Source organism: Vicia villosa, unplaced genomic scaffold (genome assembly GCF_029867415.1).
Source record: "Vicia villosa cultivar HV-30 ecotype Madison, WI unplaced genomic scaffold, Vvil1.0 ctg.000192F_1_1_1, whole genome shotgun sequence".
Lineage (NCBI taxonomy): Eukaryota > Viridiplantae > Streptophyta > Magnoliopsida > Fabales > Fabaceae > Vicia > Vicia villosa.
Window position 1 is genome coordinate 383,789 of NW_026705060.1, and position 72,089 is coordinate 455,877.

Below are 72,089 nucleotides of genomic sequence, written 5' to 3' on the forward strand. Positions count from 1 at the left end.
ATAGAAATGGAAAACAAACATGATCAATCACCATAACACAACAAGGATATCATTTGATCATCATACAATCATTCTCAAACAAACTTAGATCAAACAAAGACCACACAAGAAAATTGTGGAAATTGGAACAAGAAGAACAAGAACAAGACTATAAGAATCATACATCCAAGATAAATTAGATTCACCCCCTTACCTTGCTATTGTGACGATCGGCAATCGATTCGGTTGAGAATCCTCCACTTTCTCTTGTTTTTCCTCTTTGCTCTTCTTCTTCCTCTCTTCTCTTATTTATTTCCTTTTTCTTTCCATCCTCTTTCTCCATTCTCACAATATTTCTTTCTTATAAAGAAAATATCTATCCTGCGGAAATGACCAAAATGCCCCTACGCTCAAATATCGTTCAAACGCCCCAAAACGCGGAATATTACCTTACTAATATTTCTAGTACCAAAAATATGAAAACCTTCAATTAAATATTAGTCCGCCATCCCGAACTAATACCGACTGAAACGACTCCAAAAACGGTAAAATTCCAATAAACGTCACAAACGTCCAAATTAAGCATATACTTATTTTTCCTGGGCGTTACAACTCTCCCCCACTTAGAAGATTTCCGTCCTCGGAAATATCCCAAACGCAAACAAACTTGGATACGCTCTCGCCTCCGACTAACAAACTATCAAGCCACGGAAGCAACGACACAATCAGCACCAACAAAGAATCACTCTAGCTAAAAGCCAAACAACCAAAACACAACAACGACAATGAGATGCAATGCCCACACAATGCACTTGTCAACCAAACCGCAACCATAATGTTACCGTCATCAAAGGCAACACACCTCTAATCCCCCATCCAAGGAATTAGCTACCTGTACTCGAACCATCACCGTGGAAACGAGACATCGTCTTAGATAAGGACATAAAGCTCCACGACATATACAGCTTCTGAAGAGCCTCTACAAAACTAGAACACCAACATCCCGGTCACACAACATCCAAACAACCGTGCCAAGACATAGCAGCCAAACATGTAACCAAAACATCTAGTGGTCTTATCATTCCTACCACGTCCACTGTCCAAAATTTGAACTCTAACAATTCATATACATACGAACCGCGTCATTTCACGCTTCCGATGCGCACTCTGATTTCCCACAACAAACAGATTTACCAATTACATAACCATCCTCCAGCTCTTTCTAGCATTCACCAGAAACTCATTGTTCTCTTTTAGCATACTCAACCTCTTAATCTGCTGTGTCAGCTTGCACACCAGACAAAAGTCTTTGTATTATCCAATCAAAGGCAAAAAGCTAATCCAAACACATCCTTGTTTCACAACACAAGCCCTCATAGATCCTTAAGTGACCAAATCGTCCTCTCAGTCTGACCATCCGTTTGAGGACGATACGCCAAACTCAAACGCAACTTGATCCATCAAAATATCAATCCTCGAAAGTGGATACTTTTCCTTAATTGTCACTTTTCTCAATTGTCTAAAATCGACACACTTGAACGAACAAACCTCTTCTCAAGAAAATCCTTAAGTCGACTCCTCAACTCTTTCAACTCAAAAGATGGCATCCGATACAGAACCCTCGACACAACAATAGTTCTAGGAACTAAATCCGTCAAAATAGAACTCCAAGACAAAATTCCTCTTTTCGACGATGAATCACTTAAACCTTCAAGAAACACTTATACGAATGCACAACTATCCGCAATTCCCACAATTGCTCTTTCTCAAGAACATCTAAAATCGTCGACAACATAAACAACGTCATACCACCTTGCACTGACTCATTCACTTCCAATATTATCAAACTAGCCAGATAAGCCTATCACATCCAATACGATTCCGTCTACTATCAACAAGAGATTAAGGGTGATCAAGTCCTCAATTTGTCAATAGGTAGCCGACAATCATAATAGAGTATAAACTATCAGTACCAACATTAATAATATTCTTTTCCAACTTTTGCTCATAGCACAGAAGCACTATGATTCCATAATTCACAAATCTCCCAAGATTATCTGAACCAGCTAACACCGACGTCTTGTAGCTACGTACTAAAACACTTCTAACAATATCTCAAAACAAAATTCCTGAGATCCTACTCATCTCTTCATACTCCTAATTCTTACTCGAGTTCCAAAACGTTTCCAACAACGTCAATAACTCCTACGACAAAGTCTACCACAATACTTTCCTTAATCATTGATCCAACAACGACACCTCACACAAGGCTACTCAAACAACAACTTCATAGTCCATCAGTAGCGTCAGAGCATCACAACTCTCTAAATTCCATTCTTTAGAATTAACCAACATCTACTCCGTGACACTCCAACTTGATTAACAACCAAAGTCTTAAGTCCAAGTCGCCTTCACTTCAGAAAACAACAAATTCCAACAACACTAGTACTGCTGCCCTCAGTAGCATACTAACATCTTGCAACTGAAACATATCCGAGAAGCATATCTTCTCCCCCACTTAGCTTCAAACCACTCCTGCATACAACCGACTAGAGGCACAACAAGTACTGACAGTGCTCCACACACTTATCACATACTGAGGAATTAAACAACATTAGACAACACTGGCCGGACAGACCGACCTGCTCTGATACCACTAATGTAACATCCCAATTCTACCCAAAGCATTTAGGCAAGAAAATATCAGAGTATTAAAATTTCATACAACACAATTAGGATGTTACACTAAGTAACCATACAAACACCTAGAAAAACAAACGGACATCAACGATGCCAAAAGCATACACACCTGCCAATAAAATGATACATAACACACGGAAGATATGAACATATATATATACGTATAGCTCTCACTCTCAAAGAGGAGTTTTCCAAAATAAAGTGTTTACAATATACAATGGCACGTTATCACATATACATGTTCAAAAGAGTCATATACAAATAAATAACAACAGACTCCCGACTACCCAGTGTTACATATCAGAGCGACCGACAAGACCAACTGGAGAACTACCTCTTCCAAAAGACTCCCAAAGCGGCTAATCTGCAGGATGCCACTCAAGCATCAAATCAGCAGAAGGGTGAGAATATAATTCATAATGAAAGCATGACAATTATAGTAATGCCAACAAGTATCATCAAGAATCATACAACAAAGTAATCCACTCATTCAACCACAATCAATATATAAGTAATGTGACACATGAATGATAACATAAAATTATACAGACAGACAATGATGAATGAGACTCGACTATGCATATGCATGTGGTACCAAATCCAGAGTAAAACTCCTCCTTGTCATTATGACAAATACACCTGCCGAGCATTATGCTGGGACTTTATTCCACTCAGGAAGCCCGCAGGCTGTCGTCATCGAGCACGCAGCTCCCACTGATGACCTCTTGCCACTCAGGCTAATATACCGTTACCGAGCATTAAGCTCCTACTGGTAACCATGCCCGCAGGCCATCTGTTAACAGCATTCCGCCATTAACGTATTGAAATGTTATGCTGTGCAAATATATGACTCTATTACACGACAACAACATCATCAACAATATAACACGATCATACACTCACGTTACATCGTTTATATTCTATCCAAAAGGATACATCACCAATTAATAACATTGTTATCAATTACATCACACTATAATTACCACACAGGCATTAATAAGCACACAGCACACATTCACCGTCAAAACATACTAGCCACATCGGCATAAATGATCGCATAATTGCATCACATCAAATTAATATTGGCCATTAGCCCACAACTCCATCAATACATCATCAACAAGTTGTAATAACAACAATTCAACAATGATAATACATCATTCTCATAACAACAATGACTTGCCATAAGGCCACACATCATGTTAATAACAAACAACCAAACATTGTCACATATCAAGAATGAACATTCATTAATACATAACACATATGAACATGATCTCATGTTATCGACAACTAATCACATACCTCGTACCAATACGATAACATTCACACAACACATCATCATGGTTTATCATGCACTAGTTCACAAAACCATTTATGAAAATCAACCAACCACTACTACATCCTACATCATCATATAGAGCATGGAAATAGCTTCCAAACGTTTCAAACGACACATAAAACGAATACCCGAGTTAAAAGATACGACTTTTCAAAGTTTGTAAAGCATAAACATACTTCATAAGTTAACCCTACATAGTTCTATCACTAAATCCTAATAAAAATAATAGGAGAACACATCCTATGAATCATTTAATTAGATAATAATATAGTTCATTGCGTTAGCTTTCCAACGCTTCGAACGGCGACAAAATCGGAGTTACGGTTCAAGAGTTACGAAGTTTCAAAGTTTTGGAAAAACAGAAAATGCTGTCGTCCGCTTCAGCTCCGCTCAGCGGACCTTCGCAGAGAATTTTCTGCAAAAGAACCTCCGCTCAGCGGACCCACCTCCGCTCAGCGGACCTGCGTAAACCCATAAAAAACCAGAACGAACCAGAACAGTTTTAACCCTCTTATACCCACCAAAACCACACCAAAACATCATTATAACACCAATACAACACATACAAACCATAGAAACAACCTAACATCAAACTTTTCATGGTTGATTCATCAATCTATCTCAAAACCTAACATTTTATCCAAAATCAATCAAGCCATAGAAATGGAAAACAAACATGATCAATCACCATAACACAACAAGGATATCATTTGATCATCATACAATCATTCTCAAACAAACTTAGATCAAACAAAGACCACACAAGAAAATTGTGGAAATTGGAACAAGAAGAACAAGAACAAGACTATAAGAATCATACATCCAAGATAAATTAGATTCACCCCCTTACCTTGCTATTGTGACGATCGGCAATCGATTCGGTTGAGAATCCTCCACTTTCTCTTGTTTTTCCTCTTTGCTCTTCTTCTTCCTCTCTTCTCTTCTTTATTTCCTTTTTCTTTCCATCCTCTTTCTCCTTTCTCACAATATTTCTTTCTTATAAAGAAAATATCTATCCCGCGGAAATGACCAAAATGCCCCTACGCTCAAATATCGTTCAAACGCCCCAAAACGCGGAATATTACCTTACTAATATTTCTAGTACCAAAAATATGAAAACCTTCAATTAAATATTAGTCCGCCATCCCGAACTAATACCGACTGAAACGACTCCAAAAACGGTAAAATTCCAATAAACGTCACAAACGTCCAAATTAAGCATATACTTATTTTTCCTGGGCGTTACAACTCTCCCCCACTTAGAAGATTTCCGTCCTCGGAAATATCCCAAACGCAAACAAACTTGGATACGCTCTCGCCTCCGACTAACCAACTATCAAGCCACGGAAGCAACGACACAATCAGCACCAACAAAGAATCACTCTAGCTAAAAGCCAAACAACCAAAACACAACAACGACAACGAGATGCAATGCCCACACAATGCACTTGTCAACCAAACCGCAACCATAATGTTACCGTCATCAAAGGCAACACACCTCTAATCCCCCATCCAAGGAATTAGCTACATGTACTCGAACCATCACCATGGAAACGAGACATCGTCTTAGATAAGGACATAAAGCTCCACGACATATACAGCTTCTGAAGAGCCTCTACAAAACTAGAACACCAACATCCCGGTCACACAACATCCAAACAACCGTGCCAAGACATAGCAGCCAAACATGTAACCAAAACATCTAGTGGTCTTATCATTCCTACCACGTCCACTGTCCAAAATTTGAACTCTAACAATTCATATACATACGAACCGCGTCATTTCACGCTTCCGATGCGCACTCTGATTTCCCACAACAAACAGATTTACCAATTACATAACCATCCTCCAGCTCTTTCTAGCATTCACCAGAAACTCATTGTTCTCTTTTAGCATACTCAACCTCTTAATCTGCTGTGTCAGCTTGCACACCAGACAAAAGTCTTTGTATTATCCAATCAAAGGCAAAAAGCTAATCCAAACACATCCTTGTTTCACAACACAAGCCCTCATAGATCCTTAAGTGACCAAATCGTCCTCTCAGTCTGACCATCCGTTTGAGGACGATACGCCAAACTCAAACGCAACTTGATCCATCAAAATATCAATCCTCGAAAGTGGATACTTTTCCTTAATTGTCACTTTTCTCAATTGTCTAAAATCGACACACTTGAACGAACAAACCTCTTCTCAAGAAAATCCTTAAGTCGACTCCTCAACTCTTTCAACTCAAAAGATGGCATCCGATACAGAACCCTCGACACAACAATAGTTCTAGGAACTAAATCCGTCAAAATAGAACTCCAAGACAAAATTCCTCTTTTCGACGATGAATCACTTAAACCTTCAAGAAACACTTATACGAATGCACAACTATCCGCAATTCCCACAATTGCTCTTTCTCAAGAACATCTAAAATCGTCGACAACATAAACAACGTCATACCACCTTGCACTGACTCATTCACTTCCAATATTATCAAACTAGCCAGATAAGCCTATCACATCCAATACGATTCCGTCTACTATCAACAAGAGATTAAGGGTGATCAAGTCCTCAATTTGTCAATAGGTAGCCGACAATCATAATAGAGTATAAACTATCAGTACCAACATTAATAATATTCTTTTCCAACTTTTGCTCATAGCACAGAAGCACTATGATTCCATAATTCACAAATCTCCCAAGATTATCTGAACCAGCTAACACCGACGTCTTGTAGCTACGTACTAAAACACTTCTAACAATATCTCAAAACAAAATTCCTGAGATCCTACTCATCTCTTCATACTCCTAATTCTTACTCGAGTTCCAAAACGTTTCCAACAACGTCAATAACTCCTACGACAAAGTCTACCACAATACTTTCCTTAATCATTGATCCAACAACGACACCTCACACAAGGCTACTCAAACAACAACTTCATAGTCCATCAGTAGCGTCAGAGCATCACAACTCTCTAAATTCCATTCTTTAGAATTAACCAACATCTACTCCGTGACACTCCAACTTGATTAACAACCAAAGTCTTAAGTCCAAGTCGCCTTCACTTCAGAAAACAACAAATTCCAACAACACTAGTACTGCTGCCCTCAGTAGCATACTAACATCTTGCAACTGAAACATATCCGAGAAGCATATCTTCTCCCCCACTTAGCTTCAAACCACTCCTGCATACAACCGACTAGAGGCACAACAAGTACTGACAGTGCTCCACACACTTATCACATACTGAGGAATTAAACAACATTAGACAACACTGGCCGGACAGACCGACCTGCTCTGATACCACTAATGTAACATCCCAATTCTACCCAAAGCATTTAGGCAAGAAAATATCAGAGTATTAAAATTTCATACAACACAATTAGGATGTTACACTAAGTAACCATACAAACACCTAGAAAAACAAACGGACATCAACGATGCCAAAAGCATACACACCTGCCAATAAAATGATACATAACACACGGAAGATATGAACATATATATATACGTATAGCTCTCACTCTCAAAGAGGAGTTTTCCAAAATAAAGTGTTTACAATATACAATGGCACGTTATCACATATACATGTTCAAAAGAGTCATATACAAATAAATAACAACAGACTCCCGACTACCCAGTGTTACATATCAGAGCGACCGACAAGACCAACTGGAGAACTACCTCTTCCAAAAGACTCCCAAAGCGGCTAATCTGCAGGATGCCACTCAAGCATCAAATCAGCAGAAGGGTGAGAATATAATTCATAATGAAAGCATGACAATTATAGTAATGCCAACAAGTATCATCAAGAATCATACAACAAAGTAATCCACTCATTCAACCACAATCAATATATAAGTAATGTGACACATGAATGATAACATAAAATTATACAGACAGACAATGATGAATGAGACTCGACTATGCATATGCATGTGGTACCAAATCCGGAGTAAAACTCCTCCTTGTCATTATGACAAATACACCTGCCGAGCATTATGTTGGGACTTTATTCCACTCAGGAAGCCCGCAGGCTGTCGTCATCGAGCACGCAGCTCCCACTGATGACCTCTTGCCACTCAGGCTAATATACCGTTACCGAGCATTAAGCTCCTACTGGTAACCATGCCCGCAGGCCATCTGTTAACAGCATTCCGCCATTAACGTATTGAAATGTTATGCTGTGCAAATATATGACTCTATTACACGACAACAACATCATCAACAATATAACACGATCATACACTCACGTTACATCGTTTATATTCTATCCAAAAGGATACATCACCAATTAATAACATCGTTATCAATTACATCACACCATAATTACCACACAGGCATTAATAAGCACACAGCACACATTCACCGTCAAAACATACTAGCCACATCGGCATAAATGATCGCATAATTGCATCACATCAAATTAATATTGGCCATTAGCCCACAACTCCATCAATACATCATCAACAAGTTGTAATAACAACAATTCAACAATGATAATACATCATTCTCATAACAACAATGACTTGCCATAAGGCCACACATCATGTTAATAACAAACAACCAAACATTGTCACTTATCAAGAATGAACATTCATTAATACATAACACATATGAACATGATCTCATGTTATCGACAACTAATCACATACCTCGTACCAATACGATAACATTCACACAACACATCATCATGGTTTATCATGCACTAGTTCACAAAACCATTTATGAAAATCAACCAACCACTGCTACATCCTACATCATCATATAGAGCATGGAAATAGCTTCCAAACGTTTCAAACGACACATAAAACGAATACCCGAGTTAAAAGATACGACTTTTCAAAGTTTGTAAAGCATAAACATACTTCATAAGTTAACCGTACATAGTTCTATCACTAAATCCTAATAAAAATAATAGGAGAACACATCCTATGAATAATTTAATTAGATAATAATATAGTTCATTGCGTTAGCTTTCCAACGCTTCGAACGGCGACAAAATCGGAGTTACGGTTCAAGAGTTACGAAGTTTCAAAGTTTTGGAAAAACAGAAAATGCTGTCGTCCGCTTCAGCTCCGCTCAGCGGACCTTCGCAGAGAATTTTCTGCAAAAGAACCTCCGCTCAGCGGACCCACCTCCGCTCAGCGGACCTGCGTAAACCCATAAAAAACCAGAACGAACCAGAACAGTTTTAACCCTCTTATACCCACCAAAACCACTCCAAAACATCATTATAACACCAATACAACACATACAAACCATAGAAACAACCTAACATCAAACTTTTCATGGTTGATTCATCAATCTATCTCAAAACCTAACATTTTATCCAAAATCAATCAAGCCATAGAAATGGAAAACAAACATGATCAATCACCATAACACAACAAGGATATCATTTGATCATCATACAATCATTCTCAAACAAACTTAGATCAAACAAAGACCACACAAGAAAATTGTGGAAATTGGAACAAGAAGAACAAGAACAAGAACAAGACTATAAGAATCATACATCCAAGATAAATTAGATTCACCCCCTTACCTTGCTATTGTGACGATCGGCAATCGATTCGGTTGAGAATCCTCCACTTTCTCTTGTTTTTCCTCTTTGCTCTTCTTCTTCCTCTCTTCTCTTCTTTATTTCCTTTTTCTTTCCATCCTCTTTCTCCTTTCTCACAATATTTCTTTCTTATAAAGAAAATACCTATCCCGCGGAAATGACCAAAATGCCCCTACGCTCAAATATCGTTCAAACGCCCCAAAACGCGGAATATTACCTTACTAATATTTCTAGTACCAAAAATATGAAAACCTTCAATTAAATATTAGTCCGCCATCCCGAACTAATACCGACTGAAACGACTCCAAAAACGGTAAAATTCCAATAAACGTCACAAACGTCCAAATTAAGCATATACTTATTTTTCCTGGGCGTTACAACTCTCCCCCACTTAGAAGATTTCCGTCCTCGGAAATATCCCAAACGCAAACAAACTTGGATACGCTCTCGCCTCCGACTAACCAACTATCAAGCCACGGAAGCAACGACACAATCAGCACCAACAAAGAATCACTCTAGCTAAAAGCCAAACAACCAAAACACAACAACGACAACGAGATGCAATGCCCACACAATGCACTTGTCAACCAAACCGCAACCATAATGTTACCGTCATCAAAGGCAACACACCTTTAATCCCCCATCCAAGGAATTAGCTACATGTACTCGAACCATCACCATGGAAACGAGACATCGTCTTAGATAAGGACATAAAGCTCCACGACATATACAGCTTCTGAAGAGCCTCTACAAAACTAGAACACCAACATCCCGGTCACACAACATCCAAACAACCGTGCCAAGACATAGCAGCCAAACATGTAACCAAAACATCTAGTGGTCTTATCATTCCTACCACGTCCACTGTCCAAAATTTGAACTCTAACAATTCATATACATACGAACCGCGTCATTTCACGCTTCCGATGCGCACTCTGATTTCCCACAACAAACAGATTTACCAATTACATAACCATCCTCCAGCTCTTTCTAGCCTTCACCAGAAACTCATTGTTCTCTTTTAGCATACTCAACCTCTTAATCTGCTGTGTCAGCTTGCACACCAGACAAAAGTCTTTGTATTATCCAATCAAAGGCAAAAAGCTAATCCAAACACATCCTTGTTTCACAACACAAGCCCTCATAGATCCTTAAGTGACCAAACCGTCCTCTCAGTCTGACCATCCGTTTGAGGACGATACGCCAAACTCAAACGCAACTTGATCCATCAAAATATCAATCCTCGAAAGTGGATACTTTTCCTTAATTGTCACTTTTCTCAATTGTCTAAAATCGACACACTTGAACGAACAAACCTCTTCTCAAGAAAATCCTTAAGTCGACTCCTCAACTCTTTCAACTCAAAAGATGGCATCTGATACAGAACCCTCGACACAACAATAGTTCTAGGAACTAAATCCGTCAAAATAGAACTCCAAGACAAAATTCCTCTTTTCGACGATGAATCACTTAAACCTTCAAGAAACACTTATACGAATGCACAACTATCCGCAATTCCCACAATTGCTCTTTCTCAAGAACATCTAAAATCGTCGACAACATAAACAACGTCATACCACCTTGCACTGACTCATTCACTTCCAATATTATCAAACTAGCCAGATAAGCCTATCACATCCAATACGATTCCGTCTACTATCAACAAGAGATTAAGGGTGATCAAGTCCTCAATTTGTCAATAGGTAGCCGACAATCATAATAGAGTATAAACTATCAGTACCAACATTAATAATATTCTTTTCCAACTTTTGCTCATAGCACAGAAGCACTATGATTCCATAATTCACAAATCTCCCAAGATTATCTGAACCAGCTAACACCGACGTCTTGTAGCTACGTACTAAAACACTTCTAACAATATCTCAAAACAAAATTCCTGAGATCCTACTCATCTCTTCGTACTCCTAATTCTTACTCGAGTTCCAAAACGTTTCCAACAACGTCAATAACTCCTACGACAAAGTCTACCACAATACTTTCCTTAATCATTGATCCAACAACGACACCTCACACAAGGCTACTCAAACAACAACTTCATAGTCCATCAGTAGCGTCAGAGCATCACAACTCTCTAAATTTCATTCTTTAGAATTAACCAACATCTACTCCGTGACACTCCAACTTGATTAACAACCAAAGTCTTAAGTCCAAGTCGCCTTCACTTCAGAAAACAACAAATTCCAACAACACTAGTACTGCTGCCCTCAGTAGCATACTAACATCTTGCAACTGAAACATATCCGAGAAGCGTATCTTCTCCCCCACTTAGCTTCAAACCACTCCTGCATACAACCGACTAGAGGCACAACAAGTACTGACAGTGCTCCACACACTTATCACATACTGAGGAATTAAACAACATTAGACAACACTGGCCGGACAGACCGACCTGCTCTGATACCACTAATGTAACATCCCAATTCTACCCAAAGCATTTAGGCAAGAAAATATCAGAGTATTAAAATTTCATACAACACAATTAGGATGTTACACTAAGTAACCATACAAACACCTAGAAAAACAAACGGACATCAACGATGCCAAAAGCATACACACCTGCCAATAAAATGATACATAACACACGGAAGATATGAACATATATATATATATATATATATATATATATATATATATATATATATATATATATATATATATATATATATATATATATATATATATATATATATATATATATATATATATATATATATATATATATACGTATAGCTCTCACTCTCAAAGAGGAGTTTTCCAAAATAAAGTGTTTACAATATACAATGGCACGTTATCACATATACATGTTCAAAAGAGTCATATACAAATAAATAACAACAGACTCTCGACTACCCAGTGTTACATATCAGAGCGACCGACAAGACCAACTGGAGAACTACCTCTTCCAAAAGACTCCCAAAGCGGCTAATCTGCAGGATGCCACTCAAGCATCAAATCAGTAGAAGGGTGAGAATATAATTCATAATGAAAGCATGACAATTATAGTAATGCCAACAAGTATCATCAAGAATCATACAACAAAGTAATCCACTCATTCAACCACAATCAATATATAAGTAATGTGACACATGAATGATAACATAAAATTATACAGACAGACAATGATGAATGAGACTCGACTATGCATATGCATGTGGTACCAAATCCGGAGTAAAACTCCTCCTTGTCATTATGACAAATACACCTGCCGAGCATTATGTTGGGAATTTATTCCACTCAGGAAGCCCGCAGGCTGTCGTCATCGAGCACGCAGCTCCCACTGATGACCTCTTGCCACTCAGGCTAATATACCGTTACCGAGCATTAAGCTCCTACTGGTAACCATGCCCGCAGGCCATCTGTTAACAGCATTCCGCCATTAACGTATTGAAATGTTATGCTGTGCAAATATATGACTCTATTACACGACAACAACATCATCAACAATATAACACGATCATACACTCACGTTACATCGTTTATATTCTATCCAAAAGGATACATCACCAATTAATAACATCGTTATCAATTACATCACACCATAATTACCACACAGGCATTAATAAGCACACAGCACACATTCACCGTCAAAACATACTAGCCACATCGGCATAAATGATCGCATAATTGCATCACATCAAATTAATATTGGCCATTAGCCCACAACTCCATCAATACATCATCAACAAGTTGTAATAACAACAATTCAACAATGATAATACATCATTCTCATAACAACAATGACTTGCCATAAGGCCACACATCATGTTAATAACAAACAACCAAACATTGTCACTTATCAAGAATGAACATTCATTAATACATAACACATATGAACATGATCTCATGTTATCGACAACTAATCACATACCTCGTACCAATACGATAACATTCACACAACACATCATCATGGTTTATCATGCACTAGTTCACAAAACCATTTATGAAAATCAACCAACCACTGCTACATCCTACATCATCATATAGAGCATGGAAATAGCTTCCAAACGTTTCAAACGACACATAAGACGAATACCCGAGTTAAAAGATACGACTTTCCAAAGTTTGTAAAGCATAAACATACTTCATAAGTTAACCCTACATAGTTCTATCACTAAATCCTAATAAAAATAATAGAAGAACACATCCTATGAATCATTTAATTAGATAATAATATAGTTCATTGCGTTAGCTTTCCAACGCTTCGAACGGCGACAAAATCGGAGTTACGGTTCAAGAGTTACGAAGTTTCAAAGTTTTGGAAAAACAGAAAATGCTGTCGTCCGCTTCAGCTCCGCTCAGCGGACCTTCGCAGAGAATTTTCTGCAAAAGAACCTCCGCTCAGCGGACCCACCTCCGCTCAGCGGACCTGCGTAAACCCATAAAAAACCAGAACGAACCAGAACAGTTTTAACCCTCTAATACCCACCAAAACCACTCCAAAACATCATTATAACACCAATACAACACATACAAACCATAGAAACAACCTAACATCAAACTTTTCATGGTTGATTCATCAATCTATCTCAAAACCTAACATTTTATCCAAACTCAATCAAGCCATAGAAATGGAAAACAAACATGATCAATCACCATAACACAACAAGGATATCATTTGATCATCATACAATCATTCTCAAACAAACTTAGATCAAACAAAGACCACACAAGAAAATTGTGGAAATTGGAACAAGAAGAACAAGAACAAGAACAAGACTATAAGAATCATACATCCAAGATAAATTAGATTCACCCCCTTACCTTGCTATTGTGACGATCGGCAATCGATTCGGTTGAGAATCCTCCACTTTCTCTTGTTTTTCCTCTTTTCTCTTCTTCTTCCTCTCTTCTCTTCTTTCTTTCCTTTTTCTTTCCATCCTCTTTCTCCTTTCTCACAATATTTCTTTCTTATAAAGAAAATATCTATCCCGCGGAAATGACCGAAATGCCCCTACGCTCAAATATCGTTCAAACGCCCCAAAACGCGGAATATTACCTTACTAATATTTCTAGTACCAAAAATATGAAAACCTTCAATTAAATATTAGTCCGCCATCCCGAACTAATACCGACTGAAACGACTCCAAAAACGGTAAAATTCCAATAAACGTCACAAACGTCCAAATTAAGCATATACTTATTTTTCCTGGGCGTTACAACCAGCTCTGATACCACTAATGTAACACCCCATTTCTACCCGGCAAATATATGCAAGAATCAGAGTTTCAAAATTTCTCAACAAATAAATGAGGCGTCACATATTCATTTCACAATAAATCACTTAATCACATCTAGCAGATACATAGTACTTCTTTGATCAATTGAACAAATACTCAGCATATAATACCATTCAATATAGAATAACTTCTTTTATTAGAACATGGCAGAATCATAGTTCTAAATCTTTAAATCAATGACATCATATTCAGCTAAGATAAAACAATAAGCAACCACATCATAAACATCATAGATATATCATAAAATTGTCCCCCCCGAGTGCTACGTATCAGAGCGACAACCGACTCAATTAACGGCAACTAAATCTTCATGCTCGAACACCTGCACGTTACCAATATAAAGGTAACGGCGAACAAGAGAAAAGGGTGAGATATCAAATCATATAAGTGAGCGCATGATAAATTGTATATTAGGATCCAGGCATATATAGTCATCACATCACAAGTATTAATATTGCTATACACTTCATGCTTTCACTAATTCACAAATCTCACATAATTTACATCTCACAACAAGTCACCACAATTCATATTCACATCAATTATATATAAATCTCATTCATTTAATTTGCAAGCTAATTCACGATACATCACAAGTATAAGTCACACAAACATATTCAGTTAACTGTATTCACAAGTATTGATATCATCATACTATTCACAAAGTCATTAATTCACACATTTACTTACATCCATCATTTAACAAGTCACGAAATACAACCACGATATAGTCACCAAACGTCACAAATATGAATCATATAAGACACATGGGACATGACTCATGTATATGCATGTGATACCAATCGGAGCTTCAGCCCCCGTCACCAATTTCCCAAATCTGAGGCACAAGGCATAAGCCTTCGTCACTAATTTGCCAATCCAGGCCGTCACAGAGTATGCATATGCAATGTGACTCGACAAACAAGACATATGCAACATACTCATCACAATCACACGTCACTGCGAGGCATACGCCTACATCACTGATAATTACCAATTATTAGAGGTAATTCAACGTTCCAAATAATCTTTCATCTTCACATAGAAATAAAATCGTCACGATATCATCATGCTTCGGTATAAACACATAACTTCATATATCGACAAACTCATCACAACATCATCATGTTTCGGTATATCATGACAAACATATAACTTCACATATTAACAAAATCATCACAACATCGTCATATTTCGGTATATCACAACAAACAACACATTAAGTCAATTCACATTAGTCTCATAATTCTCTATAATTAGTCGTTTATTTAACTCACTAATCCACCATCAACTAACCAAAATTATTCACCTAATAATCGCTAATTAATCGAATATATCCTGCATCACTACCGACTATCCAATTTTCGGTTATATCCTTATTATTCACGACTTTATGAATTTTCGGATTATACTTCCAAGTCACTGGAAAAAAACACAACTCAAACCGGTTAATTCGGACATAATTCACTTCTTTATCGGTTATCCGATTAATCCAATTTAATTCACTATCTACCATCTTACTATAATTCTTATGTTATTTACTAAATCCCAAACCATGATTACGATCAAATTCTCAAGATACCGTTATTTACCGATAAACCGAATAGTTAATCTAAGTTCAAGTGTTTTCCAATTAAATAGACTAATTGAGATTAATTTAACTATTAATTAAATCAACCAATTAATAATTACACTACATTAGTTCCGATTTACTATTTCATTTTCTAATTCAAAACCATCATTTAATATAAATAATATTCAAATCCATACAATTTCGGTTGGTTTGTAAAATAATACAATTTCAACAAAATATCACCACCATATTAACCTACTAATTAAACTTAGCTACCACATAAATTTTCATCAAATTCCGGACAATTAATTATACCGCTTAATTCGGCTATTTCGATCAAACGAGACTGTTTTCATTTCATTTGTTTTCTAACGACTAATGTTCATGGCATATTATCCAACAAATGCTGCTACTGTTTGCAATTACTTACTCTTCTTACTGTTTCAACTTTCAATTTTGTTTTATTTCCATTATAATATCAATATATAATTACCTCATTTAATAGCCATGGCACATAAAAAAAGAAACATCACTCACAACAAGAAAACAAAAGGAACAATTCACACTGGAAATGAAACGAAAAGGAGCGTGGGTGTTCCAAGGACGCCGCCTGTCATGGGGCTTGGCCGCCGACCGTCTTTAGATCCCTCATCTTATTTCCATTACACAAATTCCATAATCCATTAATGTTCTTTAATCAATATTACGGTTCTGTAATATTTCCAATTCTTATAATGTTTCTCAATCATACAACTACAACAATTAACAGAAAGCAACACTCCAAATTCATATTATTCATGGCAAATTCATAATTTCCAGCAACAATGTAACACAGCAAATGCAATAAATCTACACACCTAATTTCCCCACATACAATTGTTCATGAGTACCATTATAGGAAGAGAATCTCACCCTTACCTTATCAAATGAAGCAACTCAATGGGTCTCCAATTGCATCTCCAAGCTTGTTCCTCTTGGCTTGTCTCCTTCTCTTCAAACTTTGTTCTCTCCAAAATTACAAACTACACTTCTCATTCTCTAAAACCCTAATTTGTCACTTGCAATTGGGCTTAGTCTTTCACTTCCTTTTTATTATTCTTCACAATTTAATTTAGGCCCAATAAGATAAATAGTTCCAATTAAATCAAAATATCACTTTTATTAATATTCCAACAATATAATAAATTCTGACTTGTAAATAATATTATTATTAATATTATTTTTCGACCGTCTGACTAAAATCCGACTTTTAACTTAATAAATTCAAATACGCTTCTTAAAATAACACCGACAATCCAAATTCGACCAATATATCATATTTCCGGTCTAATCTTAATTACTCAGAAAATTCCCAAAACTTCAAATATTATTCCAATAATATTTCTAATACTGAAAAATATCAAAACTCTTGATTAAATATCAATCCGCTATCCCGAACTAATACCGACTAAATCGTCTCAAAATACGAAAACTTCACTAAACACTCTGAACGTCTAGATTAAGCGAATAATCGAATTTCCGGGCATTACATTGAAGACTCTAAAGACGTGGTTCTAAAGACTCTGAGACTTGAAGCTCTGAAGACCGAAAGCTTATTTTCTTTTCTTGTAACTCATGTTGTGAGCCTCCGAAGTTCAAGAAGAATAGAAGATAATGTTATGTAGTACGAGGTACACACAAATTTTTCATTCCACTACCAAGAAAGGACGGACGTTGCATACTATCTTGTCTCCCACTATGTTCAAGCCGCCAATTTTCTAGAAATTCCAGGACTTCCCTCCAAAGGATATATTATTATATTGGCTATATAAAGGGCTTGAAGACTAAAGAGAAAGTTGCTAATTCACAATCATATCCAATCTGAGAAAATTGTTCATAGCTTTATACTCTTAGTTTAGTTTTGAAACATATCGTTTACATTCAATTTGTGTAGAAGCACTTAAATTGTAAACAAAATCTGATTCAATCTGTTGTTTGATTTTGCCTCAAGAGACCTATTGGTCAGTAGTCTTGGCTCTTGGGAAGTTTAGGACTAAAGAGTCTTAAAGGTTGTTAGTCACAAGTGGTTGCTTGTGCAAGGGTTAGTCACAAGCGGTTGCTTGTGCAGAGTCAGACACAAGCGGTTACTTGTGCAGGGTTAGTTACTTGCGGGTAGCTTGTACATTGTCGCTAGTCACTTGTGATTGCTTGTGCAGTGTTAGTCACTTGCGGTTGCTTGTGCAGTGTTAGTCACTGGTGGTTGCCCGTGAATTTGTAATCAGTTTGGTTATAGTGGATTAAGACCTCAATTGAGAGAGGCGAAATCACCTTGGCGGGTGGACTAGACTAACTTAAGAATTTCTCAAGTGAACTAGTATAAACATACCTTGTTTCTTCCTTCTTGCAATCTATAATTATTATCAAGAGTAAAGAGTTTGTGTTTTTACGAGGGGAGATTTTTTAATCAAGTTTTGTTTGTTAAAAATCCTATTCAAACCCCCCTTTCTAGTGTTTTTCACACCTTTAATCAATAACAAGGTTCAAGATATCTTTCTCAAACAATCATTCCTTCCAATGCATAAACATAGAAAATTCAAGGATTCGGTTTTCATCGGAACTTGGCTCAAAGACCATTCAAACGACTTCAATAAATTCTAGAAAATTCACTATGAGTGTGTTTGGATGAAGCATTTTAATGAAGTAACATAATGTTTTGAGAGAATTTAAAATGATTTGCACAAAATATATTATTTAGATACAAAAATGAAGAATTGTTAAAATGATGAAAATTTATGGAGTATTTTATCTAAGTTAAATTTAATAATTTTGAAATGACACCAAAAACCAAAGAATTTGAAATTCCTCTCATACCCCATAAAAGTTATTTTTCTATTATTTCTTCAAATTTTGCAAATTGGTCCTCATATTTTCTAAAATTATAAAATTGACCCCAAAAATTTTCAAAAATTGCAAATTGATCCTTAGTAATTTTTAAATTTTACAATTTGGTCCTTTAAATTTTTAAAAATTGCAAATTAGTCCCTACTTTTCAATTTTTTAATTTGGTCAAAAAAATTTAAATTTAATAAAAAATAACCCCAAAAATCTAACAATGAATTATCTTAATACTCCATCCAAACAAAATAATTTAAAAATGAATGGATTTCAATTGAATCATTTGAATTGCTTTGAATTTAAAATTCCTTTAAAATTTCTAATTACCTTATCCAAACACACTCTAAGACTCGTGATAAATCACTGTTATCCAAGACCTAACTTAGTTTTAAAAAATATAGAGTTTTTTCTTCTAGGGCTTGCTAAGCGAACTATTGATTATGCAGAAAAATTCTACTACGGGACAACTATTGTCCAAACCACTTTTCCACCAAAAATCCATCTTAAACGGTCTGGTTTTACGAAAGAATCATATATTCATGTTCCTCTATTCATATAACATCTATTGGGATCATAAAAATGCAATTCTACGACGTCACTTTCGACATTAAATTTATGGTGAAAACACGAAATTTTGCGAAAATCAACAACAATACCAAATTCCATGAATTTGAAGCAATACAACACATACCAACCAGAAATTGTCATCAAACATACATCAACCATCAATTCTATGAAATTCCCATTCAAAACCTAAGAATATCAACATAGAACCAAAATCTCATTCCTATCTACTAATCATCATACTTAACCTTATAGAGTTAGAACCCCACCCTTACCTTGGATTGGTGATTCTATACTCTTACAATGGATTTCTTGCGCTAGCCTCTTTGTGCCTATTCTCCTCTTCTACGATAACTTCTCTTTTAACTTTCTCTAACTTTTCTTCCCAATTCTCTTTTTCTCTCTTATTTTTAGTTAACCCCTTACTAACTTCTATCTCACTAATGGGCTTAACAACAACACCCCCGTTATTTCTCATGCTAACACAACATAGGCCCAACTAACTATATAATAATTTATTCTATTATTATTACTAATCAACTTCTAATAAAATATCATAACTTATAATGTCTAGCCACACCCTCACGTTTCTACACTTTTAGACATACAGCCCTTTAGTTAGCACAATTTCACAAATAAACCACAATTCTACCGCATAATTCACAAACAATTAATTAAATAATCTAATAAAAATAATTGGGTGTTACATCTCACGTTCAGGTCGGGCAGATTAACTTCTCCATCTTGTCGATCCATTTTACCTAAAAGCAGAGGAAAGCAATGAATTCGACGGTGAAATCAAATCCACTCTTCCACTACAAATCAAGTGAAAGGGCGAGGAGAGGCTAGAGGACGTGCCCCCTGTAACACCCCAAATCTACCCAACGATTTATAATACAATCAGAGTGCAAAATAAATCTTAAAACAACATACTTGAGGCATCACATTTATCAACCTAAACACAATTCATATACAAGCTCATTTCGTAGATACATAGCATATATCCAAAAGGGAGAATTCATAACCAATTCAAAATGGTAGGCAATGCAGCGAAATTCACAAACTCATAAACGTCAAAAAGTTAGCATCTTAATCTGACTTGAAAACCACAAGACATAATATTCTTCATGAAACAACACATAGTTCAAACTTAAACATAATAAAGGAAACAAGCGTTAATCCCCTGAGTGCTATGTATCGGAGCAAAAGACACCAACTCGAACTACTAATGGTTACGGCTATTCATCTTGGTTACCTGCATGTTACCAACAAAGGGTAACATTCAAACAGAATGGTGAGAATTCAAATCATTATAAATAAGCATAATAATGGGAAATGTAAAACACAACAATATTACATTTCAAGAATTCACCACTCTTCATATAAACATGCATTATATCAAGATTCACATGTTTAACTCATTTGACAAAACTCATTCAATTCCAAATAATCAAACATGATTATTAAACAATGTACATAATCATATTTCACCAACATAAAGGTTCTAAGTACATATCCTTTCTAACAACATTCACGAGTAACAATTGTATACCAACATGATCAAATTCCAAATATACAAGTTATCTTCGCATAATCACGTATATACATTTTTCCAAATATATAGACATATGCACAATTTATCGACATATTGCAAGTAAGAACATACATCACCAAATGTACATATTCATCTCTATCCCAATTCATAAAAACATCATAGAATATATCTATATCATTGTGTAATACGGTGGGAGAACTGACCTTTTGAAATGTTGCGGATAGCAAGAGTCGCCACCAACTTTTATTTTATCCAATTGGAAAGGCAAAAAGAACAGGAAAGAACTTTGAAATATTTTGAGTTCGGGGGGAAGGTTATACAAAGGGAAGGTGTAAGCACTCTTTGTATCCATGGTTATCCATGGGCTCTTAATTGTTTAGCTCACTTTGTTTTCAAAATGTTTGAAGTGTAGTGTGTGAATAGTAAAAAGATTTGTTAAGGACTTTAACTTGTAAATAAGTGTGGCATTTTTTAAAGTATTTGAAAATGAGTGGAAACAAGAGTTTTGAATTTGAAAAGAGTAAGCAATCAGGAGCACCTACCCTAAGTTAGAAAATTATTCTTTTAGCTTTTCAGTTTGAAAAGGCTATCCCTACCATAAGAGGGTGGGAATCCTTTCATTGGATGTTGAAGGGTCATCGGAATTATCATTCGCCGTAAGACTGTCCCTACCATATAGAGGGTAGGTAGTCTTTAGGGAAGGATAGAATAGTCATTTAGGCAACAGACAAGGATACCTTAGCAATGGGACAATCATCTTTATTTCTGAGGCAGCATCGAGGGACAAAATCTTACAATGATTTCAATGAATTAAGACAGTATTTGCTTTAGGTATCCTCAGAATCGAGGGTCTTGACTATTTTAGAATCGTAATTAAAAGGCAACAGGCAACAAGAAGGGTTACCCTAAAGGTGTGTGTGTGGCACAATCAAGTGATTCAGTTCGGATATTTTATCTTGTAATTAGTTATTCTAAGTTAATTCAAGGCTTGCACTCCCTAGGATTACTAACCACACAGTTAATATAAGCGAAATTAAAGGCAAAAATTAAAAGTCCTACGCTATTACAAGGCTTCGGGGAGGGGGAATTACAAACCAAAAACCGGGGAAAGCAGAAAATAAAGGCAGAAAATAAACCCTAATTACTATTACAAGAAAACTTATTGCGACCTATACACCTTCTAGAATTTTAAATGATAGAAAATTAAATAATTGAATAAAAAGGCAAAAAAATTAAATAAAGGCAAATTAAATAAAAGCAGAAAATAAGAGAGAAAAATTAAACAGAGGGCATTCGACAATCAATGGAATATGAGATGAGATGAGAAAATGCGCCTTTGAACGAAAATAAAGGTTAGAGGTTTTTATGGTGATAAATTCTAAATCTTGAGGGTTAGTGAACAAACCTAAAAATAAAATTAATGGTTAAGATTGAACTAAAACCTACAAATAATTAGTCTAAAATTAATGATTAAAATTTTGTCCAAAATTAGTGATTAGCCTAAAAATAATTATTAGCCTGAAAACTCTAATGGTTAAAAAGCTTACTGACAACATTCACCTGAGGGAGAAACCTACAGTTAATGGGCAACACCTACCTAATAGGGTTTTTAGGATTTAAAGAAATTAAATTAATTAGATAAAAAACTAATTACTAAGTTAATTCTAAACCTAAAATTAAATTTAAAAAATCTTATTACTAAGTTAATTATAAACCTAAAATTAATTGATGTTAAGTTTACCTAAAAATAGGGTTAATAGTTAATAGGGGGAAATTGAGATTTTATCAAGGTTATCAAGGAAAGTGGCAAGTGGCTGCTCCCCTTTGGCCAAAGGAAGTACCTGCAAAAATAGGGTAATAATAATAATTATAATAATAATAATAATAATAATAACACAATAAAAGAATTGGGGTTTAGAAAATTAAATTATGAACAAAATTTCGAATAACCTTGATTTGGCCAAAAACCAAAAGGTTTTGGCCAAATACGAATAACCTTGGTTTGGCCAAAAACCAAAAGGCTTTTGGCCAAAAAAATCCTTGGGTACCCCTTGATAAAGCTCCTTCCACTTGGTCAATCCATAAGAAACCTGTTCAAAAACCACTACAATGTTACGGTTAAGAAAACAAATGGAAAAATAGAAAAGTGATCAAAATAAAATAAAAAAAATATAAAAGCCTGATTATAAATCAAATAAAACAAGATAACGAAGCTACAAATTTTTTGAATTTTTTTTTGAAAATATGAAAATAGAAATTAAATCAAATAAAATAGAAAAATGAGACAGTAGTTTCAGAATTCGGCTGATAGGCTGAAAAATTTATCACTCTGCTGCAACCGGAATTAAAGTGACAGAAGATTATTTGTAACGGTCAGAAACGATGGTAAAGGGTTTTTTGTGGATGGGTGTAAAGTTGTTGATTGTCAGTGTATGGGAACAGAGAATTTGGTAGAGGTGAATGGTTGGTGTCTGGTTAAAAATAAGGGTTGTTAGTTATTTGTGAGAAAACATTAGGTTAAAAGGAAAATGAGATTGGACCTCACTAAGAGCTTAATTTATTTTATTTTTCTTATTTTGAATTATTTAAATGAATAAATCAAAATAATTGAAATAGAACAATTTAAGGGGTGATTGGATTAAAACTGTGGCCCAATAATGAATTTGATCAATTTGGATTTTATGCACTGACTCAAAATTTCCCAACTTTCACCAGCCATAATTTTCTCAATTCTCATTATTTGGGAATAATTTTGAATTTGCTGGAAAGCTTAGGGTGTCCTCTTCAATTATTTTCGCATTTGAAGATTTTTGTCTTTAAAAACGAGAGGGTAAATTTTGGGGTATGACACATTGGAATCATGTCCTTTACATCACAATTATACGATTAATCACATCTCTTACTACATGTATCATCATAAAATAAACATGTTTCACATATCCACATATATACATACATCATTAATACATAAACATTCACATCTACATAATATATGTTTCAATCACATATATCACACCCATAACTCATTAACCATTCATAACAACGATTTCAACTTTGCAACGATATCATCAACACGGTATAACAATCACTTCATCATCACAAAGACTCGAATGTAACTCGATATGCGACTCAACATTATGCACATGCATGTGGTACCATTTGGAGTAAAACTCCCTTCTCAAACATTGCCACTTGCGCCATCGTCGTTGCCATTTTCAGGCTAATAGTTGTTGCCATTTTTAGGCTAATAGTCGTTGCCATTTTCAGGCTAATAGACACTTATGCAATGAATGCGACTCAATGATGCACATCCACAAAAGACACATTCATAACACACAACAACATCGTCTCAACAACATCAACTAAATGCCAAAGTTCTATGGCAACAACAACATCATTATTATTATGATAGTAATTTATCACGTCTCAGTTCATGTCTTTACGGTATACAAACATACACAAACATTCAACTTCACAAAACATCATTAAATTGGAAAATCCAATTCAAGAAAGTTCTCAATAATTTGTTAAAATCAATTTCATTAGATTGACATTGATTTCAGCTTTATGGAGGTTCAAACAACGCTTAAAAAGGAGTTACAGATCAAAAGTTATGATCATTTGAATTTTCACAAAACAGGGCATTTTTGTTTGGCGTAAGAAATCATTCGCTCGACGCTTCAAGTCAGTAGCATACCCACAAAAAAGCTCACTCGTCGGGCGCACGCTTGCCTGGTGCTCGCCGACAGATGACACTAGACAGCAAAATTCTGTGCGTTTTTAGCACTTTCAATACCAACTCAAATCCGATTTTTGCCAACAAAAACTCATCCAAACCACAATTTAACACACATAAAAGGTTCCTAAACATGTTCCTAATCATGGGTTCACATACAAACATCATTAAACATGATTAATAGCACAAATCCCATGAATTCAACATAAACCCTAACATTTTCCAAATCTATGAAATTAGAAGAATAGAGATTATACACACAGCAACACACAACATTACCCAATTATATAAACCTATAATGACTTAGATTCACACCCTTACCTTAAATCTCTAGTCCTTCCTCTTCAAGAATCTACTCCCCCTATTCTCTTTCTTTCTTCTCTTCTCTTTCAATTCTCTAATTTTAGGGTTTTCTAACATAACACTCTTACTAACTCTATTTGTTATATTGGGCTTAACCCATCCCACTCTCATTCTAGTTAATTAGGCCCATTAACACATTACTTCATAATATTACTAATAGTCCAATTAGTCTAATTAGCACAAAACTCTAATTAAATAAATATCACACCAATTAATTAATTACCACATAAATAATAATTAAATAAAACATCTAATAATTAGATACGGGAAATAAAATCGGGTCGTTACACCCTCGACCAAAGCCCTTTTTCAACGTACGCAACGAACTCTATCTTCGACTGAGCGGCGAGCACGACGTTCTCCACACTCCTGGGCACACTTCCCCTTCACAAGGCTTAACGGAAGTCCATAAGTCCTCGTTGAAATACTCATGAACTTAAATGAAAGATTCATACGCTCATGAACATTATCAGAAAGTTCATTAGCTCGCTGGAAACTTCATCGGAAAGTCCATGAGCTCTCCAGAAACATCATCAGAAAACTCCAGAATTCTCATAGATACAGTTATATCACATCGCAAACATCATCACATCTCCATTTTCCATTGAGGTTATATTGTCGCTTATAAACATGCATGCAACACTAATATGTTACAACAACTTATGCAATGACATGACACACGTCAAAATATTACGCCAACACAGGCCACCATTTACCCATCACTGTTCATACATCGTGGCAACATCGCCACATCATGAAATCTCAACGATTCCATCATCATATTCACTATTTCGCATTATAACAAAATACTGTAGTAATACAAAATTCTAGAAAATATCCTCATACTGTTTTCAAATTATTTTTAATAAATATAAAATATTTTTAGCTTTCCATAGGTTTGAACGACGCGTCAAACAAACACCCGAGTTAAAAGTTATGAATTTTACAAGTTTTCGGAAAAATTTGTCAGTGGAGTGGGAATCAGTTACCGCAAGGAGGGTATCTGGTTCCCTCCTCACAGTTTGCGCCCAAACCCCAAAAAATGCACTTGGGAATGGGTTCCCGGAGGGAGGGTACCCGATTCTAACTGTTGTAGAGGCCAAAAACCTGCAACTTTTTGTGTGCGATTTCCAATTTTTTAAAACTACAAAACACCAATTTTCAACATGAACAAAGACCTTTATTCTACCAAACATGTATAATTCATAACCATCAATTATGATTAATTTACACCATCAAAATCAAAGGTGTTAACACCAATTCATCATCATCAATTGTCACACATATAAATCACATAAAACACCGAATTCACACAAGGATGAACATACAATTATATAACCCAACTCTACCATAATCCACCATCACATAATCCCTTATTGAGTTAGAACCCCACCCTTATCTTGGTATTCCTAGCAAAGCTTTCTTCCCTCTATCAATGGTGTTCTTCTTTCTTCTTCCTCAAGCCCTAACTCTGCATTTCTCTCTTTTTCTTCTCTTTTCACGTTATGTTAAAACTTCCTTCACCATTCTCTTTTCTATTATTTTATAATATATATTATTATAACTAGTAATTCCACCTAATTAAATTAATAGTAATAATTCCCACAAATCATTTAATTAAATAATATCTACATAAAATTAAACAACTAAATAATTATTAACTAATATAATTTAATTAGTTTCACTCTTTGCACCATCAATTTCTACACTTTTACTCACGCACCCCACTACATTAGTTATACTTTTAGGCTAAGTTTAGGAGTTTGGAAGGGAGGAGAAGAGAGGGCTTTGAAAATTGATTTTTTAAAAGAATATAGAGAATTTTGTAACATTTTTGAATTTTTTTTCTTAGAATGATAAAATAATGTTTATTAATATTGTATTTTTACTTTTGGAAATACTATAACAACAAAAATTATATATGAATATTTTGTCAAAGCCCTCCAAAATCTTCAAAAACCCTAATTTAATCTGAATTTTGAGATCCTCCAAATTAAGGGGTTTTTGGTGTTATGAAGAAAACCAAACTCTCCAAAACCCTCCAAACTAAAATCTTTCTATTCTTTTCCCCTAATCTTTCCTATTTTTCAAAGCCCTCCCCTCAATTCTCCTCCAAATTCCCAAACATAGCCTTAAGGTCACTACCCCACACCAAGTAGCTCAATACACCAAAACACCAACAATACCGTCAAATAAGTCACAGACCATTGATTAAATAATAAGTAAAATATTCGGGGCGTTACATTAAGTCTGACCTACCAAAAAATCAAAGCCTAAGTCTGACCCGTAGTCTGTCGTATGCTTATTTTTAAGCATGAGTCTGTCTTTTTCGAAGGCCTGATTAACCTACATAAAAGCCTATTTATTTTAGACAAAATATGTAAATAAGCAATTAAAATAATATTTAAATAGATTAACTAACTAAAATACCAAAAGACTAAAAATTTGTTTGCATTGACTTATTTCAACTTACCTATTAACATAAATTTTGTGAGACTATTTATTTAATAGAACTTACGAAAACAATGTTCATCAAATATTTTCATCTTATTTTCACAAATTTTTCAAGATAACTAAGTTTTATTTATATCTTTTAATTCAAAGTACAAAATATAACATAATAAAAATAAAAAATTACTCATATTTATTTAAATAAGGCGCCCGATAGACTTAAAGTATCTTTTTAGGCCTGAAGTCTTTTAACTAAATAGACTTATAAAAAAAGCCTATGTATTTTTTATTTAAAAAAAATATGATCTGACCTGAAGCTATGAAAGCTAACCTGTAGATTCTGTTATCGGATCTGACCTAATTTCACCCCTCATTGTCGCCTCTCATTGTACCTCTATAAATATATCAATACAATTTTATTAACAATTATATTTTAACAAAGATATTTTATTTTTAATTTTGTTAACTATATTTTACTATTTACTAGAAGATATTTTGTTTTTAATTTTATTAATTACAGTAACAAATTATATTTTAATTTTTGTTAAAACCCATTCTTCTTCTCTCACCAAACACTTTCTCTCTTTCTCTCTCTTTCCATTCAATCTTTCGTTCTCTCTATCATCGTCTCAGGTACTCTCTCTACTGCAAAAAAACCAATAACCACCGATTAGTAAACACAAACCCTAATTTCACACACATCACACTCTTCACTTCCTCTCTTCACTCTCTCACCGAATGCTCCACTTGTTTCACGCTACACGTTCATTGCTATTAATCTGTATTTCGAATTTAGCACATGTATGCGACTATGCGCGAATGTTGATTAACTGATTTGTTTTTATACTATTATGATTTTCGCGATGATCATGATTTGGATCTATTTGTTTGTTGTTTCATTGCAGGGAAAACTGAGGGGGAAAAACCCCTTTTTTTTTCTTTTTATTTTTCTTTTTTTTTGTTCTCAAATTTTGTATTTTGAGGAATTAAGGGTTTGGATTTATGTCCTTCAATCAATCAAAGTCCGATAAGAGCGACGCAGCGTACCGACGATCCGGCCGATCCGCCAGCTTCAATCAGCAGCGAGGGAACACCGGTGGTTCATACGTTAAGAGCGGTACCGGCGGGGCCGCGCCTTCAGTCTCCTCTTCTCGGAGGTGAGGTTCTTACGGTTTTTGAATTTTTGTTTTGTTGTTTTTAGGGTGGGGAGGTGTGGATTTTGAAATATGATTCGAGTGTTTCTGTGTGAACATTGTAGGATTTTTGTATATGAATGTGTGTAGTTATAAAATTGTATATGCATGTGTGAAGTAATAAAATTGTATATGAATGTGTGTAGTAATAAAATCTTTTGCAATTTTGTTTTTTTTAAAATTACTTATTTGTCAAAGAAATTTTTTTAGTTATTTGTTTGGGTTTAAAAAGGAGATAAAATTATTGATAAAATGGTTCAAATGAATGGTGTAAGACTGGAAGAAAAAATCATTACACCAAAATTTGGTATCCCTTAGGATTTACTTCACATACAATGTAAGGAGTTTTTATACTGGGAAATAGTGTTGTCGATGGTGGATGGCTCTACATGACGGAGAGGAGAGCCAAAATCCCACCATACCGGTTTGCGTCATGATTATGATATTTACCATTGCCGCAAACCCAAAAATCGACATGTGAAAAACTTCAGCACGTTACAACCAATCATGTATGCGCAAACCCAAAGATCCCACATACATGATTGGTTGTAACGTGCTGAAGTGAAATACTTTTACAGTGACTGCATAAAAATTAAACTCTATATGTTAAAGAAGTCATTTATTTGATTTAGCAGTGAGGGATAAAATCGTTAATAAATGGTGAACTTGGAAGGAAAAAAGCTACACCAAAACTAATTATCTCTATCCCCTTTATATAAATAGGTATAGATTTTAAGTTTCATTTTCCCTCCATTTTTATTGATATTGATTGTTGCTTTTGTTAGTTTTAACAAGAAGTCTAATAATCATGCACAAGGTGGACCATCTAGGGTAAACCCAGCCCCAGCAACGTCAGCTGTGCCTAATTATGCTTCTGCAGTCCGAGCAACACCGAATGGTTCCCATGTACACCAGCCGCAATTTCATGGTAAGCTTGGACCTGAAAATTGTTTCTTTCAATACTTTGTTGTGCAAGAATTACTTACATTCCGTTTTATAATGGAAGAGCCTGCTGTTTTTATATATGGATGGAAATTTAGTGTTTGGTAAAATGTGATTGTCTTTTGTGGACAATACTTATCTATATTGTGTTAGGAGGGTCTGATGCTTCAGTTACTAATGCAAGTGCCAAGCCATCCGAATCATCAGCTGTACAAAAGAGCACCGGAGTTGTTTCTAAAGCTCCTATTTCTCAACCTCCCTCCGTGAGTTCTGGTTCAGCAGCACCTACAACTCCTGCTAAGGGTATGTTATTACTGATGTAGGTTTTTATGTAGCACATAAGAAGTGGAATAAGGTTTTTGGTTTCATAATTCTTTTATAGGGTCATAGTTGAAGTATAATTTGTTCTTACCTATTACTCGTGAGAATGATCTGAATATATTGCTATCTTCCCCAGTAGATGCATCCAAGGCTTTCCCTTTCCAATTTGGATCTCTTAGTCCCGGCGTTATGAATGTGATGGCAGTAAGTTTCTCATCTGCAAGTTACTTAACATACAACTGAAGTTTTGTATTACATAATGCCTGGATTTAGGAGTTGATCATGTTTTGTTATAATATATGCAGATTCCTGCTCGCACAAACTCGGCTCCTCCTAATTTTGATGAGCAGAAGCGTGATCAGGTGTGCTATTTATTCTTTGTTCCCCCCTTTTTCATCTCCTTGTTATTTATACTATGGTCTAGATTATAGATCTCCTCTCACTGACACATCCTTTAGAAGGAAAGAGAATGTAATTGGTATTCATGGATTCCGAGGCCACATAGGATATCCTTTTTCTGTAATAGAAGCTAACAAAGGAGTACATTTATATATTCTTAATTTAGTCTTGTTAAAGTTGATGTATTTTTTTCATAGCAATGCGAGTATTTCATATCCTGTCTAATTTCATAACCTTCAGGCTCGCCATGATTCTTTAAGGCCCGTGCCTTCTGTACCAACTCCTCCTGTTCCAAAGCAGCAGCCAGCAAAAAAGGATACAGGTGCCTTCGACCATAAGGCCGGGGAGACTCATACTGGTACAGTGGCAAAAAAGGATGCTCAAGTGTCACTTTTACCCCCAGCAAATCTAATGCAGAAGCCTTCTGTTATTCCTCTAGCTGGAGTTTCAATGCCAGGGCCATATCACCAGTCACAGGCACCTGTACACTTTGGTGCTGCTAATCCACAAATTCAGTCTCATGGTATGTCAACAGCACCTCTTCAGATGCCTTTACCAATGCCTTTTCCAATTGGAAGTGCTGCACAAGTGCAACAATCGATGTTTGTTCCAAGTCTTCAACCTCATCCTATTCATCCACAAGGAATCATGCATCAAGTCCAAAATATAGGTTACAGTCCTCAAATTGGTCATCAATTGCCCCATCATTTTGGCAACATGGGTATGGGCATCAACCCACAATATTCCCCACAGCAAGGAGGAAAAATTGCTATACCTCGGAAAACCACTCCTGTGAAAATAACTCACCCTGATACACACGAAGAGCTTAGACTTGATAAAAGGGCAGCTGGTGGTGGGTCATCAGGTGGTAGGTCTTATTCTGGCATGCTTTCTCAATCTCAATCTGTCCAGAGCCAGATAACAACCAATGCTCAGCCACCAAGAGTTTCTCGTGACGTGCCTAATGCAATCCCGTCAACTCTTTTAGGAGTATCTTCTGTATCTATAAAGCCAAGTGGTGGGTCTGGTATTGTAAACTCATCATTTGCCAATTCCAATATTTCCGGTGCTCAAAAGGGTGGATCTCCTAGTTCCTTAGTAACATCTAGTGATGTTTACTCTTTGGTGCCACCAAAAGGCCCTGAAATTTGTTCTGAAGTCTCTTCTCAACAATCTACTGCTGCATCTGCTTCTAGTGAGAAACTTACATTAACTTCCTTGTTGCCTTCTTCAACTACTATTAGTGAGCATTCTGTGTCAGCTGTATCCAATAATGAAGGCAGAAACCAGGAATCTCTTAGTAGGTCAAATTCTTTGAAGGACAATCAGAAGAAACTACAAATGAAAGGCCAATTGCAGAATCAGGTACAAAAGTGGTAGTTATTCAAAAACCCTTTACATAAAATTATTTTTGTATGTTTCAAGTCATGTGAATGTCCTTTTTATTTTTTTCCTCACAGGTGGCTGTGCAATCTTCTGCTGTGGCTAATAAACCTCCCCTAGCTGGTGATGGTTGTATCTCTAATTGTGGAGTTTCTGAAATTTTAGGAACTAAAACACCCTATTCTGCAGCAACTGCCCACGAAGATCTTTTAGCAATAGCTTCTGGAACAAATTCAGCTACCAGGGAGAGCGTGTCTTCTTCTGTTGAAGAGAAGACCAATGGTTCTACACAGGTGTCTGCTTGTGCTTCAGCTGAAGGACCTGTTACTCAAGCTGTGGATAGCTTGAACAATCATAAGAGTGATATGCTAGATGTATTATCCCGAGAGGGTAAACAGCTGAGGCAGAACAATTTAGCTGGTGATAAAACTGAAATTTCAACTGTGCCGATAAGTAAAAATGTTAGTGATAACGGGGCAGAACTTAGCCACCTCAAAAAAGGTGCTTCAGAGTTAGGGTCTGGGGTTGTAACTTCAAGGACTGGGCTGCAAGGACAGGATGGAATTGAATCTGCAAGTTCCAGCACAGATTGTGACAGGACGGCTGATAATTTAGGCATGTCTACTTCTGCATTGGATTCTAAAGATGCTTCTTTAAGCAGAATCGAAGGTGTAGTTAGTAATGAAACAACTTCTACAAATTCTGGCACATCAGATCATCAATCTTCTGGCCATCTTGAAACAAATTTAAAACATTGCAAGGATGGTTCAGAGGATTCTGGCACTGGCTCGGCCTCTCTTCCGGCAGCATCAGTTACTATGGACAAACCAATTTTAGAGCCAAGTAAGGTGAAAGGTACATCAAAGGGGAAAAAGAAACGAAAGGAAATTCTTCAAAAAGCAGATGCTTCTGGGTCAACAGCTGATCTTTATAATGCTTATAAGGGACCTGAGGAAAAGAAAGAAGCTGTTGCAAGTTCAGAGAGCACTGCAAATGTTTCTACTTCTGGAAATTCAAAGCAGCAGCCTATTGATGCTGCTCAGCCAGCTGTAGTTGCAAATAAACAATGTGAGCAGAGTAAGGCTGAGCCTGAGGACTGGGAGGATGCTGCAGACATGTCCGCACCAAAGCTAGGAGTATCAGCTAAAACTCAACAGGACAGCAATGGAAGTGCAGTTACTGACAAAAAGTACTCTCGAGATTTCCTTTTGAAATTTGCAGAGCAATGCTCTGATCTTCCTGAAGGGTTTGAAATCGCGGCAGACATAGCTGAAACTTTGATGGGTTCTAATATTGGTTCTCATGTTATTGAACGCGACTCACATCCTTCCACTGGCAGAAACACAGATAGGTCAGGTGGCATGTCTCGGATGGATCGTCGTGGAAGTGGCATTATTGAGGACGATAAATGGAGTAAGGCTTCTGGTGCTTTTCATTCTGATATGCGCCTGGATGGTATTGGAGGTAGTGCAGGATCCCGACGTGGCCAAGGAGGTAATTTTGGTGTTTTAAGGAATCCAAGTGTACAGACAGCTATGCAATATGGTGGAGGGATTCTCTCTGGGCCAATGCAATCCATGGTAAATCAGGGAGGAATGCAAAGAAATAGCCCTGATGGTGAAAGGTGGCAGCGTGCTGCTAGCTTCCAGCAGAGGGGTTTAATTCCATCTCCTTCTTCTCAATCTCCTTTGGTGGCGATGCACAAAGCTGAGAAGAAGTATGAGGTTGGTAAAGTAACAGATGAGGAACAGGCGAAGCAGAGACAGTTGAAGGGAATATTGAACAAGTTAACTCCACAGAATTTTGAGAAACTTTTTGAGCAGGTAAAAGCAGTTAATATTGACAATGCAGTCACTCTCACTGGTGTCATCTCACAAATCTTTGAGAAGGCCTTGATGGAACCTACCTTTTGTGAAATGTATGCCGATTTCTGTTTTCATCTGGCAGCTGCATTGCCCGATCTCAGTCAAGACAATGAAAAGATAACATTTAAGAGATTATTGTTAAACAAGTGCCAGGAAGAATTTGAGAGGGGTGAAAGAGAGCAAGAAGAAGCTAATCAAGCTGATGAGGGTGAGGTGAAACAGTCTGATGAGGAAAGAGAAGCAAAACGATCCAAGGCTAGAAGACGAATGTTGGGTAATATCAGATTAATTGGAGAGCTATATAAAAAGAGAATGCTGACAGAGAGGATAATGCACGAGTGCATCAAAAAGTTACTGGGTCAGTGTCAGAATCCTGACGAAGAAGATATTGAAGCTTTATGCAAACTGATGAGTACTATTGGGGGGATGATTGATCACCCCAAAGCCAAGGAACATATGGATGTATATTTTGAAAGGATTAAATTATTATCAAACAACATGAGTTTATCTTCTAGGTTGAGGTTCATGTTGAAGGATACCATTGATTTGAGAAAGAATAGATGGCAACAAAGGAGAAAAGTTGAAGGTCCAAAGAAGATTGAAGAGGTGCACCGAGATGCTTCCCAAGAGAGGCAATCCCAAGCTGGTAGGCCAGGCCGTGGTATGGGTATTAGTGCAGCAAGAAGGGTCCCTATGGATTTTGGTTCACGAGGTTCATCTATGTTATCCCCTCCTAATGTTCAGATGGGTGGATTGCCTACTCAAGTTCGTGGGTATGGTTCTCAGGATGTTCGTGGATATGAAAGGCAATCATCGTATGAGGCTAGGACACCGTCTATTCCATTGCCTCAAAGACCTTCAGGTGATGAGTCAATAACCCTGGGACCCCAAGGCGGTCTTGCTAGAGGAATGTCCATTAGAGGTTCTGCAGTTTCAAATTTTGCTGGCCTTAACAGTTATAGTAATTTACCGGAGCGCGCTTCTTACAGTCCTAGGGAGGACTTCACACCAAGATATATTCCAAATAGATCTGCTGGTCCAACTGCTTATGATCAATCAAGTGCTCAAGACCATAGTATGGATTACGGTAACAAGGATTTGAGAAATGCAGATAGATTTCTTGATAGATCCGGTGTGAATTCTCCTCCTGCCCAAGTACAAGAGACAGCAGTCTCCCAGAACACCTCTTCAGAAAAGGGTTTGTCAGATGAGAAACTACAGAACATGTCCATGGCAGCAATTAGAGAATACTATAGGTACTGCACACTCTTTTCGCGTTCTCTATTCCCTTTGTTTAAGCTTGTGATAATTATGTTTTTTTTAATTAGAAGTATGCTTTCTAGATGGCTATTTATCATTTTCTTATAAGTATAATCCTCAGTATGTTTAGCATGTCCAGATTCATCATGGAAAATCTTTTGTTTCTTCTTACTTCAATTCCTTTGCTTTTGTTAGTAAAGTATATTATAAATTACTCCCATTAGATAGATTATTTTATGGTTTTGGTTTGTACTGTATTTTGGTCTTGTTCTGTATTTCTTCTATGAATATATTGCTTTGAAGTATATCGCACTACCTGTTGAAAGGTTTGTAATTATCATATTCATATTATTTATAATTATAAACAATGAAAATGATGTTCTTCTACTCAATTTACAGGCTAGTGTAGAAATATTTAACTATGGGTTCTAGTAGTAGAAAAACTGATGGAAATTTGCATTTAGTATGTACGTAATAATGTATTATATTTAACTACATATATGTACAATTACATGTGGATGGGTTGATTTTTTTTTTTTAACACATAATGCCCGAGTTGGTTAAAACTCCATGTTTGATGTAAATAATATTTGAAGTTGTCTTTTAGGTGGGAGAAAGAGGGCCCTGACAACTGGGATAATCCCTGTTGAAAACAAATTATGTAGTATGTTATTGCCTAGATGCATGGTTCATAACTTATGCATTACTGTTTTCTTTTGAAGTGTTACCAGGTTCAGTGGGTTATATATTGCCATGAAATACTCAGCAGCGTGGTCAATACCCTGGGTTATACAATGTTCATCTTATAATTATTATTATGTCTAAATTGTATCTTATAGTAATTTAGGGAACTTAGGTTATACCTAAAGATTTGTTTCTTAAGTTGATACTTGATGAGATTAAAAGTCTAATATTAGTATAAATGAGGAGTAATGCTTATTTTCTTGCAAGAATTATAGTTAACAAACCGGCTACTTTATTTCAATTTAACTTTATTATTCAGACTATTCAACTTCCTATTATATGCCTAGAAGACTAACTCCTATAACACCAACACATCTCATACTTCTTAAGAAGACAATTGATTGTCAAAATGGTTATAACACATCAACAAAAAAAGACCCTGAAGCTAAGATATTGTTTGTGTCTTGGTTGATTTAGTCCCTTCTTTCCTGCCTTAAGGTCAGTCCTCAAGTTGTCTTTCCTGAATTATTATGTTCTTTTTGTTTTGGACATACATTAGGTTAGATTGGTAGGGGTGAGACATGCTGCTTTGAAGCTACTCTCTGTTTGACTTCTCATGTTTAGCAATTTATTTGCATTTTGACATAGCCTCATCTTGTACAAATTGAATGTATGTCCGCTGGTGCGAACATGATCCATCTATAGTTCTGCATCGTCACTTTTCTAAGTTTTAGTGTGCTTACTCTTATGTTGCAGTACGAGGTTGACTATTTTGTGGTAATTGGTTTAGGAAAATACTCTTAACGTCTGGCTTGATTTAGGACTTATGATACTGGTTTTGGGCCTAAGCCCATAAAAGGGCTGCATAGGGAATTGGGAGAATGGCTGACATTTCAATTTGTAACACAGGCAACATGGTAAAAGGGTGCGGGAGGAAGAGAAATCCTTTTGTATGTTCTCCATTGGGACCTTATAGGTTGGGTAGAGAGTGTATCTCTGAGAAACATTTCCCCTAGGATTGCATGAACCCATCTTCTATAATAGTTCATTTTCTTCAATCAATAATAAAATTTTCTGGTATCTTAGTTCGGCTTCCTATCATTTGGTACAACCTATCGGATCCTTGAGAGAGAACCAGTTTTACCGCTGGAGATGGAGGACTTGTGGGCTGGTTGAACCTGGCAGACTTTATGGGTACATAGAGTGTCTCTGAGAAACATTTCCTCTAGGATTACATGGACCCATCTTCTGTAATAGTTCAGTTTCTTCAGTCAGTAACACAAATTTTCGGTATCTCTTAGTTCGGCTTCCTATCATTTGGTACAACCTATTGGATCCTTGAGAGAGAATCAGTGTTACCACTGGAATGGAGGACTTATGGGCTGGTTGAACCTGCCGGACTTTATGAGTACAGATCCAGTTTAAGTTCAAAGTGCATTCATGAGCATGGAAGGTGTAGTGAGGGACTAGTTACACTGGTGCCAAGTAAACCTAGATCTAGATTCGAGGTCATTCTCCTTGGCTCTAATAAAAAGATTTGAAGAGTGGAAGGGGTAGTGGAAGACGGAATCAAGTTACAAGCACTTGGTGAGATGAAAAGAGATGAACAAAATCTGAACGGTAATGGTTTTGAGGTTGTACCTAACAGAACCAACTTACATGCTCGTTAGTGGGTCCATTCTAAGACAAGATTTGTTGGTGAACCAGATATGGAAGTACGACAAATATTTCTTTTTGTATTGCAGTCTTCCGTGCATACCCCGTCATTGCTGCGAGTACCTCAGGTGCACATTCCATCCTCTATGCAAGCTTATCCGGTGTGTGTGGTCCTTGCTGCAATCCCCTTCGTCCCGTCTAAGTTGTTGTCTTAAGCTTCTATGGTGCCCATGTCGCCTCTGTTGCAAGCCATTTTGGTGCGCACTATCTTGATGGTGAACCATTCTGAATATCGTGTTGTCCTTGTTGTGAATCCTGGAGGAGCTTGGCCATGATATTCTATTAGCTAAAGCCTGGATGAGCTTGGCCATGATATTCTATTAGCTAAAGCCTGGATGAAGTTGGATTCTTTTTTAATAAAATCTTCTGAATCTCTAGTGATTATGGGGTACTTGAAATCTTAGGAGATTGCCCTGGATGTGTCAAATAAGCTTGCTCCTTATTCGCTCAAGTTGTGATTGATGAAGTCGTGGCCTCTAAGTTTGGAAGAATTTAACAGCAATTCACCTCCCAAATACAAGTGCGAGTGAGATTATATGGATGACTCAATTGTTTGAACCTGGCTCGGTAAGCTTCCAACAAATGGGACCCTAGGAAAAGGGCGTGGTTTTCAACTACTATTTTACAAGGAGTTTTTTTGGAGGACTGGTTATTGGTCTCCAGATGTTTTTAAGCTTCAGGAGTTTACATTGTAATGGTGCTTTGCTCTTTGATGTCCTGCTAACCCCCCCCCCCCCCCCCCCCCCCCCCCCCCCCCCCATGGTCACTACCTATGAGTCCTTCCGATTCTCAGTTTCCAACTGGATCAATGTTAATTAATAACCAAGGCTATTTGTATAGTTTTTTCTTGCTAATGTTTTGTTCAACTGTGATGCCATCTTAGAACAATACCAGGGTAATGGTTCAAAAGGAGTCACGAAACTCGCTTTCTTTGTTATAACTCTGAAGGATAAATTTGTACTGCGAGGGTTAAGTAGTGTTAGGGTACTGGGTTGGGGGGTTTGGTCCTAGGCCTAATAAATGGTCTGATGAATAGGAAAGTTGAAAAAAGTTGATGAAGTAGCAATTAGTGGGCATAAGCAACATGATATTAAGCGAAGGATAAATGGAAGAGAGCATCATTAAGTATCTTTTATATTAGGACCTTATAGGTTGGCCAGAGAGAGAGTATCATCTCTTCTCGGAAGATCATCTTCTATAATAGTTCATTTTTTTCAATCAATAATACTATTTTCTGTTCTCTCTTACTTTGGCTTCTTATCAATACCTCTTTGGAACCCTGTTGCTTGAGAAAGGCATATGAAGAGATTAACGTCCCTTCATTACTTTATCAACAATGTTGAGGATGAAAATTGAAAAACCATTGGGGTTACTTTATCTCCCTACTTATATTTCTATTCAATGACATGTTTTTTTAGCTATTGTCAAATGGGAGCCCAGTTAACTATACAATGCATATCACACACTTGTTTTCTAGTTTGTCTGCAATTACTATGGTGATTTAATTTCATGTTGTTTTGTCTTTTCGTTTAATGATCTGACTGCAAGTTCTGCAATTCAGTGCTAGAGATGTGAATGAAGTTGTTTTGTGCGTCAAAGATCTGAACTCTCCAAGCTTTCATCCTTCGATGGTTTCTCTCTGGGTCACAGATTCATTTGAGAGAAAGGACACACACAGAGATCTCTTAGCCAAATTGCTGATAGACCTTGTGAAATCTCACGGTGGTATCTTAAGTCAAACTCAACTCATCGAAGGGTATAATTTTTTTTGATAACTTGGACTAGGGAGAATCTGTCATTGTGATTTAACAACAATTATAATTGTTGCTAATATACTTGTTTATCTTTGCTAGGTTTGAATCTGTTCTAAGTACCTTGGAAGATGTGGTTACGGATGCCCCAAAAGCACCGGAGTATCTTGGCCGCATTTTTGCCAAAGCTATAACAGAGCATGTAGCCCCTTTGAAAGAGATTGGGCGCTTGATACATGATGGCGGATACGAATCAGGGAGCCTCTTACAAATTGGACTTGCTGCTGATATTCTTGGAAGCACACTGGAAGTGATACAAACAGAGAAGGGTGATGCATTCTTGAATGAGATTCAGACAAAATCCAACTTGCAGTTGCAGACCTTCATGCCTCCAGGACCTATTAAATCCCGCAAGCTAGAGAAATTCATTTAGGGGGCAGACATGGTGAAATTTTTTATTTTTACTTTAGTTCTTTTAGAATATTCTTATTTTGCAAATTTGTTTTTCGGGCAGAAATGGTGAAGTTTTTATTTTTATTTTGGTGCGCTTTTAAAATGCTCGTAATTTTCGCGGGAGTGGTGGTAGGGAGAATTTTATTCTCGGATTTCTGTCTAAATAATATCTTCACTACTATTGTGAAAGGTACTGTTAAACATCATAAATTTTAGTCTGAGATATATAATGCTTGTCGTGAGGGGTTTAATTTTCTAACCAGTATTGTATCATTCAATTTAACTGCCCATGAAAATAAATGTGGTTGAATGTTGTTTTGTCCCCCATGGGTGACTCATATTGGTTCCTTTATGGGTTGTCTGTATTGAGAGTGCATTCCTTTGCATCTTGTGCCTTTTTTGAGCATTAATCTCCTTGCCATTGATGTAGCATGCTGCTTACATTACTTCTTCAGCCAAAGACATCCTTGACCTCTGTGCAAGGGATTCTTTGAAATGTACCGCCCTGGGCCTATTATGGAATGCTCCTACATACATTTCCAAGTTTGGATGGATTACCTAGATCACTGCTTCATTGAAGCGAGTCTCCCTCACCGATTCTGAGGGACTTTGGCAAATGTTGAATAGACCTGTGGCGGCCATCTTCCTAGGTCTACTTGTGGCAAATTGATGAACCTATACAACAACCTTGGTATCCGGTGAGAGAGAGAGAGAGAGCAAGGGGAGACCTATACATCAGTCTTGGTATCCGGTGATAGAGAGCAAGGGGAGACCTATACATCAGTCTTGGTATCCGGTGAGAGAGAGCAAGGGGAGACCCATAAATCACTTTAGAGTTGTGTCTCTAAATGTCCAAATGATGGCCATTTGAGTGTTGATGAAGGCTGGCGGCTGCATGTTCATACAATAGAGGTTGGGGATCCAACACATCTGCTTCCTCCACTATGTTTGTCTCTGGTTGGCGGTGTAGGAAAGGTCATCCATAACAACACACATCTCTACTATGACATTTTCTTCGCTGTCAGATTCCTCGCTGATTGGAGTTGTTGTCTGTTTGTTCACCATGATGAGAAAAAATGATGAACGTGAAACTAGTAATCCAGTTTAATACTGCAACTGTGGTCCATGTCGGTTTTATTAGGGAGCCGCGGTGGGCATTAATTATACTTGTTAAAAGTACAAATGCATTACAACCCCTAGTGATTAAGGGATGTCAAAGGTTTTAAGGTTTGTTCTGAGGGTGAGAGCTATCTCACATGGGGTAAAAAGTTCTGTATCAATATATTTCTCTATTGTAGTTAGTTTAATCCCTTCTGGAAATGCATCTTGTATCAAGAATAAGCTTTTATGAAGACGCAAGTTCTTAAAGGAGAATATGAACCAAGTTATATTTTCTATGTCATAAATGAAGATGATCAAGAATTAGGTGAAGATTGAATCATTGGAATCATAACAAGGGTATGTGGTTGCAATTCATACTATAACATATTCAATCGCTAAGAACAAAGTATGTTTCACTTCATCTAAACCCTTCTTGCATTATCATCCATGTTAATACATTGTGTCATACTTTAAAAATGAAGTTTTAAGCAAAATGACATAGTGGTACGAATACCACAATATGTATCCGTATACTAGTTGAAGAAATGCTTCAATTTCACTTATGAATGAAGAGATATTCGATTGCCACTTATTGGTATCCGATTACCAATTTTTAAAATTCAAGTTTTTAATCGTTTGAGAAGTGATATTTGATTACCACATTATGGTATTCGATTATCATATTGAAGTAGTGTATTTGTTCAAAATCAAAATGTTTCTAAATCATTACAATGTTTCGTGATTTGTTTGTAAAGTTGTGCATCTTTTCATTGCAATGTTTTATGATGTATTTAAGCATGCATATTTCAGAAACAAATGTTACCTCATTTCAAAAATTAGTTTTCATATAAATTAAAGCAAATCATCTAAATGCTCATACATCTTCATTCTTGAAAACTTTGTGCATCAACTTTCAAAATCATCCAAAATTTTCTACATTCACTCTAAGTACTTGAATTACTAGTGTTTGAATTGTATAATTCTGAAAGAGTATATCAAACTATCATGTTGGGATCAATTCAAGAATCAATCTTATTCAATTTGTTCAAGGTGTGTTAACTTAATCATCAAAGTGTGTGGTGATAAGCTTGTATAAAAGAAAGTGGTGTGTTTTTTAAAGGTGCAAAAAGAAAGGATGTGCTTCCTTTGGTTGTGATCGAAGGTTTTAACTTGGTCTAGATGAAGAGTTGTACAAGTATCATATCATAGTGGAAAAATCCTCCAAGGTGTGGAAGGACTAGATGTATCCTTAAGTTGAAAATGAGAATTAATATAAACATGGTATCATTTATTTTCTGCATTATTCTATCTAAGAATCACAACAATCAAAAGTTACTTTGTTTAAGATAAAAAATTCAAAATTCTTAAATAAAGTAAGAAAAACCCAACAAATCTAATTCACTTGCTCTTTTAGATTGAACTCTGAAGTTACATCGTCAATCATGATCATGAGATATTTATATCTGTACAGGGTTGAACCCTAGGCCTCATTGGAAATGACAACAACTTGGGGATTGAGAAGTTTGCCTCCTAATATTCAAGGGAACCTGGTCCACTTCTTTCACGGCTTCCCCGGTGCTGTTACAAGAGGGGGAAAAGTCACTCATTCCCATAATATGCAACTATCCTAGGGAAAGACAGGAAATCTAGAAAAGAGAGATACATCATACATTCGAAAAAATTAACAAGATAAATAAAATGTTGACATTATAATTTTGAATTTAGATATATTAATCTAAAATAATAAATAAAAATAAGATTATTGTCTAACATTCTACAATAAAATTACAACACGATTACATATTTATTTTACTTCAAATTATAATAAAATATAAAAGAGAAGAATGAACTTTTGTTAAAATAATAAGAGTACAAATAGACGAAAAAATAACAAGTTAAAAATTAAAAGTTTAAAAGCCACTTCAAATAACTTTTAAATAACTTTTAAAGAAAAGCCACAAGTTAGTAATAAAACTTACAAGTTACAAGCCAAAAAAAAAAAAACACTTGCTAAACATAACCTTTTTTTCCTTCTTGAAGTGAGCTGAAAAACTAAAAATTAGAAACTAGGTGACATGATATATCCCAATTTTACTATATTCATAATATAAGGTCCTTATGCTTTCTAGCATCATTTAAAATAAAACAAAGAAAGCTTCTGATGAACATTTTAGTTCAGATATATAGATCATTCACATGATGATTAATCCTCTCAATGCATGAAACAAACGGATAGATTCATTCATTCCTTTACATTGCTTATAAACATGCTTCAAGAGTGAAGACTTGTTTTGAAAGATGGAGAGATTTACAATGCAGACATATACCAAACCACAAGTATCACTATTTTACCATATGTCCATATCAATCATTAACCAAGTGAAATACTGTAAAGCATATCAAACCTTACATAAAAAAAAAACATAAGAAATAGACAGAAGCCGATACTGCTAGGTTAGATGTAAGCCTCAGATTCTTGAATCAATCGTTTAATTTCTTCGACCGAGAACCTTCCTTTGTCATTTGTTATTGTAACCTCATTCTTACTGCCAGTGGATTTATCCATAGCAGAAACTGTTAAAAATTAAAATACCAATATGATCAAAATCAAAACACAAATCATAAGAATGGCCGCGAGGAGCAGGTGGTAAGCCAAGTTTGGACCATTCTTAATGCTTTTACTCAACAAAGCAGCCTGGACAGCTGCACCATAAGCAACAGCCTCATCAGGGTTGATACTCCTACATAATTCCTTCCCATGGAAGAAGTCCTGCAATAGTTGCTGCACTTTAGGTATCCTAGAAGATCCACCAACAAGGACAACATCGTCAACGTTACTCTTGTCCATCTTAGCATCGGTAAGACACTTCTCGACAATCTCCATACATTCGTCAAAAAGATCCATATTGATTTCTTCAAATTTCGCACGCGTGATAGATGAAGAAAAATCAACACCTTGAAATAAAGCATCCACCTCAACATTGGTCATATTAGCATAAGAAAGTGCTCGTTTCGCCTTCTCACACGCAGTTCTCAACCTCCTCAAGGCTTTTGGATTCCCAATAATGTCTAACTTTTTCTTCCTCTTGATCTCCTCTACAAAATAGTTCACCATTCTACTATCAAAATCCTCTCCCCCAAGGTGAGTGTTTCCTGCAGTAGCCTTAACTTTAAAGACCTTATCCTTGATAGTAAGAATAGACACATCAAAAGTCCCACCACCAAGGTCAAACACAAAAATATTCCGTTCTCCCACGCAGTTAATTCTCTTGTCAAGGCCATATGCAATAGCTGCAGCAGTTGGTTCATTGATTATCTTCAAAACATTAAGACCAGCAATGACACCGGCATTAATAGTGGCTTTTCGCTGCGAATCATTAAAATAAGCCGGGACAGTAATGACAGCATTCTTAACTGGTGATTCCAAATATGCCTCTGCAATCTCCCGCATTTTTGTAAGTACCATAGAAGAGATTTCCTCTGCACAGAAGCTCTTATCTTGCCCTTTATACTTGAGGGAAATCATTGATTTATCATTCACACCCGCAATGACCTTGAATGGCCACAACATTATATCTTTCTGGACTATAGAATCACTAAACTTTCTACCAATTAGCCTCTTAGCATCTGTAAAAGAAACATATATAACAGCACACAATAAAAACACATGAAGATATATATAAGAACTTAATCATTATAAAAGAGTAGAGTGAAAAGAGAAGTTACCAAAGACAGTGTTTTCAGGATTTATGGCAGCTTGATTTTTAGCAGCATTACCAATCAATCTTTGATGATCATGAGTAAAAGCAACAAAAGAAGGAGTAATTTTGTTGCCATGATCATTGTGAATAATCTCAACTCTACCATGTTGTTCTTGCCACACACCAACACAAGAGTACGTAGTTCCAAGGTCTATTCCAACGGCATATCCTTTATCTTCTTTTGCCATTATGAAAACGAAGAAGCTCAAAAGATTCCCAATTTACTTTTACCTTAACTCTAAACTGAAGCGTGACTGTGTGAGTTATTAAAAGAAAATTTGGACTAGTAGGGTTTTTGTTTAAACCATCTACTAGGGTTTATACTCTCTAATAATTATGTAGATACACGTATAGTTATTATGATTGTACATGGATTATGGGTAATCCGGTCCATTCCATCAATCTAGCCCTAATCAAATTAAAAAATGATTTGGGTGAGATTAATAGTTAAGGAAGATAAAGGTTTTGTTTGTTTTAGTTTTAAAAAAAAATTGTTTTTGTATTCTATAAAATGATTTTTATAAAAATATTTTTAAATATTAAAAAAAAAAACTAAATTCATTTATAATAAGAGAAAAGGGGTGGTGCACTGACAGTGTAAAATATTTTTACACTGTCAACCAATCACCACCCATGTATCAAATTAAACCATTTTTTTATTAAAAAAAAACTTAATAACATGGCACATTTATGATTTTCTATTGGATGACAGTGTAAAATTATTTTACACTGTCAGTGCACTACCTTTTAACTCTTATAATAAAGTAAAACATAAATTTTACAATTTAACAATATAAATATACATTATTAAATAATAAAACATAGTTAAAATTAAGGGTGATTTGGATAGGTTTTGTCGCAAAAATTAACCCTAATCAAACCGAAATTTACTCGCGATTAAAAATTCGATCCGATTATATTCAATGTCATGTGGTTAAATGTGAATTGATTTTTGAATGTTCAAATTATAAATTATGTATTTTATTAATATTATAAAAAACACAAAAATAATAATTTTGATATAATCTATAACATATTAAAATTATTGCAATATATCATAATAATAAAAAATAAATAAGTTGGTTCAGTTTTAATTAATGCAAGGAAATTTCTTTGTAGACCCCGTAGGGAGAACCCATGCTGAAAACCCAAAAATACCCCTGCTTCGGAGATACATCTCCGAAGTATTTTTTTTCCAGATTTTCCCAAAATTCGGAGATGCATCTCCGAAAACACCCATTTTTGTGGTGTTTTCGGGGATGCATATCCGAAAGCACTGAAAATTCAAAATAAACGTTGGATTTTAACTGTCAGGTATTATTTCGGAGATATATCTCCGAAAAAATATGCTCATGTACAATTTTCCCTCCTTCACTTTTTCATCATTTTCATCACAAACCCTCTCCAAAACCTCCATCATTCTCAATCAATTTTTCGTCTCAAAATCAAGTTTCAAACGGTTGATCATACTAAAGGGAGCATATAAAGTTACAATTTGAGGTGAACATCATTCATTTTATCTCCTATTCCACTACATTGTTGCTGATTTAGTAAAACTGCGTCAGTTCAGAAGTACATTTCCGAAATAAATCACCTAACAAATTTCAGAAATGTACTTCCGAAATAAGGTCAGGCAGAAATAAAAAAAAACAGTTTTAACAACTTTAGTATATTTTTGCATATGTTAGGTATGGTGCATCTGGACAACATTGTCGCCAATGACTTAGAAGTTCCGGAAGAGGTCAACGTTGATAGAGAGCCGGTTAACGATGTTAAAGCCATGATCGTTGCGGTGGATGTTCGACAATAATTTACAAATGATATGAGCTTCGCTTGACGTGAACAATTGCTTGATTGGGTTCGAAGTGAAGCTAGCAGACTTGGCTTTGGCATTGTTATATTAAGGTCCGACAATAGAAGTAGTAGACAGAAAGCTTTTGTCGTGTTGAATTGCGAGAGGGGTGAGAAGTATGTACCAACAAACCGGGTGTTAAAACACGAAGACACGGGATCGAGAAAGTGTGGGTGTCCGTTTAAGTTGCGCGTGACTCGTAGGATTGATGATTTGTGGCGTTTTAGCGTCATTTGTGGAGTTCATAATCATGCCTTGGAAGAGATAATGAATAAGTTTGCTAAAGAGGATGACACCATGAAAATGCACATAAAAGAACAATTGCGAAAAATTGCATTTCTGGAGACCACCGATTTGAAACTGCCATCTCAATCGATTAATAAATCAAAGGTGCGCCTAAAAAGCTAAAAAGTACCCAAGAAGATACATTAACCAAACGAGATCCTTCCTAATTTGAACATGTTGATACATTGATACCAGATTCACCAACACCAAAGTCCAAGTGTAGTGCTAACGAGGCCGTATTTCAAAGCCGCCGCACACACCTCCGATAAAAAAACCTCCAATGATCTACATTGATGAGATGCCGCTTTTTATGCACAAATATATTGATAACATAGTTGATGGTTGCACCGACGGTAATTATGGGTATCGAGACGTTGCCGGTTTGCTTGGAAGAGGAGAAGAAAATCACACTCTTATTTGACGGGCACTTATTTCGGAGTTGACTTCGCATAGGCACATCTACGACCGACTTTATGAAAATCAAGAAAAATTTGATAAAGTTCATGATTCCCTTGTTCCATCACTAACTAGTCACGCACCGGTTTCAAAGTGGATGTCATTCCCTGAGATGGGCCATCTTATAACAAGCGCGTACGATCGGGTGTGTGTCAATTTGACGAGATTTGGATTTTCGGAGACATTTTTTCCGCTTCATAGTCGCCCGCCTTTGCACGCGTCTAGCCGCATCATCTCTATTAGGTATCTAAGATCGCGCCACTTTGTGCAATTTTTTTTTGAAACCGGGGTGTCCTATACCAGCTACTTCTTGTTAGTGGACGACACATCATACAAATGAGGCGGAGACTTGGCCGAATCCTTTTGTTGAAAGAATGGAGGAGTTGAAAGAAATGATGAAGCAAGAGCATGAGGAAAATAGAGAGCGGTTGAAGAACTTACTGGTTTTAGATTTAAGCGCCACTGATTGGTTCGATGAATTTTAGTTTTTACCGGATCCTTTTTGTTTGTAATGATCGGATCCTTTTTCGTATGTATTGTCATTTAGAATGAAATCAAACGAATTCATTACATATATAATATACCTATATTTAATGTTGTCATTGTTTATGTTATGCTTATGCTTGATTGAATATGTGGTTAATTGTCAAAACAAAATGCACAGCTCAAAACTCAAATTTCAGGTCTGTTTCTGCTAAATTCGGAAGTATATTTCCGAAATTTGAAAGTTTTTGGGCTGTTTTCGGATGTACACTTCCGAAACATCCACTGAAAGCAAGATAAGGTTTGTTGGGTCATTATTACTCCAATAAGTCTATAAATACTACACCAATCCTTTTCATCAACATCAAGCCACAAAACACCCATGACACAAACCTACCCCTACCTTGCGTTTGATCTACTTCAGCAGTGGCTACCCGATGCCGTTCCAATTTCGCTTCTCGCGCGACACGCCGTTCGCGGAATTGATAACATCGCTCAATACTCTCTTGCAATACCTGGAAAATCGGATGGTTGTCAAGCTTGAGTACCGCTCGCCTTTGCTTAACGACGAGGGAGACGTTCAGTTCACCCCATTTGAAGTCAAGAACGACGAAGATTTAGCGGTGTTATGGACAACTTTCGACAGATTTTCTTCGAAGGGTCCGATCGAGTTGGATGCGAAACTTCAAAGATCGGGAGACGACATTATCAAAATGTTGACTCATCCTCACCTACCCGTGTTTAACAATATGTAACTTTAATTTTATGTTATGTGATGTTTGTAATTTCCATGCTTTATAATAAATTGAAGCGTTGTTGTTTGTTTCATGATTTCTGTAATAGACAAGATTTCAGAAGTACATATCCGAATTCTTCCAAGGGGGTGAATTCAGAGATGCATCTCCGAATTCACCTTTTTTTTTTGGAAATTAACTTTATTTCGGAGATGCATCTCCGAAATCACTTTTTTTTTTTATAAAAAATGGTGTTTTTGAAATTCTCGATCTCTGAGATCTCGAAAGGTGGACAAAATCTTTTCCATCATGGAACCAAAATTATGTGTATGCTGATAGTAAAGAATCTTAATTGATGGTGTCGATCTCTGATACGACAGCATGTGGATGGACCTGTAAGGTTATCACTCCAACGCCTAGGTCAATTCAAAATTCAAGATAAGTGTAGTAAAAATTGGAGATCAGAAATTGTACCTTGAATGTCTAATGATAATGGTTTTTATATCTTGGGTCATTTGGAGTTGACTAACAATAATTTAGGCCTTAGCTCTTTGGGCCTTTGGCTGGCCCAGAATAAAATCCCTAGTGTTGCATTATCGCTGATCATAATAGCTAGAGTAGCAAATCACACTATATCCAACCTTCTCGTGGATGATGGATGTTCGTGCAATGTTATGTATATTGAAACATTCATGAAATTAGGTTTTTGCTGCAAGATTTAGATCCATGAGACTACATAAGTCTCCTAGCGCTCAACGATTCCACCATTCGTACCCGTGGAACGATAAATCTACCATTATCACTAAGAGGGGGGAATGTCGACTTATTCCATGTAAAAGAATTTTTAGCTTCATCCTTGGGAAATTTTTTCTAGCGGCTTTGGATGCGCTAGCTTCCTTGATCCATTTCAAACTAATGTACCACAATGATGCAGGGAAACCACTGATCCTCGCAGGAGACCTAAAAACGGTACGACGCATCAATGGCTCCATAATGAGAAACCTCCTCAACACTGCAACTGTGTTAGAGATAAACTAGAACATGACCAGCAAAGTTGATTTGAGCGTGCGAGAAGACTAAACTCTTCCAAAGATGAACTTAGCTTGTTTACTGAGGTCTAAGCAAAGGCGCTAAGATCGGTCCCATATGAAGACTTTAAAATCCTCCAACTTGATGATAGTTTCACACGATTCGTTAAGTTAGGGTTCAGAATCTCAACCGAAGTAAGAGATACCTTGATTTAATTCCTCTGAGCTAATGCGACTTTCTTCACTATCTTCCTCGATGAGATACCGAACATCTATCCGACAATAGCTTTCCATCAGTTTAATGTTGATTCTAGTGTCCGATATGTATCTCAATAGAGAAGGAGACAATCCTCGAAAAAATCCGATGCTACTATCAAGATGGTTCAAAGCATGTTAGACATCGACTTTATTTTTGAAGTAATGCATAATTAATGAATCTTCAATGTCGTGCTATTCAAAAAGGCCTTCGGGATATGGATAATATGTATTGACTACACCGATCTTAATCAAGTGTGTCCAAAGGATTCATACCCGTTATTGAGCATATATAAACTGGTGGATAATTATGTAGGGTATAAACTATTATCATTCATGGATTCCTATTCATGATATAATCAAATACCTATGTTTGAATCTGATAGTGAAAAGTCAACCTTCATGATTGAACAGGAGAACTACCAATATAATGTAATGCCTCTCGGGTTGAAAAACACTAGAGTCGCATATTATAAAATGATAAACAATGTCTTCTAATAGTAAATAGGTGAGATGTTATAAGTATACAAGGATGATAAGATAGTGAAGTCAAGTGAATAAGATTTACATGACTAACACCTCAACCGCGTATTTTAAAGGGTTCCATAGCACAAAATGAGGCTCAGTACAGAGAAATTCATCTTTGGGGTCAATGCCAATAAGTTTATGGGGTTCTACCTTACTGAAATAGGGAAACAAGTCAACCCTGACAAGTGCAAAGCAGTCATCAAGATGAACACACCAACCATGAATAAGCAAGTAATGAAGATGAATGGAATGCTCGCCACCTTGAATAGGTTCATTTCTTTATCCTCCCACCATGCGTTGTTGTTCAATATATTGATAAGGAAAGAAGTGCAATTTTAATGGACGCCATAATGTGAAAGAACCTTTGGTTGTTTTAAAGCAACATTGGCAATTCCACTTATAGAGACTCGATCGGTCACCAAGGAAGTCCTTTAACGCTACCTCGCAATATCTGATGAAGATGTTGGTGGAGAGAAGATTCCAACAATAGATTCCACAAATGCAATATCAAAAGATAGATAAGGAAGCTGTAATACGGTGGGAGAACTGACTTTTTGAAATGTTGCGGATAGCAAGAGTCGCCACCGACTTTTATTTTATCCAATTTAGAAAGGCTAAAAGAACAGAAAAAGACATTTTAAAAAGACTTTGAGTTCGGGGGCTAGGTTATACAAAGGAAAGGTGTAAGTACCCTTTGTATCCATGGTTATCCATGGGCTCTTAATTGCTTAGCTCATTTTGTTTTCAAAATGTTTGAAGTGTAGTGTGTGATTAGAAAAAGATTTTTGAATAAGGACTTTAGCTTGTAAATAAGCGTAGCCTCATTTTGAAAATATTTGAAAATAAGTGGAAAAATAGATTTGAATTTCGAATTTGAATTTGAATAGAGCAAGCAATTAGGAGCACCTACCCTAAGTTAGAAAAATTGTTCTTTTACCTTTTCAATTTGAAAGGGCTATTCATACCATAGGAGGGTAGAAAGTCCTTTCATTGGATATTGAAGGGTCATCGAGAAATTATCGTTCGCCATAAAACTGTCCCTACCATATAGAGGGTAGGTAGTCTCAGGGAAGGATAGAATAGTCATTTAATCTTTAGGCAACCGGCGAGGATACCTTAGCAATTGGGACAATCATCATTACCGAGGCAACATGAGGGGACTATGATGATGAACTGAGAATAACATTTATTTTGCTTAGGTATCCCCGTATTCGAGGGACTTAACTATTTTAGAATCGTAATTAAAAGGCAACAGGCAGCATAAGAAGGGTTATCCTAAAGGTGTGTGTGTGGCACAATCATGTGGTTAAATTCAGATATTTATCTTGTAGATAAGTGGGCTAATTCATTTTAACAAGGCTTGCACTCCCTAAGATTACTAACCACGCAATTAAAATAAAGGTAGAATTAAAAGTTCCTACGCTATTACAATAAACACCCGTAGGGCAGAAAAATAAAGGCAGGAAATAAAACCTACAACTATTACAAGAAAACTTATTGCGACCTATACATATTTTCTAATATTTAAAAGACAGAAAATTAAATAATTGAAATAAAGGCAGATAATAAAATAAAAAGGCAGAAATAAAATGCAAAATTAAAAGGGGCAAAATATTTAACAGAAGGCATTCGACAATCACAGAGTATGGGGTGAGGAAAGAATTCGCGCATAAAAAACCTCAACAATTATAAGGTAACAGATCAAAAATTAAAAGGGTTAGGGAAAACAGTGATTAATAGTCATGATGAAAAATAGTTAGCCAAAAAATAAAATCAGGGTTAGAAAACCTAAAAATAAATTAGCCTAAAAATCCTAATTTGATTAACCTAAGTCTAAAAATGTTATTGTTGAATTAACCTAAATTTAAAAAATTAATTATTTAAACCTAAAAATAAATATTACTCTAAATTATTAATTTAAATTAAAAAAACAAATTAATTTTATAAAAAAAGATTTGAGTGATTTATGAAAATAACATGAATTTTATGGTTTGAGAAAAAAAGATTAAGGTTTTAGTGAAAATTTAAATAATAAAATAATAAACCAATAATTAAAAAAATGATTTAAAGAAAAACCAGGATTTGATCTGATATGGTGTGGCTGGAGGTCCATGGTATGCCAATGGGATTTTCGAAGAGGCAAAAGCTTTATGCCCGAACAATGGCAAACTCATATTCCTGCACCGCTCCTCTTTAGCCAAAGGAAGTACCTCATATATGTTAGACGCTAGGCTTAAGGATCTAGAGGGGGGGGGGGGGGGTGAATAGATGCCTCAGAATTTTTCGGATTTTTCTTAAACTTAGGCGAAAGCGTTTCGGGATCGACTCGCGTCTATTCCGAACCACTATTGAAAGAATCGAATATGTGATTAAACCACAAAATAGTTATGGATTAAAGATGAAAGACCGCTTAGAGAATCAATCGGTTAAGCTAATATAGATTGTTTAACTACTTGCTTGATTAATTTTGTTTGCAATGACTTGATAATAGTTGAAGCAATATATCAAACACTTGGTGATAATGTCCAAATTGATTATGATTCAAAGTGTGGTGACTTGTGGTGTTTATGCAGAATCTTATCACACAAGTTTAACACTTGAAACTTTGATCAATTTGCAATTATAACCAGAAATAAGCGAAACGTAACCGAAGAGATAAAAGAACACGATATTTGTTCAGGAAGTCCGTCGATCGTCCTCGCTACGACTACATCTGCTCCCAATTCCAAACGGGAATTGGGATATCTTTCATTATGATTGAAAACAGTTTATACAAAGAAGATAACAAAGCGATAACGATAAACCGAATATGTTGATCCTTTGAATCTTCTTCCCCTTGATCTTGAGCCAAATCAAGTGTCTTCCAAGAGCTTCACTTTGATTCCCTTTCTACAGTGTTTTGAATTGTTCGAACCCTTGTTCTTCAATCTTCAGACTCAGCTGAATCGTTGATGAAGTCTCTTGATAAAACCCCCCAAAATTCACCAATCTTGGAGGACAAAATCCGCAGATTTTATTCACCAAAAACCCCACAAATCTTCACCCACTGGGAACCTTCAATTCCTTTCCATGGATGTTATCGATCTTGATCACAAACCCTCAACGCAAGAATGATTGTGTGTGATTGTGTTGGAGTTGAGAAGAAGAACGAAGATGAGAAGCCTTTGTGTATCTTTCAGTTGTTGGTGTTGAGAATGAATAACTACCAGAAAATGATATAAATAGGAGCAGCAAACCAAGAACAGCTGAAGCGCATAATTTTGGCAGATTTTGAGGTAATAGGTCGACCTACCTCATTGATTGGGTCGACGTAAATGAAGCAGATTCACCACACTTCTGTTTGTGTCCAGTTACGTCGACCTACATGTGCTTTGAGTCGACCTAATGATAGTTGAATTGAGTTCTTGTGGATTTTCTTCAGTTTAGGTTGACCTAGTTACTTTGTTGGGTCGACCTAAATGGGACAGAGGTGAATCTTGTTAATTTGCCACAGTTTGAGTCGACCTAGGGTGTGTATGGGTCGACCTAAAGTGTCTTGCATACCATAAATCCTGTCTTTCTTTCAGTCATTCACTTAAGGCTCAATATCTGTCCACTCATGGTGTTTGCCATGTCCACTTGTGATGTTTGCCATGAATCGAAAACTTCTTGGTGAGTGTAGGCTTGTACTTACATTATAATCTACAATTTCACTAAGAAATAAAGAAAGGTTCAGAAAGTTACATCAAGGCTAAAAGGGCAAAAATCCCCAAGGGTTTTAAAAAAAAATTATGATTGTAAAACATAAATTTAAACTAAAATGTAGCAACAATGGCCAAAACAATGATTTTTAAAAAACAGGCCTCAAGTATCATCATTGGCAAAAAATATTGTAATTCTAGACAAAGTATTTGAAAGAGGTTTTTAAAAAGGGTTGAAAGAAAGTGTTTCAAAAAATAAAGAGGAGGTAAAAAAATATAGTAATTTTGATAAAAGGTGGCCTCAAGTATTATCATTGGCCAAAACTCACAAACCAAAGTCTTTTTGAATATAGTAAAATCTTTTGAAAAAAAGGAAGGCCTCAGGTGTCATCATTGGCCAAAATAAGAGATATTGAAAGCTTTTGAAAAGATATAAAAAAATGTTGAAAAGGTTTGTGACAGGGTTTGTGAAAATTGTTGATCTTTAGAAAATTGTTGATTGAGAAAATTTTATAAAATAGTTGGTTGGGAGAGGATGAGAATTGTTGATAATTGTTAGAATGAGGGCTAGAAAGTTGTTGGTCCTTTCAAAGTGTAGAACCTAGTGCTATTTATACATAAAAATTAGGTTAGTAAAAATATTAAAAGAATCAATTAATTAATTAATAAATCATAACTCTAAACCAAATATAATTTGATTTTGATTTCTGAAATATTTAACTAATTATGTTGATTCTTTCCTGAACTATACAATTATGCAATATTAAAAAATATGAACAAAATCTTTGCAAATATTTTTTTTTAATGATTTTTGGACTAAAACTACAAAAAATAAAGATTTTAATGAAAAAACAATTTTAAAAATGCCTAATAAACAAATACGAAAATAATAATTAAATGATGAAAAAAAATACTATTTTTGATTTTTTTTTAATATTTTATGATTTTTGGTAATTTTCGACTAAAAAATACATAAAAGTAAAAATTGACTACTTTAAAAAATGCCTATTTAATTAGTACGAAAATTAAAATTAAAATGATAAAAAAAATGCATTTTTTGTGATTTTTGAATAAATGGATATAAAGTTAGAACTAAAATAAAAAGATACCTTTTAACCTTAAATCCTTACCAACTGTGCTATGTCAATTATTCAAAATAAAATAACATTTGCAAATATATGAGGGCAAATTTTAGGGTATGACAGAAGCCCTAGCGTTGGTAATGGTATCAAGATATTTTCGAAGGTATTTCTTAGCACATTCTATAGTTGTTCAAACTGAATTTCCTTTAAAATAGGTACTCCACCCACCCGATTTAGAAGGGAGGCTAACTAAATGGTCTGTCGAAATGTTTGAATTAAACATCTATTTTTAAGTAAGGAAAACATATAAAGCATAACCTTTCATGGACTTCATACCACAAATGACTCTTGGTTCGCCCAAACAGACACAAACCTAAATCGTATTTATGGGTGGGTCATCTAATATTGAAGGAAGTGGCACCACCTTAATCTTAGAAAACAAGGCTGACCCTATAGTAGAAGTCTCTCTACGCATTTTTATTCATTTTTGACTTGTCGCATTTTATTTCGTGTATTTATCATTCAAAAATTGACTTTTTATTGAAGTTAACAAAAATAGCTTACATTTTACATCTTTGCATATTGTTATTCGAGTTACCATTTTTTTCGAATTTTTGTTTTAGACTATAGATTTTAATTTTATCATCATCATTTTAATTAAAAAAATGTAAAAAAAATTTAGAATAGTTTAGATTAATTTTAATTTTAATTAATGTCATTTTATTTTTTTTATAGTTTAGATTTATCATTAGTCAAAAAAATTTGTATAACAAAAAAGGTAGAAATTTGTGTGGGTTAGGCCCATTTCACATTTCAGCCCAGTTTATACTTTTCAAGTTATTACAAAAGAAAAACAAAAATAGTCAAAGAAAAAAAGATCTCCTTCATGTTTCTCTATTCCACATCCGGCTACAACAGATGATGCTCTGTCCCAACCAAAACAAACACAATGGTCCAAAACTCTGCATTCTTCTGCTGCACTGCTATCCCATGCCAAGCAAAACTGTCCAAAACCCGCTCACAAGTCCACCTACTTGCTGCAAAAAGCTGTCCAAATTTTACACAAAGATAGCATAGCCAAAACCTGCATCATAAAGTAACAAAATCAGCAAGCTACAAAAGTTCAAATTCATCACAATTTTCCCCCCAAAAACCACATCAATATCTCTATAAAAAGGGAGATCAGCAGCTAGAAAAAGAAAAAAAACCACAAGAAAACTCTGTCAAAATCATTGCACAAAATAAGCTTCCTCCAAAATCGATTCATTCCCATTATCAAAGCCACAAGACCTCCATAAATCTACTCCATCAAACCTTCATCACAACCTTCATCACAGATCAAACATTGAACCATCATCTTCCACATCTCACAAACTAAACCGAGTTCACAACAACAACTCATTCTTCACACAACCGATTCAACATCTGCAACAAACCGAATCACTTTATCATCGCAGAAACACAACGCGTCAACTCATTGTCATCACACATCACTGAGACGATTCCAAGATCCGCAACAAATTGCAACAACAACACTTATGAAGAATCACAACACTTCAACATAGACTCGCATCATTCATCAACTAATCATCATCGTAACTCTTTCTTTTCTCTTCTTTCGAATATTATTCATATTGATTGTTGTTGTTTCTATGTTGATTTGTTTGTTTTGAGAGAAGAAATTTTGTTTGATTGAAATAATGTTAGAGATAGGAGATGAGAGGACCGAACTGAGTGGGAGAGTTGCTTGAGAGATGCGATTGAGATGGAGAGAGTTTGTTTCACGTGGTTTTTGTTATTCAGGGCCAGAGAGAATAGGGAGTAGATGGTGTGTTTTTGAACGTGAGATGAACATAGCAGAGAGAGGAAGAGGCCAAGTGAATTGAAGATGAAGGAGGCGGACTCCTTTAGTTTTAGCTCTAGGGTTCATTTTGTTTGTATGATTTTATGTTGGGCTCATTTGTTGCTTTTCCCTCAAGCCCACACGATTTCCTTATAGCACCCCTTTGTTTTGCTGTCTTTCTTTTAGTCCATTGCTTGTCTTTTGTTTAGTTTTTATAATTAATTGTTTATAACTATAGTATAAAATATAAAAAGATATGTTTCAAAATTTAGATTTTTATTTTCTTATTAAAAATACAAAAAAAAAAGATGTGTTTTAATTAGACTTTTATTTCCTCTTTTATTATTTAAAATTTCAAAAAAAAAATTAGATTAATCTCACAATTCAAAAACAAATAAACCTTGGTCCAATGCCAAGTCGTTTCAATAATTTCTCGATCCAACGTCGAGTTTCTTCTTTTAAAACTTTCTTTAAACCATACCGAAAAATCGAGTGACAAGAAGTGTACACCTCTTGAATACCTTGATTCTTTTGGATTAACACCTTTTTTAAAATCTTTCTTAATCAAATCAAAGTGATCAAGTGACAAGAAGTAAACACCTCTTGAATACCTTGATCCTTTGAATCAACGCATATTAATCAAATCGAAAGATCGAGTGACAAGAAGTGCACACCTCTTGAATACCTTGATCTTTTGAATTAAAATACATTAATAAAATCAAAGCGATCAAGTGACAAGAAGTGAACACCTCTTGAATACCTTGATCTTTTGAATTAAAACACCTTAATCAAATCAAAGCGATCAAGTGACAAGAAGTGAACACCTCTTGAATACCTTGATCCTTTGAATCAAAATACATTAATAAAAACAAAGTAATCAAGTGACAAGAAGTGAACACCTCTTGAATACCTTGATCCTTTGAATCAAAATACTTTAATAAAAACAAAGTGATCAAGTGACAAGAAGTGAACACCTCTTGAATACCTTGATCCTTTGAATCAAAATACTTTAATAAAATCAAAAGATCGAGTGACAAGAAGTGCACACCTCTTGAATACCTTGATCTTTTGAACCAAAATACATTAATTAACAAGGACAACAAGTGACAATGGGGCTCGCTCCTGTTCAATACCTTGGGTAAAGGCGCGCTAGGTGAACACCTATGCTCAATCCTTTGCTAAATGTCCCTTTAAAACACAATCTTCAATTTCATTCAAACCTTTTGGCCTTTTCATTTTAAAACTCTTTTCATAAACGAGACACTTATCCAATTTCAAATGCGAACATACTTCCACATGTGAAGATCAAATATCTTCCACTCGAATGCGATAATGGCTAAAATCTTGTCTCACTCTTGATTTAGTTATCCATTCGTGTAGTGATCTCATATCCATGTGCGCGTAGTATTCCCATTTGAAAGCGATCGAGTACCTCTCGCTAAAACCAATCAACAAACCTTTCGTGGTTCTTCGCCCGAACTACGATTGCTCTGACTTTCCCATTGCACTAGGGAATACGTAGGCACAAGATACAAACGTCTTGGCGAGCATAATAATAAAAAATCTTTTCTTTTTTCCTCATAATAATAAAAACCCTAAAAAACTTTTCTTTCATCTTTTCTCGATTAATAAGCTAAAGAACGCAAACACAAACACTAACACTCAAACACGAAACTAACTAAATGGGTCCCATCGAGTACGATGGAGGTGAGGGGTGCTAACACATTCCCCTTGCTTAACCGACTCCCGAACCCAAATTTGGTTACGAACGACCATCTTATCCATCCTTTTTCATTTCATGGGTTTTATCGATATTTTCCCTTTCCTCTTTGGAATAAATAAAGTTCGGTGGCGACTCTGTTGTACTTCGAGCGTGCGATTGCGCTCGAGTCACATTTTTACCGCTACAGGTTTGTGACAGGGTTTGTGAAAATTGTTGATCTTTAGAAAATTGTTGATTGAGAAAATTTTATAAAATAGTTGGTTGGGAGAGGATGAGAATTGTTGATAATTGTTAGAATGAGGGCTAGAAAGTTGTTGGTCCTTTCAAAGTGTAGAACCTAGTGCTATTTATACATAAAAATTAGGTTAGTAAAAATATTAAAAGAATCAATTAATTAATTAATAAATCATAACTCTAAACCAAATATAATTTGATTTTGATTTCTGAAATATTTAACTAATTATGTTGATTCTTTCCTGAACTATACAATTATGCAATATTAAAAAATATGAACAAAATCTTTGCAAATATTTTTTTTTAATGATTTTTGGACTAAAATTACAAAAAATAAAGATTTTAATGAAAAAACAATTTTAAAAATGCCTAATAAACAAATACGAAAATAATAATTAAATGATGAAAAAAATACTATTTTTGATTTTGTTTTAATATTTTATGATTTTTGGTAATTTTCGACTAAAAAATACATAAAAGTAAAAATTGACTACTTTAAAAAATGCCTATTTAATTAGTACGAAAATTAAAATTAAAATGATAAAAAAATGCATTTTTTGTGATTTTTGAATAAATGGATATAAAGTTAGAACTAAAATAAAAAGATACCTTTTAACCTTAAATCCTTACCAACTGTGCTATGTCAATTATTCAAAATAAAATAACATTTGCAAATATATGAGGGCAAATTTTAGGGTATGACAGAAGCCCTAGCGTTGGTAATGGTATCAAGATATTTTCGAAGGTATTTCTTAGCACATTCTATAGTTGTTCAAACTGAATTTCCTTTAAAATAGGTACTCCACGCACCCGATTTAGAAGGGAGGCTAACTAAATGGTCTGTCGAAATGTTTGAATTAAACATCTATTTTTAAGTAAGGAAAACATATAAAGCATAACCTTTCATGGACTTCATACCACAAATGACTCTTGGTTCGCCCAAACAGACACAAACCTAAATCGTATTTATGGGTGGGTCATCTAATATTGAAGGAAGTGGCACCACCTTAATCTTAGAAAACAAGGCTGACCCTATAGTAGAAGTCTCTCTATGTTTTGAGTTCTCTGCTACAACAATCAAGTCAAATATGATATCTTCATTGTTAAACTAGTGTTAGCTACAAAGTTGGGGGCATAGAATGTAAAGTTGAGTACAAACTTACTACTAGTCGTTTCCCAAGTTATAGACGTAGCACGAGGCAAGGATTTGTTCATACATTGATTGGTTGTGTTGGCAAGACAAAATTATCTAAATTCAAGATATATGAGGTATGCATTTTCCGATAGAACAAAATACTCGGTACGACGGGCTCTTTAAATGTGCTAGTATGTGTAACACCCTTCTAAACTCTGCGGCAATTTAAATAATTATATCAGAGTAACATGGAACAAGGGTGTTACAATTTCAAATTTTATAACAAACATCATACGTCATAGTCATGCAAACACTAAGGAGTTTCATCATAATTCATAGTAACTCATGTTAACACCGCGGAAAAACAATTATACGGAATAGTCCAACACCTTTGAAACTATATCCATCAAAACTAAAAATAAAGCAATCAAGTCATAAGACATAAACAATCAAAACTCGTGTTCCCAGTGTTACAATATCAGAGCATGACACCTGACGCTAAACTAGACACACTGACTCATGAGCTAATCCTCACTAAGTCGTAAAGCCGCTATCCTCAATTTGAAAATGACAACATGTAAGGGTGAGTCTCATTCTCAGTTAGTAAATATTATGCAATTCATAAGCAACAAGCATCATAATATATCGTTCACCCAGTCATACATATTCAGATTCACAACTATTATTCATCAATTCATACAAAATAGCTTACACCACATAACACTGAAACCCATTCAATCATGTTATGACAAAATGCATATGACTCGACTGACACTATAAATGTGGTACCAATAAACCATGGAATTAACCCACCAGACCGATCTACGCCTCATCGAGATACGGCCCCCCCAACACAAATTCCGCACAATGGGAATTATGTCCTCCATCGATCCAAACATCACCGGGATCCATCATCAAATGCATATGAATGAATGAACACACATAACATACTTAAAAACATCACCGATCACGATGAACAACTCATCTCAACACCACATCACCGAATAAGTATGTACATGTTTTTAACATCATTCAAATAGCCATGCATTCATCACAATCATAATAATAATCACAGCCAATTCATCACCACATCAAATACATTGTCACACCTATTTCACATGCACACAATGCTTAATTCTCACCAAGTAATTAAATCGAGTTTTTAAAAAAAATAAAGTCGGCCATTGCCCATATTCATCGTTCATCATATAAAACATTTAATTACCTTTACAATGCCAAAAATGGCACTAAGAAAGGATACACGGATAAAAAGATACGCTATCTCAAAGTTTAGAAAAATTTCTACACAACAGGGTTCGCTCAGCGGACCACTAGCGACTCGCGACAGAAGCTAACTAGGTCAGGTCCTCCGCTTAACGGACCCCCCTCCGCTTAGCGGAGCCCCCTCTGCTTAGCGGACCTGCGATTTCACAGATTCTCAGGTGTCGTCCTCGGTTTTTTTCGTGGGATACGAACTGACTCTTCTTTTATTTTTGAGTTTGTAAAAATCAGAGAGTCGCCACCGACTTTTATTTTATCCAATTAAGGAAAGGTTTATAAAAGAAACAAAAAAAGACCTTAAAGAGATTTTGGGTTCGGGGGTAGGTTATACAAAGGGAAGGTGTTAGCACCCCTTTGTATCCATGGTTATCCATGGGCTCTTAATTGCTTAGCTCACTTGTTTGAATCGTTTGTCTTGCTTTGAAATGCTTGTATGTGGTTTTAAAATATTTTGTAAAGAATTAACTTTGTAATGATCCTTGTATGGATGTATACAAAGTGTTTATCTTTCGAAAGATATTTTGATGATTCGAAAAAAAAGATTTTTAACTTCGTAATGATCCTTGTTTGGATATATACAAAGTATTGTCTTTTGAAAGTTTTTGTTTTGGAAAAACAGTGATATGTGAAACGTTTGTTATTTTGTTTGATTTGAGCAAGCAATTAGGAGATCTACCCTAAGTTCATAAGGTCCTTTCCTATTTTCTTTTAGAAAATTTTCCTTGACTGGATACAGAAGAAGAAATTTGAATCGTATTTGAAACAATAGAGTTGATTTTGAAAAGACTAACAGAGGGATTATCCTAAGAGGTGCAAGTGTGATTGTGTTTTATTTTCAGATATGTTATCTTTGAAATTAGTGATCTAGCGCTTCAGTTATTATTCTTACCATACACGCAACTTTATATGTACAGAAATTAAAGTGCGCGAATGTAAAATGCGGAAAATAAATCTACGCTATTACATCGATTGTGCGAGAAATGTAAACTACGCTATTTACATGAATTTGACAACCTATACACTTATCTATGAATTTAAATTGCAATAAGATAAAAGGAAAATATTTTTTGATTTTTGGATGATTGATTTTAATTAAAATTAATGCATAATTAATTTAATTAAAAGGTTAGGAATTAGAAATAAAATTTAAACCTAAAAAATTAAGTCTAAAATATGTCCAAGTTGTTTGTTAATTAATTTTAAAATAAAATTAATTTTTTAGGATTTTTGAAATTGTTTTGGAGATTATTAAGTTAATTAACATATAATTATACAAATAATTATACACATAAATTAAACTCAAAGAAAGAAATATTCTAAATATGTACAAAATTAGTTTATAATATATAAACCTAATTTAAATAAAAAGAAAATATTTTTTTTCTAATTTTTTGATAGGTTAGAAATAATTAAAAGATAAATATAACAATATTATCTAATTAATTAAACAAAATATTTTAATTATGAAGAAAAATAACATATTTTTATGTCAAAAAAAAATATTATTTTATCAACCTAAAAATATTTTTATTATATTTTTTTGATTTTTAAAACTATTTTGAATTAATTTTACAAAGAAAATCAAATAAAAATAGAAAATATTAAATATATAATCTGGTGTGGTGCTCACTGAGGGAGCATGGTATGGATGCATGTTTAGGCACGTTGGATGAGCTGGCAGGATGATCTGAAGGCTGAGATCATGAGGCGCATAACATGATGGTGGAACGCAAAGCATATGATTGGTTTGAAATTTAAAACACACGCGCGCGCAAACCAGCCTACCAGAGGACGCCACGTCTTCGTCTTCTTCATTTCAAATTCCTGCAACCGTAGGTAAAGGCTTTACCAACGGTTTTTCCCGTCACTAAAGCTCTTGCAAATTAAAAATCACAAGACAAGCTATATAAATAAGACCTGAGACCATGGATCGACTGCAAATGATCCACTGATCACAACCATGGCCTTAGTTTGGTCATATTTTGCCTTAAACGAAAAGTCCCATTTTGAGCTTCATAAACCCTAAAATGGCATATGTTTCAAACCTCCATTAAAATCAAATTAAAGTTCCAGAAACGATCAGAACATCTAACCAAACACAAATATACAATTACATCTTGTTAAACATGCATGTATGATTGAATTCGAGTTAGTTTATATTTGGACAAACCGTGAGCTATGGTGCTTGGTTCTGAATGATTTGCTTGTTGTAAATGATTGGGATAGGTTCAAGGATGTTTGATGATCGTGTTTAGATAATTATTTGGACTGGAAATTAGCTTAAACTAAAAATTCAAAATTTGAATTTCTTTGAAAATTTCAAGTTTCTACAAGAGTGATATAAGCATGTGTTTTGTTCTGAATTTTTCTCTCTATCCTTACTGAAGTATGCTAAGCTATTTATGAGCAATAAGAGTGCTGCAAACTTAAGCTAACAATTCTTGATTGTCTTTGAACTTTTGAATTTTTTAATATAAAAAGCTTTGAATTCTTTGGTCATGGCTTCATTTTTCTTCACCCTCTTGCTCTAGGCCTGCTGTACATCTCTATGCTGCAGAAGTTAAGCCATCTTGGTGACTCAAGCTAAGGAAAAAAGCTTTGGATAATTGTCTTGAATCATTTCTTTTTTAATTTAATTTTAAATGTAATAAAATTAGATTAAAAAAGAAACAAAAATTTCATGGGCCAAATGTTGGTCATGGGAGCCCTTTAACATCATTAGAAACATGTTTGGATCATGCATGTTTGGCCTCTTTTGGAAAAAAAACATTTTTGATCAATGTTGGTTTCATGCATTTTTCCAAAAAATAGCCAACTTCAACAAGGCATATCTCCCTCAATTTTGATCATATGAATGAGTTCTTGTACTTTTTAGAAACCTCAAGATGTCCTCTACAATCTACTTTGGAAGCTTTTTTGCATTTGGAGAAGTTATCTTGATGTTATGGGCTTTGACAAAAAACCACTTTTTGTTGACTTTGAAAATGACCTGTAATGTCTTGGCTCATATTTTCCAAATGGTAAATCCAATGACCATGGGATCAATTTCATTTGAAGGATAATTGAACTTCCTTAAAAACAAGCTTTGGTTGGAATTTTTTGGATGAACAAGGAGAGAGTTATGGCCAGTCAAAGTTAAGTTGACTTTTTAGGAGAAAACCCTAATTTTGAAACTTAGGGTTTTGTTGATTTCTGGACTTTTCTTGATGAATTATGATCAACCATTGATCAAATGGTGAATCTTTTGACAAAATATGGATGTTGACAAAAAATTTCATTTTTGACTGTCTGTTGACTTTTCGGTCAAACTGGTCGTCTGTTGACTATTTGAGCTGCTGACTGTGCGTCCGAGCGAACCGAAGTTTGAAAATTTGTCTGGTGGTACTTTGAGACATATGGAGATCCATGAAATCCATTTGAGGTCTCAAAAAACTTGTTCTCCTGAAAAAAACAAAAACCCTAATTAGGGACTGTTTGTGTAGGAGACAGTTAAGCGTACCTGATTTTTGTGCAGTGTTGAGTCTCTGCTGATCATGTGATTATCAGAAGACTTCTAGAACAAAAATCTTGGAATTTTGAAATGCAAAATATTGATTTGAATGGTGATATAAAACACGGAGAATCGTGCTGTCAGCGGGTTTGACTGTTAACTGGCTGTCCAGGCATTAACGTAACAGTTAAAGTGAAAACTTAACAGTTAAAGTTAATTTTTTTCTTTTTGTTTTTTGTTGTGTTAATGGTGAAAATTTATTTACATGAGTTGTTAGAAAAACACAAACATAATAAATAAATAAAATATACCGTACGCGAACGAAATTACTGATAATAATATTTGAAAAAGATTTAATGCATAGAAATAAATATTTAACTAGCAATAAACACACATAATATTATCTTGCTAATTAAACGAAGGTATAACAGACAATATAATATTTAATACTGACAGTACAAATATTACATAATATAACGAACAATACGACAAATATAATAAACGGTACGTTATTTGAAAGCGAAAGATACGACAAACTTTAAATATGACGATTAAAGACCCATGTTATAAACAACAGAAAGTAGATGCACGGAAGTGTAAGCATCCCAGGTCCGCATTTTTCAGGACTATGCAGACAGAAAAAGGACATGATCACCACCAAAACAGTGATGACCATAAGAAAAAACGTATCCATCCACTTTGCCATTTTTGCCGGGGAAGAAGAGAAAATAATTATGAGTAGAAATTTGGGAAATGAGTGAAGTTTGATGTGAGAATTTATGGAAAAAATGAGGGGTATTTATAGAGTGAAAAGAAGGATGGAGACGTTGGGGAATGAAGTGATACCGTACAAAAAAAAGAAAATTTGAGTGGTAGTATGATTTGAAAGAAAGTGTATGGTAGGGTTTGAAAAGAAAGATGTATGGAATAAAGTTAGGATTTGATTTGAAAGAAAGAGATTTGAAAAGAAAGGAAAAGATTTGAAAACAATAGTATAGTACAAAAATTAGTGGGAAACAAAAACTAATAATAATTTAATTGTTACCAGTACAGTCTGAATCCCCGGACTTTGCGCCTGCAAAAATTTAATTCTGTACCAATTGCGTCAGTACTATTTATCTGCAAATAAATCTCAAATAAACAGCGTGTGTGAAGTGATAAACAGTACTTGGTGTTTGTGTAAGAATAAAATCAACAGCGAACCAAAATACCGTATAAAAATATTCTAAAAAACTGAGTATTCATAAAATCAAGATATTTATGAAATAAAATCCAAGATTATATGAAACTCCCAATTTTTAGACAGAAGTCTGTTGCCTTCTCTCTGAAAAAGATGCGGGCAAATTTTGGGGTATAACATCAAGTCTGCGACAGACCCTGCGATCTCCCACATTCTAAGTCCAAAATCGATTCTAAACATCATATACAGGCATACAATCATCATACATTCAATTATACACCACTAAACATCATTTAAACTCATTATTAACCAATAGTTCATGAATTTTTCATCAATTCAATCTAAATTATAACACTCTAACCTAACAATCCCAATATCTAATTGAACTAAACCATACATCAATCTACCTATCACTTAAGATCACATAAGAGATACTAAAAGGAAAAGTCTCCCCTTACCTTGATGGAGGTTCTTGAATTGATCCTTGAACTTTGGGGTTTTTCCTCCTTCCTTTGCTCTTCCCACTTCTACGATAAAATCTTTTCTCCCAATTCTTCTCTTGCTCATTTCTTTTCTATTGTTTCTCAATAATAAAACAATAATAAAATTAGGACTAAGTGTAGAGCTTTTTACTCCATACACCCACTAATTACACCTCATACCCCCAAAAGTCCAATATTCTCTTCTTATTCATTTACTCCATTATTTTCAAAAATATTCATAAACTAAATTTTAATTAAATAATCAACCAAAATTCAATTTATCTAATATATTAAAAATACGGGTGTTACAACTGTCCCCCACTAAAAGAATTTTCGTCCTCGAAAATATACCTTAGACGAAAAGTTCCGGGTAAGAGTCCTTCATATGGCTCTCTAACTCCCATGTAACATTTCCACCGGCTGGTCCTCTCCAAACCACTTTCACCGTTGCTATCTCTTTACCTCGCAACTGCTTCCCTTTACGATCCTCAATCCTCATAGGTAATGTCTCTACAGTCAGATTATCTCGCACCTGTATATCATCTACTTGAATCTCATGAGACGGGTCTGCAATGTATTTCCTCAACTGGGATACATGGAATACATCATCCAAATTAGCGAGTGCCGGCGGTAAAGCAATCTAATAAGAAACCTTCCCAATTTTCTTAGTAATCTGCAATGGACCAATGAAACGCGGAGTTAACTTCTTCGACTTCAAGGATCTCCCAATGCCAGTCATCGGAGTAACTCGCATGAATACATGATCTCCTTCCTCAAATTCAATATCCTTTCTTCTTTTATTGTGGTAACTTTTCTGACGACTCTGAGAAGCTCTCATCTTCTCCTGAATCATCTTGATCTTTTATGTAGTTTGTTGCACAATCTCCGGTCCAACCACCGCACTTTCTCCAGATTCGTACCAACACAACGGCGTTCTACATCTCCTACCATACAATGCCTCAAACGGAGCCATAACAATACTCAAATGATAACTATTATTGTAGGTAAACTCAATCAAGGGTAAATAACTATCCCAAGCACCACCTTTATCCAATACACAAGCTCGCAACAAATCCTCTAACGATTGAATCGTTCTCTCCGTCTGACCATCTGTCTACGGATAATAAGCAGAACTCAACCTCAACTTAGTACCTAAGGCTTCTTACAATCCTGTCCAGAACTTAGAAGTAATCCTCGGGTCTTTATCCGACACAATACTAGCCGGAACACCATGCAAACTCACTATCTTCTCAACATACAACTGAGCCAACTTCTCCATCGGATAATCCATTCTTATTGGTATAAAGTGAGCAGATTTCGCTAACCTGTCCACAATAACCCAGATAGAATCACAATTCTTGACCGTCCTAGGTAAACCAGGTACAAAGTCCATAGAAATTCCATCCCACTTCCAATCTGGAACAAACAACGGTTCCATCAATCCAGACGGTTTCTGATGCTTAGTTTTTGACTTTTGACAAATTAAGCAAGCATAAACAAACTCGGCAATTTCCTTTTTCATTCCAGGCCACCAAAACAACTTCTTCAAATCATGATACATCTTGGTAGCACCAGGATGAATGCTCAATCCACTTCGGTGTCCTTCTTCCAGAATACTCTTTCTGATCTTTGCAATATCGGGTACACACACTCGGTCTCCAAACCACATAACGCCATTCTCGTCAATTCGGAATTCACCTCCTTGACCTTGGTTAATCAATGTCAACTTATCTACCAAGCCAGCGTCAGAATTTTGTCCGTTTCTAATTTCCTCAAGAATACTATTAGTCAACTTCAGCATTCCCAACTTAACACTATTAGAAGTACTTTCACATACTAAACTCAAATTTTGGAATTGCTCAATTAAATCTAATTCTCGCACCATTAGCATAGACATATGCAATGACTTTCTACTCAATGCATCAACAACAACATTTGCTTTACCAGGGTGGTAAGTCAAACCGAAATCATAGTCCTTCAGAAATTCTAACCATCTTCTCTGCCTCATATTAAGCTCCTTCTGATCGAAGAGATACTTCAGAATCTTATGATCGCTGAATACCTCAAATCGAGAACCATAAAGATAATGTCTCCACAGCTTCAACACAAATACCACAGCCGCCAATTCCAAATCATGAGTCGGATAATTCCTTTCATGAATTTTCAACTGTCTTGAAGCATAATCCACTGCCTGCTTATCTTGCATCAAAACACCACCTAAACCCATCAGTGAAGCATCACAGTACACATTGAAAGACTTTGCTGGATTAGGAAAAATTAAGATCGGAGCACTTGTCAATCTCTTTTTCAATTCTTGAAAACCCTTTTCACAATCTGAATCCCATACAAATACTTGTCCTTTCCTTGTTAACTTAGTCATTGGCAACGCCAACTTCGAAAATCCCTCAATAAACTTTCTATAGTAACCTGCCAGACGAAGAAAACTATGGATCTCTGAAACATTCTTCGGCGTCTCCCACTGAGATACCGCTTCTACCTTCGTAGGATCCACCACGATACCATTCTTCGAAATTACATGGCCAAGAAAACTTACTTCCTTCCACCAGAATTCACATTTAGACAATTTCGCATACAACCTCTTCTCCTTCAATAGCTCCAATACCACTCTTAAATGCTCTGCATGTTCTTCATCACTCTTCAAGTAAATTAGAATGTCATCAATGAACACTACCACGAACTTGTCAAGATACGAGTGGAATATCCTGTTCATATACTCCATGATAACACCAGGTGCATTAGTAACACAAAATAGCATAAGTGAATATTCATAACGTATAAGGGTATCGATTCTTGCTAAACACACAAGCTCCAACCAGCTGATCCATCAAATCATCAATCCTCGGCAAAGGGTATCGATTCTTGATTGTCACCTTGTTCAGCTGTCTATAATCAACACATAGCCTCATTGAACCTTCTTTCTTCTTAACCAACAGTATCGGTGCACCCCACGGTGACACACTAGGACGCATAAACTTCTTTTTCAACAATTCCTCTAACTGTTTCTGACTTAGACAAAGCAAATACCTTCCCACCAGACTGAGTCTTCTTTGGTTTAGTGCACTGTGGACTGATGTGACCCTCTTCACCGCAATTGTAGCAAGTCACGATCTTCATCCTACAATCAGAAGCAATATGATCCACCTTACCACACTTGAAGCATTTCTTTTCCCCACTCTTACACTCATTCCTTCTATGCCCAGTCTCACCACAACTGTAGCACCTAACAGGAGCACCAGAATTTCCCCCACTAGGCCTCTTCCAATCACCAGCTTTAGGATTTCCTCTACCATATGGCTTACCTCTATCCATAGGCTTCTTACCTTTCTTGTCAACCAACTCGCGAGAGTGAGATGACTTCAGCTTAATGTTATCCTCTTAAATCTTGAAGGTAGATCATTTAAGGAACCGTCCAAGGTATCGTCTTAAATCTTGAAGGTAGATCATTAAGGAACCGTCCAAGGTATCGACTTAGATCTGAAGGATTTGAAGTTGTTTATTCAACTGTAGTATAGTCTAGAAGCGTCAGAATGAGTCACCATTAGACCGTATCTGCTTTGCTTGTTTTGAGTTGATAGGTGATTTGGAAAGAGATATCTCTTCAGCATGAATCTTTGGCTTGATTATATCTGAGAGGAATACTTGTCTGGACAGAACCCAGGAGAATATTGCATGTGATTGAAAATAACTTGCTGAGGATATTCGTCCACCTGAAAAGCAAAGTTAGTGACATGCAATGTCATGATGCATGTAATGTATATGTTGAGATTCTCAATCTTAATGAGAACCATGCATGTTATGTATGCGTTTGTCAGGAAACATTATATGCTATGTATGAATATGTGTATGATGTATGGACATGACTTATGCACTTTAGAGCGTATCAAACTTCTGGTTGGGAAAATAAATCCCTGCTTGTTATTTTGGAAACGAAGGCATTATGATCGTTGATGATCTTTGCTATCTTGTTCGAGCATACTCAGCTGGGGAACTTCCTCATGGACCAGGATGCTCTGTTGAGGGATCTTTGACTACCGCTTGAGGATGAAGGTAATTTGAAAATTCTGATTTTGATGCACCTTGAATGGGAATGAAAAAGATGTGTAATCCTCCGATGCACTTATTTGATCAAGCCTTAGTGTGGAGGATCACGCCTTCTGGGGATAGTGATCTTGAACAGCCCTGCTGGGGAATAAGGTTTCTCGAATCACTTTGTTGGAGAGAAAAATCTCATTGAGGATTCTGCTGAGGAACGTATCTCTGTTGGGGAACTTTTCTTCTGATGCCGGTTTCGAGATGATGTCCAGATGATTGGGACATTACCTGAATGCTATTCCTGTTTTTCTTATAAACATCAATCATATTCAAATGCATATATTCATTCAAAATTATCATTGGGACGTTTACGCGTTCAAAATTGAAAACATTGATTTTGAGCATGAGCTGTATTGATTTTGAAAGAGAGCCATAACAAGCGGATTAGTACAAGGAGACAAAAATCCTAGTAGTAGGAATTTGTCATAAAACTTCAAAAAGTACTTATAAAGGAAAATAGCTATGTGAACAATCCAGTCAAGTTTCAACTCTGCTATTGCCAATCTGTCTTTGAGTATCTCATCCCTCACTTGTTAGAAGAAAATGATTGGACTGATTGGTGCCTTTGATGTGTTGAACCTTGAAGGTGAGTAGGTAGCCAAACGGGACATAGTCGTACGCTTTTATTCCCTAACTTTTGCCTAGGCTGCCTTTTCAGGTTTTCAGCCTACCAGGATAATTATTATTTTTTTAGTCTCTAATTTTTGCCTGGATTGCCCTTTCAGGTTTTCAATCCACCGAGACGCTCATTTTTGCCTAAGTTACCCTTTCAGGTTTTCAACTTAGCGAGCTTTTCTTTAAGCGAAGTACTTTTTGACTATGTCCGCATTTACAGGGTGTGGGAAATCCTCGCCATCCATAGTGGTAAGCAACATGGCTCCGCCTGAGAATACTTTCTTGATTACAAATGGTCCCTCATAAGTGGGAGTCCACTTGCCCCTGGGGTCGCCCTGTGGTAAGATGATGCGTTTTACAATCAAATCACCGATTTGATATGCCTGACTTTTGAATTTCTTGTTGAAGGCTTTGATCATACATTTCTGATACAACTGACCATGACAAATAGCCGCAAGCCTCTTCTCATCAATCAAATTCATCTGGTCCAACCGAGTCTGAATCTAATCGTCTTCGTCTAGATCGGCTTCTTTCATAATCCTTAGGGAAGGAATCTGAATTTCAATTGGAAGAACTGCCTCCATACCATAAACTAAGGAAAATGGAGTTGCCCTTGTTGAAGTACGCGCTGATGTGCGATAACCATGAAGAGCAAAAGGTAACATCTCATGCCAGTCTTTGTAGGTCACTGTCATCTTTTGTATGATCTTCTTGATGTTCTTGTTGGCAGCTTCCACGACGCCATTCATCTTTGGTTGATATGGGGATGGATTATGATGTTTGATCTGGAACTGCGTGCAGAGTTCGGTAATCATCCTGTTATTTAAATTTGTG

The 72,089-nt window shown here is 35.7% G+C and overlaps 2 protein-coding genes and 1 long non-coding RNA gene across 5 annotated transcripts; 1 reads left to right on the forward strand and 2 right to left on the reverse strand.

The window, feature by feature from the left end:
• The first annotated feature begins 28,471 nt into the window (after positions 1-28,471).
• On the forward strand, positions 28,472-40,173 carry LOC131625180 (eukaryotic translation initiation factor 4G-like). Of its 3 annotated transcripts, none has more exons than XM_058896075.1 (10): positions 28,472-28,580; positions 28,853-29,104; positions 29,926-30,068; positions 30,236-30,385; positions 30,540-30,607; positions 30,709-30,765; positions 31,043-32,167; positions 32,263-35,306; positions 39,272-39,466; positions 39,564-40,173. In XM_058896075.1, the coding sequence occupies exons 2-10, from the start codon at positions 28,950-28,952 to the stop codon at positions 39,892-39,894; spliced, it is 5,268 nt and encodes a 1,755-aa protein (XP_058752058.1). In that variant the 5' UTR covers positions 28,472-28,580; positions 28,853-28,949; the 3' UTR covers positions 39,895-40,173. The 3 variants fall into 3 exon arrangements, with proteins under 3 accessions (XP_058752058.1, XP_058752060.1, XP_058752059.1); XM_058896077.1 differs by having other exon boundaries at positions 30,543-30,607; XM_058896076.1 differs by lacking the exon at positions 28,472-28,580 and adding an exon at positions 28,610-28,748.
• Positions 40,174-43,386: 3,213 nt separating this feature from the next.
• LOC131625174 (heat shock cognate 70 kDa protein-like) lies at positions 43,387-44,964 on the reverse strand. The gene is made up of 5 exons (XM_058896071.1): positions 44,742-44,964; positions 44,431-44,642; positions 43,632-44,382; positions 43,526-43,589; positions 43,387-43,420 (listed from the first exon to the last, which is right to left on the reverse strand). Exons 1-5 carry the CDS (start codon positions 44,962-44,964, stop codon positions 43,387-43,389), a joined length of 1,284 nt encoding a protein of 427 aa, XP_058752054.1.
• Positions 44,965-55,938: 10,974 nt separating this feature from the next.
• On the reverse strand, positions 55,939-57,051 carry LOC131625177 (uncharacterized). The gene is made up of 2 exons (XR_009290770.1): positions 56,368-57,051; positions 55,939-56,243 (listed from the first exon to the last, which is right to left on the reverse strand). It is a non-coding gene; the product is annotated as an uncharacterized LOC131625177 (long non-coding RNA).
• Positions 57,052-72,089: the final 15,038 nt, after the last annotated feature.

Excerpts from the sequence above, each read along its gene's own strand:
- LOC131625180 (XM_058896075.1), top strand. The coding sequence starts at position 28,950 with ATGTCCTTCAATCAATCAAAGTCCGATAAGAGCGACGCAGCGTACCGA. Across the intron at positions 30,608-30,708 it reads GCGTTATGAATGTGATGGCA|ATTCCTGCTCGCACAAACTC; the intron begins GTAAGTTTCTCA and ends TAATATATGCAG. Across the intron at positions 39,467-39,563 it reads CAAACTCAACTCATCGAAGG|GTTTGAATCTGTTCTAAGTA; the intron begins GTATAATTTTTT and ends TATCTTTGCTAG.
- LOC131625174 (XM_058896071.1), bottom strand. The coding sequence starts at position 44,964 with ATGGCAAAAGAAGATAAAGGATATGCCGTTGGAATAGACCTTGGAACT. Across the intron at positions 44,643-44,741 it reads TCCTGAAAACACTGTCTTTG|ATGCTAAGAGGCTAATTGGT; the intron begins GTAACTTCTCTT and ends TTTCTTTTACAG. Across the intron at positions 43,421-43,525 it reads ATAACAAATGACAAAGGAAG|GTTTGATATGCTTTACAGTA; the intron begins GTTCTCGGTCGA and ends TTTTTATGTAAG.